Source organism: Gracilinanus agilis, chromosome 4, assembly GCF_016433145.1.
Source record: "Gracilinanus agilis isolate LMUSP501 chromosome 4, AgileGrace, whole genome shotgun sequence".
NCBI classification, from domain to species: domain Eukaryota; kingdom Metazoa; phylum Chordata; class Mammalia; order Didelphimorphia; family Didelphidae; genus Gracilinanus; species Gracilinanus agilis.
Window position 1 is genome coordinate 353,875,858 of NC_058133.1, and position 72,089 is coordinate 353,947,946.

At 35.5% G+C, this 72,089-nt stretch overlaps 1 pseudogene; it reads left to right on the forward strand.

The window, feature by feature from the left end:
* Positions 1 to 14,876: 14,876 nt before the first annotated feature.
* LOC123246549 lies at positions 14,877 to 39,208 on the forward strand (annotated as a pseudogene).
* Positions 39,209 to 72,089: the final 32,881 nt, after the last annotated feature.

A 72,089-nucleotide genomic window follows, 5' to 3' on the forward strand; every position in this document is an offset into this window, starting at 1 on the left:
CTTCTATTTGGTTTTGGGAACATTCCTCTTGGTCAAAGCCTCCTCAGGCACTTTTTTGATTGCAAAAACCTTCCTTTTGGTTGGAGCTTCTGTAGGAATTTTCCTCCTAGTTGGAGCTTCTGCAAGAACCTTCTTCTTGGTTGTGGGATCCTTCCTCTTGGTTGTAAGAGCTTTCTTCTTAGTCAAAACCTCCTTGGGTAACTTCTTGGTGGCAGGAACCTTCCTCTTGGTTGAAGCCTCCCCATAGGTTTGCTCTCTGGAATTAGCAGGGCCAAGAATTGGGGAAAGAAGGGAGGAGCCTGGACCTGGGGAGTGATGGTCATTAAAGCTGGGTTTGCAGGGGGGGAAGGTTCTCCTGGAAAATTTATAACTAGTTGATATTTAAATTTCCCTGTGGTAGAAAAGGGGCTTTGGCTAGCTACTAATAGTCTTACTCTGACTAGGTAGCTCAAATATTTTGAGCTTTACCTGGGCTTCCTCATTTAGTGGAATGGAAAGTCTGTAGGAATCTTTATTATTTACATAAATCCAGAATAGAATTTGGGATTGGACTTGTGATTTCATTTTAAAAATTCCCTGTACATATGCAGGTTGGCATCTTCTCTGCAACTTATAGTCTTAAAGGTTTACTCAGAGAACTGAGAAGTTAAGGAATTTCCTAAAGGTCCCACAGTCAAAATATGTCATACATAGAATTTGATCCCAGAATTCATCACTTCTCAGGAATCTCACTCTATTTTTGGACAACTCAAATCATTAGAAATATTTTCCTGACACCAACTTGTATGACTTCTCCTGTGCAATAATTTATGAGTAATTGGCAGCATCCTGTTCAAGTATACCATGAGTCTGTCACTCTTTGGGTGACAAGCAAATTTACTTCCTCCATGTTTTACAGACATACGATTCTTCAACAGAAGATTAGTGATGTTAAAAAAGATGGCTCTTTTAGGAAAAACTTGATACCTTATCTCCTCCTTTTCAAGGCTAGGACCAACTCATTGCACTGAGATTCTGCTCATCTTTCCAAGGTCTAGGCACTGATGGATGAGTTCAATGCACTGTTTATCCTATTACATATTGCACACTGCACAAGAAGTACTCTTCCACTTGTTTTTTCCTATGTGTGAATTGAATTCTTGAGTGACTTTAGATCTCACTTAAGAGGCTCTGGAATGTTTGGGGTCATGTTGAACTCATTAATAGGACTGCCACAAACAGGAGTATCTAAAAGGACCTTGCCAATCTAGAGGGAATGTCTCTTTCATATGGATTTTGAGGTGGACATTCTCCAAGAGAGTGAACAACATATTTGGTGAGTATGTCTACACAATATTTCTAATCAAAGGATCATTGAGGTTACCTCAATTGTCACATCTTTCAAGGAATATTAATTTGATCTTTAACATACACATTATAGAAAAGAAAGAAATTTTTTGCTCTGCCAGTTCTAGCATTTTTTATGATCAACAATAAGCACAGTATGAATTAGTATTAGTCAATTGTATGGCTATAAAGAAAGTCAACTATGGTTACTAGTATACCCTAGACTACCTTAGGTACATGTGACATTTATTTTCATAAGAATTTGTTTCAATTTAACTTAATAAGTATTTTTGCTACTAACCTATTATGTACCAGGAACTGTGTCCACTTCTGGCAAAACAAAGACAGAAGTAAAACAGCCTCTATCCTCAAGGACCTTACATTCTCCTGGGGGAGGAAACAACATGATCTTAAAAAATAATATACAAAATGTATTGAGCTAATTCCAGATGAGGAATAGGAAACATCAATAACTAAAAGGCTCAGGAAAAGCTCCTAAAAGGCTCCTAAATGAGATGTTACTTGAATTGTACTTTGAAGTCATTAGAAATATTCAGACAGGAATAGGGAAGGAGCATATTCCAGGCATATATGCACAAATGGGAAGCAGGATATTATATGAAGAAAATAGTAAATAGGCCAGTTTGGCTGAATTATAAAATAAAGGAGGAAGAGTAATATGTCACCAATCTGAAAAGATAGTTTGAAACTAGATTGTGACAGGCTTGAAATACCAGGAATTTAGAATTTGGAATTTATTCTGGAGAGAATAGGGAGCCACTGAAGCTTCTTGAGCTGTAGGGATAGTCAATATTATTCTCTAGAAAAATTAACTTGTCAGTTATATGAAGGGAAATTGGAAAGAGGAAACAATGAGATGCAAGGAGGAGAGATGCACTGAGACCAATTAGTAGGCTATTTCAGTGGTCAGCAGAAGAGGGGATTAGAACCTTAACTAGAGTGATTTGTAAGCCTCATTAGCCTTCCATCTGCTATACAAAGAAGCTGCGAAGGAGGTTCAAATTCCCTGAGCCATCCAGTCAAAGTGAGGTCTATAGTAATGGTATTGGAGAAAGCCCCTTTCCCCAAAAGTTTAGAGTTTAAATATCAACTAGCCACTAATTTCCTAGGGGTATCATCCTCCCACTAGCATGAATCCACAGTCCATGCTCCCTTCTCCCTTCTTCTAATACCTGGTCCTGCTTGACCTGGATAAGAACCCTATTAAAGACTCACCAGTCTTTTCTGTTTTGGGGTATCCAATTCTATCCCAGAGAGCCTAGTGGATTTAATTGTCCTCTCTGACCACCTTCTTCTTATGGTGAATATTTCTCCTCAATAAAACTAGTTTGATTTTCTTTCTCGTTACCTTGGAAACCCAAACCTCAATCAAACTGTAAAGAGCCTAATGTTCACATGAGTGGAGATAAGTGAATGGTAGGCAGGAAGGTATATAAGTTGAATCAAAAGGATTTGACAACTGATTGGATACAGGGGATGAAGAATCAAAGATGACCCCTAGGATTCAAACCTGGATGATAGTGTCCTTGACAAAAGTAGAGAAGTCTGGAGAAAAAGCACATTGTTTTGTTTTATCTTTTGGGGGGTAAGAAGGAGAATTCTGTTTTGGATGTAAGATCATAAGTTTTAAATAATTATGGGACATCTAGGACAAGATGTTCAGGAGGCATCTGATAATTTGCAAAGGTGCAGAAAGGGGCATAAGGATAAATAGTTTCTGATGTATGTTTTACCATCTTTTTTTAAAAAAGAAATAATATACATCTAATTTTTTCCAAGAATTTGTTATCCTTTTCTCTTTCAGATATTCTAAGAATTGATCCCTCAATGTTCCCAATATTATGTTGCCTGTAATTGGTTTAATTCAGCTACTCTATCCATTTTTATCTTCTTTAGCATCCTATTTCTTCATTTAATACATCACAAAATATGATATTAGAATTCAAATGGGTTGGATTTATTTTAAATGATTTCAAATGATGGGTTGGTTCATTAAAACAAAATTATTCTTAAATAATAAATGTGATATTATTTGAACTTTTAAAGCTTGAATTTCTACAGTTAACTACTGTCATAGAAAATACTTGAACATTTAAAAAACTTTCTTTTAACAGTTAAACAACTTTTTACATTCATAGAAGGAAGTATGTAGTATCAGCTTTCAGATAATTGTCAGAGACCTTAATTTTTGTCCCTTTTTATATTTCTTCTTTATTTTCCTTTCTTTCCATATGAATCATTTGTCCATTGGTCAGTTTCTTTTCCCCATTAGAATGTCTGACACTGTGCATAACAATTTTAAATGGGGACTTATTTGTGATATATTGAATACTTCAAACTAGAAAATGGAAAAAGCACTGAAATACAAGCCAAGAGATACGATTTCTAGTCCTGGCTATGCTACCAATTGGCTATGTCACTTAATGTCTTTTTGCCTAAGTTTCCTAATTATTTATGACCAGGAGCCTTAACTAGTGTTCCACTGCTGCTCAATATCCCTTAAATTTGTGAGATGGTAATTTCTTATCACCTTAATCATAGTTACTATTTCAAACCTTCACTTTTCTCCTCAAGCCTCCAATTACATTTCTACCCACCCCACATTCTCACGGCAAGTGACCTTAATTACTACTTTTTAAAGAAAATATATCCAGACTACGTTATCTTAACTCTTATCTTTTTCAAAATTATTTTTAATGTCTCCATACATTTTCTTCTCTTCCCACCAGTCTCAAAATCACTCTTTTCTGGAAAGCCAACATTAAACTGTCAAATTTTTCACTTGATCTCATTGCCTTCCATTTTCCACCAAAACTTTGTTGAGTCAATAACTAAAGACAAATATACAAAACCTGAAGTAATTCAACAAATTAATAATCCTCCTAAAAATACAAAAAAATGAAAATCTGAAGATTGAAGAAGAGAAACAAAATTGAAAATCTAAAACATATTCAAAATGATAGTGAAAAATAGACCTGGGCTTTTGGCATTTTTCCTTTGTCCTTTTCTACTTCTGATGCAGGGAGTAGAGTCTCCAGCTCAGGAACTCAAGCTACAGGAAATCAGAAAACCAAGAATATTGCAGTCAGCTCAGTAGGAAGCCATAGTGAACAAGGTTCAGGAAACTAGCCCAGCAGGGGTTTGAACTTGAATTTGATGGGGACTAATATTAGGAAGGAACTGAGCTAAGCTATGAGCCTAATGCTCCTTAGTTCTTCAGAAATTGAGGTAGTATAAGGGGTGGGAAGCAGAGAATTAAACTACTAAGATGTTAGGGGAAATATTTGTATGTTTGTTCTTCCTTTGTCTTTGAAATAAATATTCCTTTGAAAGAACTAATTTTATGCTAAGTAGTTAAATAGAACTGAGATGCTAATCACTCACCCCTAAAAATGAACTCAATCAGGAGAGGTTTAAGTTATTGGTAGAACAAAGAAAATACTCAGCCCTTTAAGAGCAGCAGAGAATCCTGGGGTGAGGGGTTAAGGTAGGGTAATGTAATAGGTCTGGCCCTTAAAAAAGGACCAGAATCCATGTTATACATCTTTAGATGAGGTTTAAAAGAGACCCTAAAACACCGCAGCAGATTATTTAGTCAGCTAGCACAATGAGATTTGCCAAACATTTTGTGGAAATAGTGTAACTTCTCTTTTTCCTCATGTTTCTATTTCCATCTCTGCCCCTCCATCTGTCCTCAAAGTGGTATCTGTATAGTTTCTTCTTTCAGATTATTATAAGCCAGTCTTACCTTTTCTTTGGGTGGGAATGATTTATGAAAAAAAGTAATATGACACGAAATTTTAATCCTACACTGAATTCTTGGTTCTACTTAAATAGGTAATTCTGGCACATAATTTCTTATTCCAGGTACTTTTCATTTGATCTTTGTTGCTACTTTTCTTAAGAGGTAAAATATAGCTTGAATAGCTTGTTTATAGATAGAACATCTTTAACCATTATTTAAGTTAGGTGTGAACTCAAAGTTGCTAAAAATTTGCAAAACACATTTAAAATTATTGCATAACTATATTTAGTTATAACTTCAATTTGAGCTATTATGCAAATTCAGCCAAGGAGTCACATGATATAATGAATAGAAAGCCAACCAAGAAGACCTGAGTTCAAGCGTCACACCTGATACACATTGTTTCTGTGACTCTGGACTATGGGAAGCCATTAAGAGAAATTAGAATCTCAAATAGATATTTTTATCTGGACCCCATCAAAAGATCAACACAGACCTACTTATGTATGTATATACAGATATAAAAATATGTTATACAAAAGGCAAAGTATGTAATAATTAGCAAACAAAAAATAAACTACACAATGCATAAAATATTTCTTTTAAATTATAGCTCTTCTTTAATAATAACAATAATCCATATACTTAAGAGTAGTCATTAAAATGACAGTGTAAACTAGGAGAAAAGTATTTTTGGATAGCCTTAAGGATCTGTTCTTGGTCCTATTCTATTTATCAAGTTATTTAACAAATTGGATAAATGCATGCTTGTCAGATTTACTGAATACATGAAGCTGGAAGGGACAACTCCCACTTTGAATGAAAAAATCAGGATTCAGAAACATCTCAATAGGCTAGTAATTATGGTTTGAATTTTAAAGATGAAGTTTAATGGGGACAGTTGTAAAATCCTACCCTTGAGTTAAATAAATGTCAGAATACAGGATAGAAGAATTATGGATAAAAAAGTACAGTGAAAAAATATCTGATGGTTTGAATATGGGCTTACTTTGAATCCACAGTGTGACATGATAGCCCATTAAGAGATTGACACTATTCCAGAAAAAGAGGCAGATAACCCCAGTATAGCCTGCTTTTGTCGGAACATAGCTAGAGTGCCACATTCATTTTCTGGATGCTATACTCTAGGAAAGTTACAGAGTAGAGTGCATTCAGAAGAAGGCAACCAGGTTGGTTAGCAGTCTAGAGATTATGACATAGAAGGAAAAAGTGTTGGAACTGGAATTGTTTAGCCTAGAGAAGAGAAAACCTAAGTGGTACAAGAGAGCAGTATTCAATTTCTGAAGAGTTATCATTTGGAAGAAGTAGTAGACATGTTATGATTGGCTCCAGTATTAACAAGCCTCCTAGACTGGGAGATAAATCCCAAATATCTATGAGCTATTAATTCTGCTGCATCTTCTGAAGTTGTCAGTATGCAAAGACTACTGTAATCTTCTGGTCTTGGTCACAAAATGACTACCAAATTTTATTCTAAGGAGAGAAGTATTTAATATAAATTTAATATAAATCATCAGAATATAGGCAATAGGTAGATGCTTAGTTCAATAATGGACCTGCCTATCTACTAAGTACAGGGATCATGGACAATCTAAGGGATCTTTAGCTCAACGATAAATAAACTTATCAAAATAATATCTTATATAATAAAATTGGAATGATAAAATCATAGAAATACAAGGCACTTTCAGAGAATGGCACTATATTTATAATTTACCTCTCCTAGCTTCAGTTGAGTATTTCTGGGGTAAATCTGTAATGACTTTCCTAAAGAAAGGGAGATGAGGGGAAAAGAGAGCATTGGAGAGAGAAAAAGAGAAATAGAGAGAAGGAAAGAGAAAAGGAAGGAGAGAAGGGAGAAGAATGAGGAGGGATTGAGAGAAGAGGGACAGGGACATGGGAGAAAGAAAAGGAGAAAAAATTGTACTGAAATTCTAGCCTTCTGTTCCTGAACTCTGTTCTAGGTCAGAACAGACCCTGGTCAGCAAGCAAAGCCAAGAGGAAGACGAAGAGTTCTCCTGGCTCATCATTTCCTCAGTGAGGAAAAAAAAGTAGGAGCAGAGCTATCAAGCTCATCCTCCATAAGTGTTCCATAGACCAAGGAGTAAAAGTAAAAAATAATTTTGCTAGCAGAATGTTCCCTTAAAAGTCCACAAGAAAGAGAGAGAGAGAAGTAAGGATCAAAGGTCAAAACTTGAGAAGTCTACTTCTGGTCAAATGAAAGACTAGGTTTCCTCTCTATATATATCAAAAACTTGGAGGTGTTGCCATGCTTTTTGATGCTGTCACACAGCTACATGGTTCAGTGCATAGGGTATGAAATTTCTATTCAGGAAAATCTGTGTTCTAATGTTGCCGAGTTGATTAGCTATTAGTTCTTGGGCAAGTCATTTAACTTTTCTTCAGTTTCAGTTTCCTTGTATGTAAAATGGTGACAGCAGCACCTACCTCATAGGGTTACTGTGAAGATCAAATGAGATAATATTTATAGAGTTTTTTGCAAAACTTAAAGTGTTGAAGAAATGCTAGCAATTATTATTGTTAACAATAAAAACTGTCAGCAGAAGTCAGTTTGGGAGTTTTCTGCTCCCTCTCCTATTCCATTAATTGAACAGAGATTTATCTCCCTCTTCCACATTCATAATATTGAATCATGAAGGTCTTGCTGTATGTATAGGAAGAAGATGCCCCCTCAATCCACGATTCTTTGGGGAAAATTTCTACAATGGCACAAGTTAGATGAGGGAAGAGTAGGCTACTCAACCCCAATAAAATAACCAAAAGGTATCAGTCTTTGACTGTGACATCATAAAAGATAATGAAGCTGAGAACATTTTATTGGTGGGTTAATGAAAAATATCACTAAACCTACCATATTATTTTTAAAAAGCAAGGAATTAAAAATACCCAATAACATCAGTATACAGATATAGGAAAAATATGTAGCAGTAGAAAAGATAATTTAGGCTTAATATAAGGAAAAACTACCTACTGAAGTTCAAAAGTGAAGCAATCTGATTTGGGGTGATGGATTCCCCATCTTCAAGTACAGATTGAATGACCAGTTGTCAGTGTTGTTAAATAGAGGACTCTTATCCAAGTATGGATTAGGCTAGATTATCCCTTCATACTCTGAGATTCTGTGAGATATAATACAGAATGTACATAAAGCCCTGATAAGAAAATCAGTGGTTTCTGTGGAAGAGAGAAAACTTATTAGCTCTATCAACTAATTAGGCCTATAACACATAGGCAGCCTATGTTGGCATCCTTGCAGTATCAGAAGTAATCAAGGGAAGAAGCAGGATGGGTTAGATTTTGCACACCTTAAAGTGGTATATAAATGCTCCCTTTTATCAATAAGCCACAGGGAAAACAAACATTTTTGACAATGAATAAAGTGATATATTTAGGCATGAAGTGATATAGCATTAGAATATCTCAGCAAGACACTCATACCCACAACAAACTATTTCACATAAATGTTTTATCTGAAAAATTTTGGGGTGTGGAAATCAGACCTGTGATTCATCGGCAGACAGAGCATCTGATGAGGAAACACTGTCTACCAATTACAACTTGCACCTACTTTTCAATTTACAGTCTTAGATAGTTGTCTTGAGCACTGAGGGTTAATTGGCTTGCCCAACTTTACAGTGTCAGGAGGCATCCAAAGTGGGTCTTGAATCCACAACTTTCTGACTCTGAAGGTGGAGACAAATATGCTATACTATATTACCCCTCTCTGAGAAGAAGAGAGTCTTTTAATATTGAGCATGGATTTCTACCCAGGCTTTTTAAAACTAATTACAATTTTATTTTCACCATTGAATAAGATTAAAATTTAAAATGCATGCTCATCGAATTTTCATATAGCATGCTGTTGGAACTACGAGTCTCATACCAACAAAACTCTTAGTTAAGGCTTGATTTGGCAGGAAATGTGACATTCAGGTCACTGACTGCTTAACAAAGGAGGCTTTCTTTCCCCAAATGCAGCAAGGAAATAGTGGTATTTATATTCTTTGGTAGGTGAAGCCTACCTTACATCCTCATGGAAACCTCTATGATCAACAGGTCTACAGAATATGGTGACTCTCATGATCTTAGGCATCCACCATGTCTGAGAGTTTGACTTTGTAAGGCTGAGATTTTTTTCTTTCTCTAGATAACCAGAAAACTTCATTAGGGAAGATGGGGCCAATCAGATCCCAAATAGCCTTATCCTGGGACTAACCCATGTTAGTTTTGGGTGAGATAGGTAAGAAAAAGAAATTGCTTCAGAGAAAATGGGGTCAAAGGAAGCTGCATCAAGAAAATAATACTGGTTCTATCACATATGTAGTTAAAACCACCAACTAACTAATAGAACCAGAAACTAAAACAATCTCAACAAGCTAGGATGGAAGGAAAACCATTTATTTTAAACATTGACTATGTACTAAGTACTGAGGTTACATAGAAAAGCAAGACAATACCTGCTCTCAGAAGCAGGAGAAACAACACAAATGGGAGATTTTTGGTTCAGGACAGGTGGTAATGCTTGGTGGAATTAAGGCAGATGGCACCCAGCCAATAACTACTGAGAAAGTAGTGTGTAGTAGGATAGAAGATAGAATGCAAAGATGTTCTGGGTTACCTTAAGGAGAGATATTGGGGTAAGAGTATCAGAATCGAGCTTGGTTGAGCATCCAGTGCTTTCTGGGAATTGAACAATGAAAATAGAGATGGAGAAAGAGAACTCCTTGAGTTCTGTTCCGTCTGGGTTCTAGGGCAACTGTTTGTATGTGGGAAGTAGGTGGGTTTGAGAAAAGCAGAGGAAAATCACAGCTTTCTCAAAAGGAATGTTACTATTGGTACATTAGAAGACTCCTTCCGTAACATTACCCATCTTTTGATAGGATGAATAGAAGATTTAATTGAATAGGATATAAATATAAAGTCCTGCATTCAATTGAAACAAATCAAAGGCACATGATGGAGAAACATTGCTAAGAAATAGTTTAAATGAAAAAATCTCATGATACTGATGGACTGCAAACTCAATATGCAACAATAAAGTAACATTACAATCTAAAACACTCGTGTGCTTTTGGACTGAATTGCACCACACAGTTTTCAGAAAGAAGCTTCTCTACAGTCTAATTGATCTCTGCTCTGATCAGATCACATCCAGAGTTTGAGCACATAAGAGATTTTTAGTATTGAATCGAGGGGTGAAATGATACTAAAAACATGTAACATGACAACTTATTTAAGAAAATGAGTATGTTTACCCTGGAGAATAAAAAAATGATTTATAAGGAACACAATAGTAGTTATAAAGTATTTGAAAGACTTTTATATAGAAGGATTAGACTTGTTTTTCTTGGATCCAGAGAGCAGAATTAAAATCAGATGACAATTTCAACAACAATAAAAATTTTTCTAACAATGAGAACCAGCAAGTGGAATGGATTGGCTAGGGAGGTAATGAGTTTCCTGTCACTTATAATATCTTTTAGCTGACAATGGACAGTCACCTGTCAGAGATGTGGTAGAGGGAATCACCCAATTTGGATAAATGGTCAACTCTGTAAGTTGAAAGTTCTTCAGTTGTGATTATACGATCTTCCTACTTTAGTTAGGTAGAGATTGCTTTATAGCCTGCAAGTTCTATATTGGAGAACACAGACACACATAATTTACTCTAAAACCACTAAAATTGTTTGATTACTCAAATGGATGTGGTTGTTCCCTCAAAAGATGTAGATGTCTACTCATCCATGCCTGCCAATTCTATGCAACCTTTATCTAAATGCTCTTTAAAAATTTCACACAGGGAATTCATACAATAAGCTTACTTTCCCTTGACATCACAAGGATACCAAATAGGACACATAGGTCATCCATCAGTTATCTCTTGTTCTCATTATGTAATAATCCCCTCTTTTCAAAAATGTTATATATGTGTATACATAGAGATAGATAGATAGAAAGATAGATAGATAGATAGATAGACAGACATATATATATATATATATATATATATATATATATCTTAAATAACATTGTTTATTTCTCAGGCATGACCTCTCATTTGTAATCTGTTGCAATATGGCCTTGCTGAAACATGAACCTCTCTATTGTCTTTTGGAGATGACTTTTAATTCCAGTTCTTCAGAGACCATAGTGTTCCATCACTTGCAGCCATATAAAAATATAAATAGCACATTAGTATTTAAAAGATGTTCCTTTGTTTCAGGTAGAAACTTAGGGTCATTAAAATAACTTGGCAGTTTTCTAAAAGCAATACAGCCTCCCTTCTTCCTCCTTTTCAATTATGGTTCCAGCTCATGGCCAAGATAAATTCTATAGATTGTCAATTCAATGGCAAATTGGAATTCATACAATAAGCATTCTTCATCCATTTTTTCTTGAGTGAAAAGATAAGCCAAACTCTTTAGAGCAATTATGAATTTCATTTAAGAGACTCTGCAGTTTGGGGGGACTTGATGTAACTATCATATTGTCATTTGCAAAAGGAATATCTGTAAAATCTTTAGGAAACTCCACCTCAACTTAGATTTTATGCTTGATCTCCTCGATAACAGTGGCAAATACCATTCATTGGCAAGAACACTCTTTTTATTTCATAAAATATTAATGATTAGATCATCAAAGTTATAAAGTCTGTTTTTTTCTTTCAAACAATTACATAATTTTGTTGTACATATGAGAAACACTTTTGGAAAAGACCCTTTACTAAATCAAATGTTTTCTTATTGTCAAACAATGAACACAATGGAATCTTGTATTCTCTCCATCTTTAAGGTAGTTAGTTATGTGAAAATAAAAATGTTGTCTTTTTTGGAATATTTTGTAAAAACCCTTCCAAATTCCATTCTAATACCCTTCAGTCAAGCATTCCCTTTATATGTATGCAAATTATTCTCATAAAAATATACAGATGGACAAGTAATTGATAAAAAATTTAATATATAGATGGGAATGTAGGCATGTAGGTTGGTAATTCTTTATATTCCCTTATATATCCCTTTTTTAATGATAGAGTGAATTTTTTCTACGCTTTTGGTATATTCATTTTCTCCACATACCATGAGAGAACTGAGAATCCTCAACACCATTAAAACTGTGTTACCTCCGGAAGAGATCTCCCCTTCATATAGTTGGTGTGACTATATTCCCACAGCTGATTTTTTCTCTTCTTTGGTTTATTTATTGCCATTCCCACTTCCTCGACAAGCACATCTGGGAAGATGTCATTTGAGTTCAAATGGGGTATTCCTACTATCCTTGATGATTAAGAGTTCATTATAAAGAATCTTCCCACATTTTTTCCATCTTTCATTCATTTGTTGACTTCCATTTTAATCCTCATACTCTCTTAAGTTAACTTTGCTTATTTTAATCTTTGACCAAACTTTCTTTAAACTGTTTTTCCCCTCCATTGTTTTGGATTACTCAGAAAAAAACTGAAAAACAACAAGAATTATGGTGAGGACAACTTTATTTTTCCTTGACAGTTCTGAGAGTCCTTTGAGTACTGAAAAGTCCCTTAGATACAATGGGCATTTTAACTACAGGGGCATTTTAACTAATAAAAATCTTCATGACAATATTGGATACTATACATTTCAAATTAAAATGGCCAAGCTAAATTTAAATAAAATCTAATTAAGAACTAATTATTTTCAATCTCATTCTGGAGTATTTCTTCACATTAATCTTTTTTGGTCTCATAAACTGTGTGGGGAAGGAATCGCAATAGAATACTGGGACCATATGGCCATATCTCAGTTTCTCCTTTGATTTTTTAAAAACTCTTACTTTCTGTCTTAGTTGCAACTCTAAGGCAGAAAGGCAAGGCCTAGGCAAGTGTGGTTAAGTGATTTGCTTAGGATCACACAGGACCTAAAGTCATATTTGAATCCAGGTCCTCCTGACTCCAGGCCTGGTTCTTTATCCCTTAAGCCACCTAGCTACCTCTTTCTCCTTTGACTTAAAGAAGAGTTCCCAGAATCATTACAAACATTTCTCTAGCAATTTCATGGAGGATCTTTTTTTAATTGATTAAAGCTTTCCTTGATAAATCACAGAAAAAGTCACTTTATCGATTGGCCCTAAATGATTACCACTTTGTTGCTCAAAATATATCATTGCAATTGTATTTTGTTGTCTTTATAAAACTGTGTAAGAAGTTCTTAGCAATAATTTTTTCCCATATATGAGAATAGAGTTGCTAATCTTATTCTTCTTTACCTTACTCTCATCCCACCCACAACTCCTTTTAGGAAGGCATCCTTAGATTTTTCAGGGACCTTAGGATCAGAGATTTAAAGCTGTCTATTCCAACCCGCTCATTATACAGAAAAAGAAACTGCAATCTGGACAGATCAAGTGATTTACCCAAGATAACACAGGGAATAAGGATTAGAGGCAGGATTAGAACCCAAGCCATCTTGACTCTCTAGCCAGTGCTATACTATGCCATATAATACAGTGATAGAGGAATTTTCATAGTGAAGATATTAACATCTAAAGTGTGCAGAAAACTTTTTTCAATAGGTTCATAAGTACACTTCAGTCAGTCAATAAGCATTTTTTTAAAAAAAAAATCCATACTTTCTGTCTTAGAAATGATACTAAGTATGAAGGGTAGGTGATTTGTCCAGGGTCACACCACTAGGAAGTGTGTGAGGTCAGATTTGAACCCAGGACCTCCTATCTCTAGACCTGGTCCTCAATCCACTGAGCCACCAGCTGCCCCTCTCAATGTCTATTTATTAAATATCTACTCTTGCCTAGCACTGTGCTACATACTGAGGATATGAAGAAAGGGAAAAGACAGACTCTGCTCTCAAAGACCTTAGAGTCTAATGACTAATTCTCTTTCCTTGCCTGTACTGCCTATACTCCCTTCCAGCTCTAGCTCTCAACATTTAATTAAAATTCTGCTTCTCCACGAACTGAAAATGATCTCTCTGACCACTAAATACTCCTAACATTTTGTTTATTCCTTTGAGGAACTTAACATATATTGTTTCGTACTGAAATTGTTTTGTTTTTGTTTTGTGTGGCTCATTTTCCCCTACTAGATTGCAAACTAAAGGAAGGTCTTTGTCTAAATGACCTCAAAGATTTCTCTAAATCCTGGAATCCTATAACTGTGTCTTATTCATACGTGTATCACACTCCATAGTACCCAGGGCAGGCTCATGCCAAACAATTGTAGAATGAACGAATCTTAAGTAAAACTTTCGTACATCGCATTTATTTAGTTGACACGATGCATATTATAGAAATGATTTACTCTCAAAGTCACCAATGCTACATGCTTTTTCAATATACGAGGTTTTTATTGATCTTAAAAATCTCATAAAAAGTGTTTATTTATGGTCTATTGTTTGTATTGCTCTGCCCTTTTGGAACTGATTTAAGCATGTGGCACCTTTTGAAGTTTCTCCCTAGATGCTGTGTGCTTGGATGAGCTCCAGGCAGAAGTGAAGCAAGATGAGAAACAGGCCTTTGGTTCCCAGGAATAATATTGACTCTAGTTCAATCATAAAAATATATAGATGCCCATTAGTTGAACTTGGGTGTTCTTTATTAGGGACAATTAGATACGTATTTAGTATAAAGCCTAATCCCACAATATATCATTCAGCATGAAAAGCCAGAGCTCAATAGCACACTGGCACAGCTAATGTGTTAACTACGTTCCTTGAATTCAAGTTACCTCCATACAGATCCCAAGGGGACTATGGCAAGAAACAGGATGGAATCGGGGTCAAAGGCATATTATTTTAATAATCCTCAAGGTGTCCTCTATACAGATATAAAAGCAAACCCCTCTGCACACCACATGTGTGTACCAGTATGTGTAGAGGTGTCATCTGTTAAGTTTCTATGTTATGTCTGGAATAAGACAGCCAACACATTTTCCTTTCTTTTTTTTTTTTTTTGGAACATTGGGTGTTTTTATCTTCCTCTTCTATAAAAAGAGGTTAAATTGGCTGATTACCATGGTCCCATTCAGCTCTAAATCTATGATCCTGTAGTATTTTAACTCTGAGATGAGCTACTAACTTGCCGGGGTTACTAACTTAACTCTGAGATGAACTACTGTATACAAAGTACTACACTAGATGCTAGGGATATTAAGGCATTCCCTTCTCTCAGAGAATTTGCCTGCTACTAGAAAAATGCAAATGTCCAGGTAAGTAAAGTTAAGGTAATTTGAGGAGGAAGAATGGGTTAGCAATTGAGGAGAATAGGGAAGGCTTTACAGCGGAGGGGAGGCATCTTAGCTGAACTTTAAATGAAGATAAATATTATAAAAGGTTGAAATTAAAAGAGTGCATTCCAGGCATGGAGGACAATCTCTCTGAAAGCATGGAAATAAAATGCTGAATTTGGAGGACACATAGGAAGTCAATTTCACCAAAATGTAGAGTGAATGAAAGAAAGCAATACGAAATTTTGGAATGGTAGGACAGATTCAGATTGTAGACAGGTTTAAATGCCAAAACAAATCTATATTTTATTCAAGAGGTGACACAGGAGTGAGGTGGTCAGAGAAATGTAGACATAATTTTGGGCGAAGGAGGAAACAAAGGTGAGAGAATGAAAGCTGAATGACCATTTAGGCATCTATTATAATAACATAGAAGAGAAGTAATGATGACCTACATTCATATAATGACTGTCGGAGCAGCAGAATGGTATGAATATGAGAAATGTGATAGCAGAATCAACAAGATTTGGCCACAGGGTATGTAGGGTGAGAAAAAGGTAAGGTTCAAAGATGACTCCAAGGTTGCAGATTGAGGAGAATGGCAATACCTTAAAAAATAGCAATGCTTAGAGGTAAAACAAATTTAGGAAGAAGATCATAAGTTCTGCTTGAACAGTATGAGTTTGAGTTGTTGATGGTCTGGGTAGGGATTGCAGAAGGTGTTTGATGATGCAGGGGAGAGAGATCAGTAGTTCTGGCTTTATAGATTATTGTAGTCATCTATGTAGACTTGATATCTGAACCCAATTAATTGATGAGACTAGTGGGGCAGGGAAAGAGAGAGAGAGAGACAGAGAGACAGAGGCAGAGAGAGAGAGAGAAAGAGAGAGAGAGAGGGAGAGACTCTAAAAAGATAAGAGAAAATGGCCCAGGACAAAGCTTTTGGGGACACTCATGTTTAAGGGGAAGTTGGAGGATGATAAATTCAGAAAAAAAGATTCAGTTGTGAGATTGAGAGCACACATCTAGTTCCAGAGTCTGTGCTCTTCTCATTGAACCATAGTGACTTTCCATGTTATTGTCTTATTTGCCTTTTGCCATAGTGGATGATGTTTCTCTCATCATCTACATTCTTTTTTTTCCCTTTTCGCACCTTTACCTTCTGTCTTAGTAATAACTCAGAGACAGAAGGGCAAGTGCTAGACAAATAGGGTTAAACAATTTGCCCAGGATCACACACCTAGGAAGTCTCTGAGGCTACATTTAAACCCAGGTCCTTCAAAATCCAGGCCTGGAGTTCTATCTACTATGCCACCTAGCAGTCCCCACCACCCACATTCTTATTTGAGAACTACACTAACAGAACTCAAGTATTGCCTTTTATCTCTAAAATAAGATAAAATAAAATAAAATATCTCTAAAATAAAATTCTTTTATAGCTACATATTCAATCAATTTGATAAGCTTTGTGTTTTAACACTAAGAATGGTTTTTCCCGTTTTAAAAAGGAACTAGTCTTAACCATGCCATATCTTCCTTGTATTGGATAAAGTATTTACAGAGAATTCCCTATATATTGAAACTCCAAGTTGTTTGGAAAAATCAGGAAGAGATTACTGCTGCCTTGTAATAAGCCAAATTTTCCTGAGTCCTACAACCCAAGTTGAGAGCTGGCAATGTCAAAGGAAGTAGGAAAGAAGACTAGGGAGCTATTAGAACCTGTACTTAAACCTGGCTAATGTTATGATAGTGTCAAAACATATGATGTTCCCAAAAGCATTCTACCCCTTAATGCTCATTTCTATCACATGAAAATCCATGATATCTCAACTGCAAGATCATGGAGGCAATTACTTCCATCTTTCCCCATCTAGTGAACATCCTGAGGCTTGCAGTCGTTTCTAACTTTCTGTCTCTCCCACACTCCATGCTTCACTTCATTTGACTAGGCAGTTGTCTATTTATGGAAAGCTATATAATAGTTACCATAAGTACTGAGAAGGAGAATGGAATGTCATAAAAGGGATGTGAGCTTACTGTGATAAATAACAGTTGACATTTACATAGCTCTTTAAGAATAAAAAGGCGATAGAAAAATATCTACCACTGATAATACTTTACATTTGTACAAGCCCTTTTATTTTACAAAGTACTTTCAAATGCTTCCCCCATAAAGGCGTTTATTACAATACATCAACAAGGAGATGCTCCTAGGTTGTCAAGGTCGATCCCAGCCCAATGAGTGTTCTGGTAGGTGCTACCAAGCTGCAAAGGGCTCACTGATAGTTAAAAGACCAGCCTAGCTACTTAGGACAGGCTCATCACCAAACTGATGACAGCAGGATGTCTATCCAGATTCACATTGTTGATTCTATGAAATCTCAGACATTCTATTAAATTGTAGAGAGATATGATCTGCATAAAGTACCCTCACCACAAACTAAGAATTCCTCCAAGTCCTAAGATAATTTTATATTGCCTCATCTGAGTGTCATAACCACCTTGGGAAATAAATAAGTCAGAGTGATCTTCCTCTTTAAGAAGAAGAATTGGTACCCAGGGAATAAGAAATGACTTGTCCAAGATCACACAGCTAGTTGATTGCAGAGCAAATGAAAGAACCAGTGGAAGTCAATGTATGTGACCAGTCTGCTAAGGTAGGGAGTGAAGTAAAATGCTGGCCAATAAGAAAATTTTAGGGGAAATGTTTAGACTACATAAAACCAGCAGAAGAAGGGGTAGGGAGTGAGTGAAATAGGCAGCTGTCTCTGCCATTTTTTCTTCTGGAACCAGTGCTCTCTCTCTGGCAAGCATTCTTGCTCATATCTATGTAAGCCATCTCTGGCAAGTGGTGGTTGGAGCTATCCTCAAAGCCAGGAAGATCTAAGTGCAAGTTCTGTCTCTGACATACGCTGGCTGTTGGATCCTGAGCACTTGACCTCTCAATGCCAGAAACTCACCAAGATTATAAATTGAAAAAAATGCTGGCCTGAACTGGCAGAGGAAATTTCTCCAGCTGGAAGTTAAATGCTCCAGAGGTGGCATGTGACCCAAAACATTACTAGTTGATGTTGGAATCAGACTAAAATGTAACAGGGAAATATTTAACACAACAAATAAACAAATAAACAAACAAACAAACAAACAAACGAATGAATGAATGAATGAATGAATAAATAAATAAATAAAAACAATAAAATTAAGATATTACATTTAAAAACTAAGTGAATATGTAGCTGGCAGGGATCATTATGTAAGATTTAGTGGCCCCCATTTTTGTTCAGTACCACTGTCCTACACCAATGAAGTCACAAGTCCCATCCCTATCCCTATGTAAGCCTTATACTCTTAAAATATCAGCAATACAACTTAAAGTACACTCTGAAGAACAGATAGCAAAAAGACAGAAATGCACTAGTTTATAGTAAGCTGACACTGATCATGAATAAGAAAAGACAAAGAAAAAATGTTTTAAGGTATTTTGAAACATTTATGCTGCTGGGTCCCAACAATGGGCATACCCAACTTTTGTATATCAATCAGAAAATGGGTTAGCTTAAAGGAAGTATCCAAAAGATTATATATGGTTATAAATAAAGGAGAATAATAAAATCAGACATGATTTTATTTCTGTGGTTCTAAAAGATTGACCTATGAAAGGAAAATATTATAGCCCAAAGGACAGAATAGAGGCTATAGAGATCAATGTGAGATATTTGTGACTACATCAAAAAGTCTTTGTTTAGAGGCATTACATTATTTTGTACCTTAACCCACTTTGCATCCTTAAGATTGCTTTTCTATCGGTTTACATTCCCAGGTGCTGAGTACTAGATTTCTCTATTATGATTAAATCAGGCCTTACTGTGTAAATATGGTGCAATTCATGAAACCTACTAGGCTGTCCTGTTGCTTACTGTATGGACTGACTGATAAATTTGTGCTAATTCAATTGGTATGTTGTATAAGAAGTTCACAGATACATTGCAAGGAGGCAGCCTCAGTTAGGACTCAATGGACTTAACCTGAGTATTAGGTTCCTGATCTATAAAATGAGGTGTTTGGACTAGATGAATCCTAAGAATTCTACCAACTCTAAAACCAGTTGGTGAAAACTGACAGTATTTGTGCTGTTATACATGCAACATATTTGGGAAGTCCTGACACTCAAAGTTGTGACTACATGGCATAATTATCATATATTATTTTTAAACCCTTTATTTTCTATCTTAGAATTAATGCGGTATATTTGTTCCAAGTCATAAGAGTGGTAAAGACTGGGCAATAGGAATTAAGTGACTTGCCCAGTGTCACACAGATAGATAGTAAGTGTCTGAGGTCACATTTGAACTCAGGATCTCCCATCTCTAGACCTGGCTTTCACTCCACTGAGCCACTTAGCTGCTCTTATTAGTTTATGTTCTTGCATGTATTTTCGATCCAAAACAAGTAGCATATTCCTTTATTAAACTCTGATCTCTAGGAATTTATTGCTCTAAATAATGCAGAAGGATGCATATTTTGTGATTTCTGTTGCTTGGAATTCTATGGTCTTAAATTAATGAATGATTTTTTAATTTTAAAACTCTTACCTTCCGTCTTGGAGTCAATACTGTGTATTGGCTCCAAGGCAGAAGAGTGGTAAGGGTAGGCAAGTGGTAAGGGGGGTCAAGTGACTTACCCAGGGTCACACAGCTGGGAAGTGTCTGAGGCCAGATTTGAACCTAGGACCTCCTGTCTCTAGGCTTGGCTCTCAATCCACTGAGCTACCCAGCTGCCCCCATAAATGATTTTTATATGTATTCAAAAGAAAATATATATTTCATTATGGTTTTCCCCATCTTGGATATAGATCTACTTTTTTGTTTACTGATAGTAATAAGGCAAAATTTGTTTACCGCACTCATTTAGTTTCTTCCTTCTTACATTTTAATTTTATATTTCAGGAAAAGGAAATAATGTAAACCTACAAATCCCAGGTCCCTGGCACCCTCCACATTCTTATTCACTGATGCTCTGCCATTTGCTAAAGTATATCTAAAGTGTGCTTAATCTTTAGTGGGAAATATTCTATATCTAAAACTTTATGGTGTATTTTCCTTTGTTCCAGTTATGATTATGAAAAGCCCTCCTTTAAAAAAACTCTGATCAAGGAATTGCAATTAAAACTCAGCAGGTAAAAGTTTCAATTTCTGTGTGCTAGCATGTTAATAAGACTTTTTTTTTTCAAAAAAGGAGAGAGAGGAAGAGAAGATTTGCCAAGAAACACAACAAAACAGTTCCGAAGGCAAGTAGCAGAGAGGTGCCATTAAATCAATTTTTAAAGACAAAATTATTGATGGGGGAGGAGAGACCTCAGACATTATAACACAAGGCTCCATGGAGGGATAGAAGTTAAATGCCCTCAAGGTGACAAGGTGACAGGGTCTGAGACATTGTGACCTGTTGCCTATGGGTGGGAACCACTACAGGGGATGTCAACAGGGAACTTAGCTTGAGACATCCCTTAAGGTTACACAGTGAGAGAAGAGGAAAAAGTCTTAATTTTTTCTTGTTAAATACTAGGTTTGATTTTTTTGTACCTGAAGAAAAAGAAGTTCTATCAGTGCCCTCTAAATTCTAGCGCCTTGAGGGGGGGAATTGTACTCAAATGTATTGTTTTATTTTAAGTTTTGGATTTAGTCTTGTTTAAGAAGTCCAGGAAACTATTTCAGACCTTGATTACGGTACCTGACTTAGAGTAGGAGATGTATTTGAACTTAAAACAAATATCCTTGTCCAACATTACTTATTATTAATACCAGGCCATGAGAAGCTGAAGGTCAAAGCAGGTTAGGAAAACTAAGATTAGGAGCTAAGCCAGAAAAATTATTTATGTAGAAAAGGGTTGGTAGTTAAATCCTAAGATAAAACAAAGACAATACTCTAGCACATCATCTTTTACATAAGGTAAAAGAAAAAAGGCTCAGAGTCTGAATAAGTATGCCAAAGTTGGTGTCCAGAGATGAAAACAGAGTAGCTATTACAGACATAAGTATAAGCATAGAAAGACTAGAAGTAAATATTCAGAGATCCAAGTAATGAAAGATAGGAAGGAAGGAGCAGAGTTAAACAATAGGGCCCTGAATAAGTGCTTTAGTCTCATGTCAAGAATCAGATCTTGATTATTTAATCAAGAAATAGTTTATCAATCAATTGATAAAATTTATTAACCATCTACTATTGCTAAGCAGTGAGGAATAAATAAAAGACCAAAATACAGTTTCTGCTGTCCAGGAGCTTATATATACATAAGGGAGGCAACATGTAAACAAATTTATACAAAGCAAGATAAATACATGATACATAGGAAAGAGATTGGAAACTACCTCTAAAGAAAAAAATAGGCAAGTAGCATACACACAAGCATACAAAAGGAAGATAGAACTGGATCTCACAATAAGAAAAACCTATCCTTTGTCCTGGTTTTCAGCAAATTTCTCCCTGTAAACCAGAGATAGGCACGATCCTTATTATAAAAAAACCTGAACCTCTCTAAGCTTTGGTACAGAGTGACGCTGTCCATGGTCCTGATAATGTTGAGCCTTAGAGGACTTGAATGATTCTAGTGTGTCTAAGGAAATGGCTATTACTGCCAGGAGTGATTTAGGTAGAGTGCTAGCACTGCTCATCTAGGACATGGAAAAGTACTTTGTTACACTATAGAATAATTTCTTCAATTTTTAACCCTCAGAGTTCTGAGAACTATAGCATTACTTGCCAACCTGAAAGCACTTCATTCCAGGAGTTACTTTCTTCTAAAAATCTTTTGTCAAAACAGTCTGGTAATGTGGCCCTTTCTTTCTATCATTATGAGTTTTATGTGTTCTGTTCTTGATTGGGAAGCTGTCACTAACTGGAGATAGATATATTGTGTCTTCTCTGTAGCCTGAAGGGCAAATTTTATTTATGAGGTTTCTTTTTCTTTTTTTTTTTTTAAATCCTTACCTTCCATCTTGGAATCAATACTGTGTATTGGTTTCGAGGCAGAAGAGGGGTAAGGGCTAGGCAATGAGAGTTAAGTGACTTGCCCATGGTCACATAGCTAGGTAGTGTCTAAGGCCAGATTTGAACCCAGCACTTCTCATCTCTAGGCCTGACCCTCAATCCACTCAACCCAGCTGCCCCCTTGATGAGGTTTCTTGATTTTCATATACCACAGAGATAGAGCAGAAACAGGAACCTGATTGATTCTTGGCTAGTAAAGTGACCTATCAGTAGGTCAGAGGACTGGAATGATAGTTGGTTCAGAGATAAGTCAGGTTGTTGACTTTTGTGTAACCTTCCATACCCTGAGTTCCTACTCTCATCTTCAGCAGAGAAAGTAGATTGGTGGAAGATACCAGTTTTGGTTGAAAGATTTCTGAACACAAAGTCAGGAAGTCTGACAACTTGTCATAATCACCAGATTCACTTAACTTCTCTAGTCCTCAGTTTCCCTATCTATAAAATAAGGAAGATTTGACCATATGATCACTAAAGTCTTTTTAGGCTTTAAAAATTCAATGATTCTAGGTGTGTACTATCCCTAAAGGTGAGAAAAAATTCTTCATGAAAGGACTAAGACTTTACCAACTTCATTGCTCATTCTCACTGGTAATACTCAGAGGGGGAATCTATGTTTACAGATAGGGAAATATAAGAAAAATACAAAGTAATTAGCGGGGTGCATACTGACAGCTAGTGAAATCAGGAAATGCCTCCTATAGGATGCAGCACTTGAGATGATTCTTGAAGGGAATTGAGAATTCCAATTTAGTTATGATATGATACTGGCACATAATAAAATGTTTATGTATTCTGTTTAATATTCGCTTATGGATTGTCTGCTTAAGTGGTCAGTGTCATTTTCACTTAAGCACTTATAACAGGTGAGATATTGAATTTTTTATTTTAAAACTCTTTTTCACTTACAGTTCCACAATCTCTCCCTCCCTCCACTCTGATTCTATCCATTGGGAAAGGGAAAAATATGATAGCCATATTTCTGTATTATCTATATCCCTCCTCCCCAAAAAGCAAGAAAATACATAAAGTGGAAAATATGTTTCAATCTGTACACTCAGTTCATCCATTTTCTATATGAAGGTGCATAGCATTTTATATTTTATATCATGAGACTCATGGAGTTGTGGTGGGTCATTATATTGATAAGGTACTAAGACCTTCCAAGTTGACTCCAGAAAAAGAACTGCTAGAGTATGAATGCAGCTGGAGACATAACTGCCTGTTCATATCCTTTGACCATTTGTCAGTTGGGGAATGGCTTATAGTCTTATGAATTTGACTTAGTTCTCTATCTTTTAGAAATGAGACCTTTAGAGAGACATTTTTCATAAATTTTTTGTTGTTTCCATCTTAATCTTGGTTACATTGGTTTTGTTTACAAGAAAAAACCCTTTAAATTTAATATAGTCAAATTATTCCTTTGACTTGTAATCTTCCCTATCTCTTTTTTGGTCATGAATTCTTCCTTTCTCCATATAGCTGACAAGTAAACTATTCCATATTCCCCTAATTTACTTATGGCATTACCCTTTATGTATAAATCATATGCCAGTTTTAACCTTATCTTGGTATAGGATGTGAGAAACTCAGCAGGTTTTATGTCAAATAATGAATTCTTATCCCCAAAATTGGGATCTTTGGGTTTCTCAGTCACTAGGTTCCTAAGGTCTTTTACCCCTAATCTATTCCATTGATCCACCATTCTATTTATTAACCAGTACCAGCCTGTTTTAATGATTACTGCTTTATAATAGTTTGAGATCTGGCACTACTATGCCACTATCCTCATTTTTTTCATTAATTCCCTTGATGTTCTTGATCTTTTATTCTTCCAGATGAATTTTGTTATTATTTCTAGTTCTATAAAATAATTTTTGGTAGTTTGATTGGTATGGCATTGATAATTAAATAATTTAGGTGGAACTGATATTTTTATTATATTAGCTCAAGCTGCCTATGAGCAATTAATTTTTTTAATTGTTTAGATCCAACTTTATTTGTGTGAAAAGTGTTTTATATTCTGTGTTCATATAATTCCTGGGTTTGTCTTGGCTGGTAGATTCCCGAGTATTTTCTATTGTCTATAATTGTTTTAAGTGGAATTTCTCTTGCAGCTGGACTTTTTTGGCAATATGCAGAAATGCTGATGACTTATGTGAGTTCATTTTGTATCCTGCAACTTTGCTAGTTCTTAACTATTTCAACTAGATTTTTGCTGATTCTCTAAATATATTGTCACATTATTTGCAAAGTGATAGTTTAATTTCCTCATTTCCTACTTCAATTCCTTGATATAGTTATTCTGCTTCAGCCCATCACCTTCAGTCTACATGTATCTCTCATTCGTAGTGTGCTTCTTTTAAATACTACATTGTCAGATGCTGTTTTTGATCCTTTATTCTAACCATTTTCTTCCCATGGGTGCAGTTAGTTCCTCAAATATAACAAATAATATTTTTTTAGAATGAGGAAAAATACAACACAAGTGATAAATGCATTGAAAAAGTCTAAAACTATGTGCAATGTGTAACATGTGGACCTCCCATTTCCATGAAGGTATATGTTGAGGATGTCTTCTTATATTTCTTCATTTTAGTCCTAGTTGATCTTTTAAATTTTGTTATATTTACATTTAAAGAACTGTTTGTTACATTAAAAAAACCCAGTTAACTCTCTCCCTCCCTCCCGTCCTCTCATTAGAGAAGGTATAATTTGACAAAAAGATTATGTATATAAAAATTATTATGCCTCACTTATTTCTATTTATTGGTTCTTTCTCTGGAGGTGGAATACACAAATCATTCTTTAAACTATTTCTGTTGCTGTATATACTTGTTGTGTATATTGTTTTCTTGGCTCTGCTTACCTTACTTTGCATCAGTTCATAAAGATTTTTCCATTTCCCCCTGTATTGATCACACACATTATTTCTTAGAGCACAATAACCTTCCATTACATACATAAACCACAATTTGTTTAGTCATATCTCAATGATGGGCATCTACTTTGTTTCTAATTCTTAGGTATCAAAATAAAGTGCTGCTATAAATATTTTATGTGTATAGGGACTTTCTGCTTATCAATGGCTTCCTTGAGATATAAACTACAAAAATCCAAATTGCTTTCTGAAAGCTTTATACCATATCACAGCTCTACCAATAATGCATTAGTGTGTCTATCATTCTACAACCCTCCCAACATTGACTATTCATAATTTTTTGGCCATTTTTTTAACCAGTCTACGGGTTATGAGGTGAAACCATGAGGCTGATTTGTATTTCTCTTATTATTAATGTATTTGGAGGATTCTTTCATATATTTGTGAATAATTTGCAATTCTTTTGAGAATTATTTGTTCATATCTTTTGACCACTTATCTATTTTGGAATGACTATTAATGTTTACATATCTTGATATCAAATCTTCATTGGAGATATTTGATATAAAGATTTTTCCCATATGCCCATTTAGCCTTTTATCCTAAATGCACTAATTTTATCTGTGCAGAAAATTTTTAGTTTCAAATGACCAAAGTTATGTCTTTTATCTTTTATAATAGTCTCTTTTTTGGTTAAGAACACACATATCTACATGTGTGAGAGGTATATGATCTGCTTCTCTTTTAATTCTTCTAATTTTTTTGTAGTATGATCTTAAATATTAAGGTTGCATATCCATTTAGAATGTATTGTGGAATATAGTTTAAGATATTGATCTAAACCTTATTTCTGCCAGATTCCTTTCCAGTTTTCCTTGCATTTTTTTACCAAATAAATTCCCTCTATATTTACCATTTTATCAAACACTGGGTTATTGAGTTCTATTGTACCTGATTATCTCTTGTTTATTCTATTCCATCAATCTATTTTTTTAACCAACACCAGATAATTTTGGTGACTATTGCTTTAATATATAGTTGAGGTCAAGAATTGCTATTCCACTTTCATCTCTACTTTCTTCATAATTTCCCTTGATATTCCATGTCTTTTGTTTTTCCAAATGAATTTGTTAATATTTTATCAAATTCTACTAATCTCCTTAGCAATTTGATTGGTATAGTATTAAAAGTATAAATTAATTTTGGTATTATCATCATTTTTATTATCTTGGCATGGCCTCCCTATAAGCACAGAATACTCCTTCAGTTATTCAAGTTGGTTTTTATTTTTTAAGAAGCACTTTGCAATTAATCCTATGAAATCTAATAGGTTGATACCAAAATATTATGCATTTTGTAGTTCTTATAATGGAATTTCAATTTCTATTATTGTTTCTTCTGTTTTGTTACTATTACATAGAAATGCTTTTGCTTTTTTTGGATTTATTTTGTATCCTGAAACTTTGCTGATGTTATCGTATCAATTAGTACCTTTGCTGATTTTCTAAGTAAACCACTTGGAAATTGCAAATAAGGATAATTTTTAACACATCTTTACAGTATATCTTCATGGCTTTAATTTTTTTCTACTGTTGTTGTTGCTAGCATTTTCAGAACAATATCAAGTAGTAATGGAGAGAAGAGGCATCTTAACTTGCCCATATATTTATAGAAAAAGTCCCAATATATAACCATTGTCTATGATAATTTGTTTTTGGATTTATATAGAGACATTTTATATTGAAAAGGTTCCTCTACATCTAAGCTTTGTTGGGTTTTTAGTATATTTGACAAATGTATTTTGCCAAAGGCTTTTCCTGCCTCCATTGATATCATCATGTGCTTTTGTGTGCTTTGATTTAATGTAATTAATTATATTGACTGTTTTTCAAATGTCAAACCATCCTTACATTCCTAAGATAAATCCCACTCAGATAAATTGTATTAGTCTTTTTGGCAGGATTTTATTCTAAAATTTTGAGCCAATGTCCATAAATTATATTGATCTATGGTTTTCTTTCTGTGTTTTATTCTTTTCTTTTTAGGTATTAGAACTGCTATTTGTTATATAAATGGATTCTAATAGAATGCCTTTTTTAAAGTATTTGAGAATGATTTGTGAAGTAAGGATATTGACTCCTTTAAAATTCCATAGAATTCTCCTGAACACATCAAGACCAGGAGTTCCCCACCTCCATCCCTTTCATAGTTCCTTTTCAGCTACATGTATTTCCTTTTCTGAAACTGGTTATTTAAGATTTAAGATTTTTAAGTAGTCTTCTAAGAGTCTAGATATTTTATAATTTTGAGGCTATTCCTCTATTCTTTTTGTGTTCTCAGTTTTGTTTGTAGATAACTGTCAAATATATTCTGATTCTTCTTTTCATTTCTTTTGGTTTTGCGATAAATTCATCTTCCTTATTTGCTAATTTATTAATTTGATTTTCTGCTTTCTTCTTTTCATCAGATCAAGGGTTTATCAATTTTATTAGTCTTTTTAAAGACTGAGTTTTTAATTTCATTGACATTCATATAATTTTTTTTCTAATTCATTTATTTGTCTTCTAGTTTTTAATAAATTCTCTTTGAGTGTGTGTCATTTAAAATTATTGTAAGCCCTGGGAGACTACAACTCCCAGGGCTCCCTGCTACAACTTCCCACAACACCTCCCACTTCCTTTGTGGGAGGTGTTGGAGAAAGTATAAAAGAGAAAGTTTGGTGCCTTTTAGTTTCTCTAGCCCGGAGGCTCTCAGATCCTGAGCTCTCTCTTAATGCCTTTTCCCCTTCTATCTACCTCCTAGTTTTCCCTAGACCTTCCCTTTTCCAATTTAAATAAAAGCTTAGCTATTCTAAACCCTAAATTGCTCTCTGATCTTTTATTTGAGCCCCTGAAGGGCTCTGGTCAATTTCCCCCTGCCCAGGCTGGGGACCTCTACCTTTCTCTCTCCTTTCTCACATACATCCTTTCTCCTACCTATCCTCCCTTCACCCCCTCACAAGTGCATTTTAAGTTTATTTGTTGCTTTCCTGTTTTTAATGAATATTCAGTTTAATAATTTTATTTTTTCAAATTTATTAATGTATGCTCAAGCATGTAATTTTTCCCCGAGAACTACTTTAGCTGCATCCTTGAAATTTTGGCATATTATTTCATCATTGTCATTTTCTTTAACATATTTATTATTTCTCTGATTTGTTCTTTAACCTATTCATAATTTGGGATTTCATTGTTAAGTTTCCACTTAGGTGTATATCTTTTGTTTGTAATCCTTGAATTGTTTACTATTTTTATTGAATTATAGTCTATAAAAGATGAATGAATTATTTCTTTTTATGTTTGTTTGCCTCAGTTTTTTGTAGATGTTCCATAGGGTGCTAAGAAATATGTATTTTTCTTTTACTTTCTCATTTAGGAGATATCTTGAATATTTTACCTTTTTGTTTCTCCAGCAATTTATTAAGTTATATATTTTCTCTTTTATTATTCTCTTCCATTAAACTTATTCAAAACTGAAAAAGGATACTGAAATCTCCCGTCTTCAGGTTAAGGTGTTTGGAGCTTATAAACTTATTACTAGTACAGGTTTATTGACTATGGCTTCTTTAATCATAATATAGTTTTTTTTACTTATCCCTTTTAGTTTTTAACTGTTTATTTTTGCTTTGAAAGATAGTAAGATTTCAACATTTCAATTCTTGCTTATTTGGATTCATTTGATGCATAGTAAAAAAAATTTTCCATCTCTTCAGTTTTGTTTTGATATGGTCTTGTTTTATAAATGTGTTTCATGTAAGCAACAAATTGTAGGGCTTTGTTTTCTTATCTAATCTGTCACATTTACATTTTATTAGATTGTTTAATTCATTCACATTTAAAGTTAGGAAACTTTGATTTATATTTTCCTTCATCTGTTTCCAATATAGTTCCAAATTATGTTTTTTCTCTCTTCTGCTATAAACCTAATACTATGTTCCTTCAGTTACTTTACCTTTGTATTTTTTAAGGTGGCCATTCTCCATTGATTTTCTTCCCCTCATCTTTCCCTTTCAGTTTTTGTTAGTTTTTTTTTCTCTCCTGCTATTCTCTGATTATATACAATCTTTCCCTTTCTTTTTTCTCTCAGTCAAGTAGATTCCCTTTGCTGTCCTCTTCAACTCACTAGTTCTTAAATTTCATTTTTGTGCCCCTTTCCAGAAAATATTTCTCTCACTTTATTATAAATTCTCTCTTCTGGGCTACTCTAGAAACTCATCCTCTGAATTACAATCCTTATAATTATCTATTCTCTTTCTTTTCTCTGTATTCCTCATTCAACCAACACTTCCAAAGTACAGAGATTCTTTCCTATAGATAGTTTCTGCCATTGTCTTGTAGAGCTTGCCTCCTGGATTTTCCTTTTCTGTTCTACCTCACTCTCAGAAGACTTTAAATTATTATGAGTATCAGATAGTTTCTCAGCCCATGGCAGGGGTCCCTCCTCCACTACATCCTCACTTATGTATATTACCACTGTTTAATATTCTTTCCTGGTTACATTTCCACTGCATTTGTCTCAAAATCTCCTTCCTAAATCAACTCTTTCCTACTACCCTAGATGCCAGTTGACTACAGGAGTTCCATCTCCCACCTACCAAAGTAAAATGAGTAAACTTTTTCAATCATCAAATCCACCCAGCCACAACCAGCACAAGTTCCACATCTCCCTTCACAGACTATCTCTCTTCATCAGCAGAATCACTTATCTTTGGAACTCCCTCTCACCATTAAAGCAAGGCATCCTTCCTTTCCTCCTCTTTTTGAACCTTTCATCCTCCTCACCCAGTATGCTATATGGTCTTTTCTTTCTGAGATGAAAGAGGTCAACTTCCTCTTACTGCTAGTCCTAGATTTGACTCCAACACATCATGTATTCCTCTCCATCTCTCTCTTGCTGTTATTGTCCTTGGCTGCTGCATTTATTCACTCCTACTGCCTTTCTATTTTGAGGAGTGTTTAAGAAGCAAATAGTCTCTCCATTTCTGGTTTTCTTTCTAAAAAGGAATCAAGTGAACATTTTATTTTATCCTGTATGGTTAAGCTCAGATTTGCAGGGTAGATTCTGAGATCTATTGCTCTTTATGTCATTCCCTCCTATGTTTTCAAGTGTGTGAGAAATAATCTTACATTATTTGAATTTCCTTTCCTTTGAATTTGAAAATCTCTTCTGTTTGCTTGCAGAACTTGTTTCTTAGCTGAATTGTTAAATTTAACCTTTATTTGTCCTGGAATTTTCAGCTTTGAGTTTTGTTTTGTTTTAGTTTTTTTTGTGCAGGTGATCTATAAATTCTTTGAACTGGTATATCATTTTCTAGGTGCAATAGTTCTAGGCAGTTCTCTTCTATTATTTCCTGCATTATTTTGTTAAGGTGTTTTTCTCTCTCTCTCTTGTGTTCTCTGTGACCCATAAACTTTAGATGTTTTTAAACCATTACCTTCAGCCTTAGAATCGATGTTAAGTACTGGTTCCTAAGTAAAAGAATAGTAAAGGATAGGCAATTGGGGTTGAGTGACTTACCCAGAGTCATACATCTAGGAAGTGTCTGAGATCAGATTTGAACTGAGGACCTCCTGACTCCAGCTTGGCTCTCTATCCACTGAGCCACTTAGCTGCCTCTTATGATTCTTAGATTGTTTCTATGCATCCTGAAGATAAATATGTTTGGATTCCATGGTGAGCATATTTTCTTTTAATGTTATTTTTTGCTTCTCCTCTTTAAAACCATTCTTCATTTCTGTATATTTGTATTCTCAAACTTTTGTTCTCCTTTGTTTCTTTGGTAAGATCTGACAGCCCAGATTCTAGTTTTTCTATTTGGCCCATTATTTTTTTCTTCTGTTCAAGTCATAAATTCTGCTCTCATAATTCTCATTTCTCTTTTGAATCAAGAACAGAATGTAAGGTTTCCATGCCCTCTTTATATTTCCACAATATCCTTTGTCTAATTAATTATTGGATAATTATTCTTTGTTTTGCAATATATATCCCCAAATGCCTAAACTTATTTACTAGAATGAAACCATATTTCCTTCTGTCATTAATGTTTTCCCTGTTGATTTATCTGTTTATGTTCAACATCTTTGAGTTTTCTGTTTCCTGAGATCTCTGGTAATTTCAGCTCTACCACTTTCTCCTTCCTGTTTTTTCCCTGTTCAGTTTCTGACTCTATCCTCTTTGGTCGTGGTTTTATTGGGGGCCATATCTCAAAGCATCTCAGCCTCCTCCCATGCTGGGCAATTGAGTTCACCAGCCTAGGTCTCTAAATGAACTTTGGGTGGTCAGAACTGACCCACGCGCTTTCCCTCAGGCTTAGTGGAGTTCTGCACAGCCTTCTTCACATATACATGTATTTTACTGATGTCCTCTCCAATTCCCTCTGTTCCTCAGTTCTCTGGCTAGCACCAACAATGAAGACCTTTGCAGCTGGTGCTACAGGGTTATCTTCCCTAGTGCTGACAGTTCAGAGCTTTACAGTACTGGCAGCCCCCTTTTGATCCTGAAGGACTATCACCTGCTATACTAATTATCTGTCACTATCAGAGAGCAAACTTCCACAGCCTGGATCTGGGGTCTCCACACACTGGAAAGAAGAAAGGAGAACTAAGGTATAGGGTTGAGTTTTGTTGCAATCCTTGACCCACATGTTAGGTCCTTGGGTTGCCTAGTGTAGTGATGCTATTGGTAGTATGGGAGGTAGGGGAGGAGTGGTGATGAAATCAGGGTCAGCAAGCGTCATTCAGAGGTTTTTGGATGGGATTGTGTTTTTCTGAATTCTCAGTACCCTAGACCATGGAGACAGCTGAAGTTGCTTTATCTTTGGTGCATCTGTTCTGTTTTGGAGAGGTTTCCCAGGTCATGGAAATCAAAGAAAATGTTAAATCTTCCATCTTGTGGCTGATGTGTCCCAGAAGTCCAGTGTGCTACATCTTATAATCAACAACTAAGCAGGCATTTATTAATCACCTTCTATGAGCCAGGCCCTATAAAACTGATGTACAAAGATAATAATATTACTATGATTATAATGCTCATATATAGGGATAACAATGGAGAAAATTGGTAGGTGTTCTCGGAGCACATACTTTTGAAACAAGTATCTTCAGTGAACAATAGTAAAGGCCGACAATAGGTACACACCACTAAATTTACCTAATGTAAATGAAAATTATTTTATTTCCTGTAGGTTCCTATGAAATGGCTAAGCTCTGAAAGCGAAATCAAAAGGTTGTTCCTAGGTGACATCCAAATGAACTCAGCTAACAAAGATGTTGAAAAAGAAGCAGTTTTTAAAATGCTTGCTGTCATGAAGATTTGTTTATGAACACAAGTGATCTTAGGATGACTCTCATTATCACCATAAATTACTGAAGAATTATTAAGAAGTTGATGTTTAGTGATCAATGAAGATTATACAAGGAAATGGTATCAATTATTCAAGATATCAGTATAGACTACAAATTTTTCATGCCAACTTAGCAAGACATGAGTTGTATAGGAGAATTATTTGTTAGAATCTTGTTGTCTTTCAAGGGCTGACTTGCCACAAAACCCTGACCTACAAATAGAAACCTCAAAATATCCTGGAGAACTCAACATCTTTGGTTATTAAATGACAGAGTTGGTTTAGGTGACTGCCAAGGTCTCTTTCACATTTAAATCATTGATGCAATTATCTTACAAAAAATTAGATATGAAAGAATACAGGAGAAGACTTGGTCTAGAACTATTTAATCTGAACTTTACTGAAAAGGTAAGAATTAAATAATAATAATGATGATAACCAAATTTTATATAACACTTTAAGGTTTATGAAACACTTGACATATCTCTGTTCCTCACCATGATATACCTGGTTATTATCAGTTTATAAAAATCCAATCACCCCCTTATAAAAGATTCTCTATAAATGTATTTAAGTTAATTAAAATCATTCTCAAGATGATGCTATTGCCTGCTAAAAATGGATCCCATATGTTCAGTTATCTTACAGCACACAGAAACTATATAGAGATTAGGGTAATGACTTGGATGAATGAACAAATAGGTCACCTAGAGATGAGCAAACTGATTTGTCTAATATTAGAACTGAGCCAGACAAAATCTTTCCCTGAATTAAACCATTCAGCTCATGCTAGCTCATAAGAATTCCAAGTAACTTTCTATATATCTTAGTCTTTCATTTTAATCTACTGAAGAGTTTTCTAGCATGAGAACTATAAAGATGTGTTGTCTCAAAAGGCTTTCACTCTCAGAAATTTATATAAAGTTTGTAAAAGAAAGGGCTCTGTAGCAACCTACATAGCTTTCCAGATTTCTCCAACATTGAGGATAGAGAGAGACTGTGAACTTTAGCAATTGGTTCACAAAGAACACTGAATATGGAGTCAGAGAATCTTATTTCAAAAACTAGCCAGCTTTGCCCCCTGTGTGATTTAGAAAAATTCTGTCTCATTTTCCTCATCTGAAAAATGAGAGGGTTAAACTAGATGACCTCTAAGGTCTCTTCCAGTTATAAATCTATGATCCTATGGATAAATGCCAAAATGCTATTTAATAAGTTTTTCTTTTATAACAAATTTATATGAGGATTGCACTTTCAGGGTTTGAGCAGATAAATGTCTAAGGTCATGGATTAAGCAGCTACAACAGAAAGTGAAGTGATTTGAATAGTTTTATTGCTCTTCCCCCCTTTTGGCTTTATTTCACTATGTGTACTGAGCACTGTATTTAACTCCTTCAAGTTTGAGGGTTTTTTCCTGCAAATTGGATTGAATAGACTAAATTTAAAGTTTTGATATTTCATTTGGAGAAGGAAGAGATTGAAGCTTTTTTGCTTTCCTTTCCCCTCACTAACTGAAGATATACTTTTCAGTTCCATCAGTCCTTGGGGCTTGAAATCTCCCAGATCAGACGGCACAGGTAAACTTGAGGAGGATTATAGAGGAAAATGCTTTGGGGATCTGACAGGCCCACTTGTTTGCATACTCAAAGTATCCATGTAAATAATTTCCAATCCTATTGCTAACCAAATCTAGAAACAAAAAGGCTATCTGACCAGAACTGACATACTACATTTCTCACACATCTCGTTGTCTTAAGCTCCAGTGTCAATAAAGACCAAGCATTTTACCTAAGGGAGAAACATGCTATAAGCTGTAGAAACAGAATTGATCTTACATATGGGCAGGATAGAGTAACATCCAAATTGTGCAGTGCAAATAGAACCATAACAAAGAGTCCTTTGAACTGGGATTTTAAAAAAATCAAGGATGAGGATGGGGCAGAAAGCTGTCTGATCTATAAGCCTCTCCCCCAGAGAGTCTAGACCTCACCATGATGAGAGGGACAGTGGTGGGTGAAAAGGTGGACCCCTGGACATAGTGGACCCCAGAGGTGGTCATACCACATAGAGTAAAGGTCTGTGGAAGATTGCAAGGTGAGGCCTAGAGCTACCAAAGGGAAGACACACATTCCTCTCAGAGAGAAATCAGCTCCATTTGGTTGTCAGTAACTTAAGAGTAAAATCCTATTCATCTTGTGCTAGTTAAAAGCCTCAGAACAGAAAAAAGATTGTCCCAAAATATTTCTTCCCATACTAGCTAAATATCTACCTAAGAAGCTTATTCCTTTAGACTAGATACTCTCTTTCTGGTCATCTTTTAAAATTCATTATTTCCTGAGATAGGTTCCCCACATTCTAGTATAATTCAGTTTTTTATGTGTATGTATTGTCACGTTATGAACTTTAAGATCTGGGAAGCCCTGAACTGTTAGATAAAAACACTTTTACACCTTCCCCTCAGGAGGGAGTGGCAGACTTTGTAACTAGCTTGCCCTCAGAGCTTATAATTATCATTTCTAATATCTAAAATAACTAAATGGTAAGAAATACTATTGCAGGAAAGGTCTAGTTCAGCTAAACAGGCAAAGTACAGAGAAGAACCAAAATGGCTAATGCCACAGACCACCAAAGCTATCCAGAACTGGGCTCAGCAAAGAGTGACCTGCTCGCTTCTACCTCCAGGAATCAACTCCCCTAACTGCTTTAAACTGTCCCCTCACCCAGAGTTCTCCAGGGGGGGTCCCCTGGTATTCTGGGTGAGGTTTGACCCTGTATCTTGCAGGAATTCCACCCTGCCATCTTCCATGTTGCACTGTCTCTGTCTCTCTTTGACTGTCTCTCTGTCTCTGTCTTTCTCTCTCATCTATCCCTATATGGGTAATCTTCTCTGCCTTTTCCAACTCCTTCTTATATATAGTTTTCACCAGGGGTGTATTACAGCCAGCTTCTACTGGTTTGAGAGTCTATTGAAATTTTCTGTGTGTTCACTTTCTCCTCAGAAACTGACAAATGTTACAAATGCAGGGACTGCTTTATTGTTTTCTCAGTTGTCTAGACTTAAGGAAATGGAGAAAATGTTAAAAATGCAGGTTAAACTTTAAAATATCATACATTTTTTCAGAGAACTAGATGTTAGCATTTACCGGTATCCCTGGTCTTGCTCCATTAGAATGTCAACTGGAGAGCAGAGACAATCTTTCTTTTTCCTTGTGTAACTTGCAACTGAAAGGTCATCTGTGTAAGATACTCCTTATTGGTGGAGACTGATTACTCAATAATCTGTACCCATGTGGGGAAGGAGTTGATGAGACCCTGGGAGGAGAGAGTTAAGAACCACATTTTTTTCCCTCTCAAAGTTGGAAGCTAAAAGACCAGGACCTTTCTTCACCCAGGTACATTTATATTTGTGTCCTTAGTCCTTTACACAGTACCTGAACATAGTAAATACTTAAGAAAAGCTTGTTGTTGGAGACAGCTGATTGGCTCAGTGGATTCAGAGCTAGACCTAGAGATGGAAGGTCCTAGGTTCAAATCTGGCCTCAGACACTTCCTGGCTGTGTGACCCTGAGCAAGTCACTTAACCCCCATTGCCTATCCCTTACCACTCTTCTGCCTTGGAACCAATACCCAGTATTGATTCTACGATGGAAGATAAGGGCTAAAAAATACTTGTTTTTGGAAAAATATTCTAAAAATAAATGAATGAAAAAAGAAATATTTGGTGCTGTCTACCTGTTAGGATATTCTCCTTCTTAATAGACTTGATAGAAGAGCCCAAGTGGTCTCCTTGCTATTTATCACACATGCTTTTTTATCTTCCATCTCCATGTCGTTTCACAAACTGGGCCCATGCCTTTCTCATCTCTGCTTCTTAGACTTTCAAGTTCCTTTTGAAGTCTAATTCAAGTACCATCTTCTGTTTAGGTTTCTCCTATTCCCCTCACCTACTGCTCCTTCCTTCCCCTCACCCTACCCAGAATTCATTTTATTTAATTTATACATGTTCATATTGCCTCTCCTTCTTCCCCTGCTCCTACCCCAATAAAAATAATCTTAGAGCAGGGCCTCTTTCATTTTGGTCTTTGAATTTCCTAGTGCTTAATACAACTCCTGGCACATTCTAGGCACACAATAAGTGTTGTTGATTGACTAGTCTCTGGAAATACACCAAATTTGAGTTACTGTGAAGTTCTGCTAAATTTAAACTTTGAAAACTTTCTAAGAATGCTATTGACATACAAAATAAGTATGCTCCAAAGCACCTATAGTTTCATTTGATAGGGAACTCCTCTATGAGGAAATTCCCTCCACTTAAGAAGGATTACACCCTCTCTGTAAAGTACAACCTTTATTTGCCTAGATCACCGAGAATTGACCAAGGCCACATGGCAAGTCTATATCAGATATTCTAGGTAACGAATATGCATAGTTAAATCAAATCAGTTCCCTCAATGATTGTGTGTGTGTGTGTGTGTGTGTGTGTGTGTGTGCGTGTGTGCCTCATTCTGTATCCCAAGTCCATTGCTTCTCTGTCATGGACAGTGTGCTTCACCATCACACCTCTAGAATCATGAATGATCATTGTATGAATGGTCATTCCTATAGCTTTCAGAGTTGTTTGTTATGACATTGTTGATGTTATATGGTTTCAAATAAGTTAACAGATAGTTTCAAAATGTTATAATTCAACTCATACATAGTTCAACTGAAAAAAAAAGTACTTAGAACAGCCCTTTCTGGGATAGCAAAAATGAATGAAAAACTGAGGAGAGACTCATCAACTAGTCAATGGTAGAATAATTGTCATAGATGAAGAAAGGAGAAAGGAAAGGAATAAGTATTTAAGGTCCTACAACCTGCCAAGCACCGTGCTAAATGCTTGACAAAAATTATTTCATTTAGTCTTTATAACGACCCTAAGAGGAAAATACTATTATTTTCCCCATTTCAGAGTATAAAAAACTGGGACAGATAAAGGTTGAGTGACTTGCCTAGCATCACACAGCTAGTAAGAGTTAGAAGCTAGTAAGAGTTAGTTCTTCCTTACTCCAGGTCCAATGATCTATTATTCACTGTGCCACCTCTACTAGGATTGTGATGGAATACAATTCTGAGGAAATTTGGTTTCAGATGAGGAAATAGGTGGTTTCCAAAAGACATGGTAAGTACTTTTAAATATTTTAATAATCACTTTGTTCTGATATTGTTGTGATTTTCCCTTGTATCTTTCTCCTGACCCCTCCTAGAGAGCCATTCTTATGACAAAGGATTTTTTTCTTAAACCTTCAGTCTTAGAATCAATGCAGTATATTGGTTTTAAGGCAGATGAATGGTAAGGGCTAGGTAATTAGGGTTAAGTGACCTGCCCAGAGTCACACAGCACAAAGGATTTTTTAAAATAAAAGAAAGAAAAAAAGAAGAGAAAAAAATCAATGCTTTAAAAAAATTGTCATTATAGGCAGTCTTCCACGTTCTTGGATCAAGTATCTTTTCATATTTTTTTTCAGGCCAAACTTTTCTTTCTAATTTTGCAACATTAGTTTTCATTTGTTTATTTTGGCCATCATTGCCAGGAAAAACTCCTACATCCAAGATTGGGAACCACCTCTAGAGCCAGTAGAATGTCAATGGCTAATACCGTAGGTTAACACCCATGAGTACATGACTCATGATGCCCAAATAGACTATTATGGCACTAGTTGACCACCTGTATATTAGATAAATTTGTCAAAATCTTTAAAGTATGGAATGGAGATCAGATTCTCATTGCTGACCTGAGAATTCATGAAGTCCCTTTGTGCCAAGTGGCCTGGATTTGTCCTATGTATAGAAAAATCCCCTCCTCCTTCTCCTAGGACTGGAAGGTAGGAAATGGAAGTTGGGAAAATACATATGAGTCCCCAGGACATGACTCTCCAGTGAACTCAGAAGGCTGGACTCCATGGGACTATGGCAACTTGCCTGTGGCAGCACAAATAGGCCAATCTCACTGCTGAGTTTTGGCTGAAGGAAGTGAAAAAGATAAAAAATGCTCATTTTAGTGGCTTCAGTGCTGTCAACTGAGCCCCTACTGTCATATCTAGAAGTCTAGAATATTAGTCATCTAGACAAAAACCAAACTAAATCAAGAAATTTGTATTGGGTGGCTGTGAAAACCTATTCAAGCTATGAAAGGAGGAGGTGAATGGCCAATAGAAGGAGGATCAGGAAGGTGGAATCTAACAGCAATTGGGTTCAAGATGTTGCCTGGACTCCTTCTATGAGCCTGACAACAAGCACCAATGCCAGATGCTTTCAGGATGGACGAGAGAGAGAGAGAGACAGACAGACAGACAGACAGAGAGACAGAGACAGACAGACAGACAGACAGACAGAGAAAGGAGAGAGACAGAGAAAGAGGAAGATGGAGAGAATGTGATGATGCTTCTCCAAACATTTGGTCTCTCAGTACTGAACAAGTTTGCTGTTAGGTGGCATGTGAGCTGGTCTATCACAGCCAACATTCTGGCTGTTCCCACAGGAGCCAAAAAAGTGGAAGGAATCAGTGGATGAATGGTAGATACGCATCAATGATGTCAACAAAGACCAAGGTACAGTGTCTGTAATGAACAGAATGAACAGTGACATTGGAGATGCTAGATAGCTGGGAAGTCAGACGGCTATCCACAGCTATGAACTCTGGAACTGATATATTATGGGCCAGTGGATGAACAGTTTTTTTTCCAAACTGGGAAAGGAACTAAGATGATTCTGAATTCAATAAGATTATATGTTCCTATGAATACATACCAAGCACAGCATTGATCATCTGCTTTTGATTTGATATGGTCTCTAATTTAACTTGACTGATTCAGAGCAAATGGTCTTCAGAGTTGTCCATTTTAAAATATTTTTATTGGCAACTTTTGTATGCCCCTCGAATTTGGGGTTTGTGTGGCTAGGTGGGAATAATTCCCAAAATAATTTAATAAAGGCAACAATAATTCTAATTGTTTCCATTGTTTTGTGGTTGTTGCTTATTCCACTTACACATTGTGGTTATTGTATGTATTGTTTTCCTGTTCCTATTTACTTCACTTTGTATTAGTTCATTTAAGTCTTTCCATGTTTTCTTATACACATTGTACCCATCATTTCTTTTTTTCCCTCTATATTTATTTTTTAATTATTTTTCCATGGTTACATGATTCATGTTCTCTCCCTCCCCTCTTATGCCCCTCACTCCGAGAGCAGACAACCAATTCCACTGGGTTATACAAGTATTATCATTCAAAACTTATTTCCATATTAATTTTTGTAACAGAGCAATCTTTTAAAACCAAACCCCACTCTAGTCCAACTATCAGTAATATGGAATTAGGTCTTAATCAATGATACATGTAAAACCCAGTGGAATTGTGTGTTGGCTAAGTGGGGTTAGGGGAGTTCGGGGGAGAGGGAAAGAACATGAAATATGTAACTAGGAGAAAATATTCAAAATAAAAAAAATAAAATAAAATTTATAGATAGCTGAGCAGCATCTACCTCTAAGGGTTAATGTGAAGATAAAATTATAATATTTGAAAGTACTTTGCAAAACTTAAAGAGGTATATAAATGCGAGCTATGATTACCATAATTAATATAAAAAATAAAAATAAAACCAAAACCCCAAATCACATACCCTTATGAACAAGTTATAAATCATGTTTTTCTTCTGCATTTCTACTCCCACAGTTCTTTCTCTTGATGTGGATAAAAAAGCACTGATTTCTAATGGTCACAAGCAGAATGGACATTCTCACATTGTCACACCCTTCTTCCCTACCTCTTTCATAAATGGTGCTAATCTGAAGGACTCAAAACTCCCTAAGACTATAAAGTGAACTTTAAACAATTGTTTCTATACTGTCTCACTTTACATTACCTTTTCTCCTTAACTGGCATTGCATGAGGAGTGGAGTGTAACCAAATTCTGCTACCGATTGGAATTATGAGAGCTCCTATGGCGTACCTTCCAACCACCAGAAATGAAGCCTGAAGATCCAAGGTCAAAGGTACCCATCATTTCTCGCAACACATCCCATTACCTTCTTGTGACACAGTTTATTAAGCAATTTCCCAATTGATGGGCACCTTCTTTCTTTCCAAATCTTTGCTACCCCAGAAAGTAATACTATAAATATTTTAGTGTATATGGCACCTTTTTTTTTTTTTTTGGTCTGTAGGCTTTTTGGAATATATGACTAGCAGTAGAATCTTTAATTCAATATGGGTATTTTGGTTACTTTATTTGCATAATTCTAAATTCCCTTCTAGAATAGTTGGACCAATTAATTCACAGCTCCACCAGCAATGTATTCATGTAACTATAACTCTATATCTATCCTCTTCAACATTTATTATTTCTGTAATAAATTATCTTCATTAATTTGCTTCATATGAGATGGAACTTCATGTTTGTTTTGATTTGCATTTCTCTTATTTGTAATAATATGGAAAGTTAGTTTATATGATTGTAAATGGTTTACCATTCTTGTTTTAAGGACTGTATATTTACACCCTTTGACCACTTCTCTATTAGCCAATGGTCTAGGGATCTCTTGGTATTTATTTAGACTGACCCCCAGTTGTTACCAGGACCATCTCTAGAGCTTTATCTTCTGACTACAACTTTCCAAATTTTGTGTTAACATAGATTGTAAAAACCCAGGGTCAACTCCCAAACACTTTGAGGTTTGGAAGTAAGATTTTTGTAGAGAATTATGTGAATAACAGAGAAAATTAATTGATAATACAGTATGTTAACTTATGAATGTAACCACTAGATGTCAGTATTTATGAGCTATAAAACTGGTTATAGTGTTCCAACTTTTAAAATCTGTAAGTTTATGATGATTGTGATAAAAATTCCATTGGAGATCAAAAAAAGGCATTACTATTTATTTAAAACATATAGAACAATATCTTCACTGCCAACTGATGAAATTAAATAATCAGTCTTAAAAGGTAGGTCAATAAAGGAGAAATTTGGTAGAGTGGAAAGAGCACTACTAGAACTGACTGCCATTTCTTCATTAGGTTAACTTCCCCCAATCCCTCTATGTAAAATGAGAAGGTTGGAAAAACTGACCTGCAAAGTTTCTTCCAATTCTAAAATTATATGATTCTATGACTTTGTTTCCTTGTTATTCCTAGTTCCTCTATTAGAGGTCAGGAAAGTAAAACTTGATGAGCAAAGAGTAGTAAGAAATTTCACAAAATTCTCTTTCCTGGAGAAAAAAAATTCTCTAGTCTAAAAGTCACATAGTAGGATCTTCCTGACAAAATTGTTGAATGATTGTGAAATATCTTTGTTTGCAAATAAACTATATAATAATTGTCCAACATAGCTATTAATGAATATATAATTCTGAGGAAGCAAGTGGCTGCATAGATATCTCCATGAATAACCTCAAATAAGTAGAATTACAGGCATATTCAAATTCTAGGGCTTTGAAGAAGACACTTAAACATTGACTAGATACAGTAAGTGATTTCTTCAAAAGCAATGAGAGAGAGAGAGAGAGAGAGAGAGAGAGAGAGAGAGAGAGGAACCAGACTAATCAATTCAACTGTTTTAATGAGTCAGTGGGGAAAACCATTGAATATATTTGGTTCAATTGAATGGCACTACTTTCATCAGTCTGAACTAAAAGAAAATAATTGATTTAATTATCAAAATATCCTCATGACAAGTCAATTAAATGCTCTGCAGCTTTTTCCACCAATTGACCTCATATTGTGGTTTTTAAGATTGTGATTATGCTAAAATAATCCATGTTCTATTTAGTGCTAAGACAAGGAACTACTAAGGACTTTATTGACTTTGTCACCTAAAATAAATGAAATAAGAGAAAGTTGTTAGGGATTTTATTATTATTGGCAAATCTTTATCCCTCCTAGGTGTAGAGCTTGAAAAAGAATGAATCCTTTAAATTTTTTTATTTTATTTTTTCCCCAATTACATGTAAAAAAGTGTTTCCAACATTTTTCAAAGAATATTAAGTTTCAAATTCTTTCCTTCCCTCCCTCCCCTATAATCCAGAACTCCCATGAGATGGTAAGCAATCTTATACAGATTTTACATGTGCAATCATATAAAACATTTTCCCTTATTAATCCTTTTGTGGAAGGAAACTCAAATAGAAAAAAAAATAGGAAAGTGAAAAAAGTTTGCTTTTGTTTGGATTAAAAATCAGTTCTTTTTCTCTGAAAGTAGATGGCACTTTTTATCATGTGCCCTTTCAAATAGTTTTGGATCATTGTATTGCTGAGAATAACTGTTATTCACAGTTGTTAATTGTAAAGTATTCCTGTAACTATACAATGTTCTCCTAATTCTACTTATTTTTATTTTGCTTCAGTTCATGTAAGTCTTTCCAGGTTTTTCAGAGCTACTCCTGCCTGTCATTTCTTATAGCACAATAGAATTCAATTTCAATCATATACTATCATTCAGCCATTCCCCAATTGATGGGTATCCCCTCACTTTCCAAATCTTTGCCCCCACTAAAAAAGAGCTGCTTCAAATATTTTTGTGCATATAAGTCCTTCCCCTTTATTTTAAAAAATATCCATGGGATACAAACCTAGTAATGATATTGCTGGGTCAAAGGGGATGTACAGCTTTATAGCCATTTGGGCATAGGTTCAAATTGCTCTCCTGATCATCAGTTCCCCCAACAACACATTTGTGTCCCAATTTTCCCAGATTCCCTCCAAGTTTTGTCACTTTTCTTTTCTGTCATAATAGTCAAGCTGATAAGTATAAGGTAGTACCTCAAAGTTGTTCTCTATTAATGATTTAGATGATTTTTTGCATGACTATAGAGACCTTTAATTACTTATGTGAGAACTGCCTATTCATATTTTTAACCATTTATCATTTGGGGAATGACTTGTATTCTTATATGTTTAACTCATTTCTCTCTGTATTTGAGAAATGGGGCCTTTATTAGAAAGATGTGTAAAAAAATTTGGTACTGTTAATGACTACTGTGTATTACTTTCCATCCTATTTGCCCTGTTTAGTTTCTGACCCCCATCTCTCCCAATTTGTCCTTTTTCCTATTAGTCCCACCCCCTTCTCTTCATATTTTCATGTAGGGTAAGATAGTTTTCTATGTCCAACTGATAGTGTATGTTCTTCCCTCTTTGAGCCAGTTCTGATGAAAGTAAGTTCACATGCTCTCTTCTCCAACTACCCTATCTTCCTCTCCACTGAGAATGCTCTTTCATACTTCTTTTATATGCAATAATTTATTTCATTCTATTTTTCCCTTCCCCCTCCTCACAATACATTCCTCTTTCTCATGCCTTAATTTTATTTTTATATCATCCCGTCATTTTCAACTCCCACTCTCACCTTCTGCCTATGTATATTCCTCCTAACTGACCTAATAATGATAAAATTATTTGGTGTTATAGAAATCATTTCCCCATGTAAATATGTGCAAAGTTTAATTTTATTGAATGTCTTTTGATTTCTCTTTCCTGTTAACCTTTTTATGATTGTCTTGAATCTTATAGTTGAGTCAAATTTTTCATTCAGCTCTGGTATTTTAATCAGGAATGTTTGAAAGTACTCTATTTCACTGAATATTCATTTCCCCCCTGAAAGATTATGTTCAATTTTGCTGGGTAAGTCATTCTTTTTGAAGTCCTAGCTCCTTTGCCCTCTGGAATACCATATTCCAGGTCTTCCTATTTTATGTAGAAGCTGCTAAGTCTTGTGTTATCCTGACTAGTGGCTCCTTGATACTTAAAATGTTTCCTTCTGACTGATTGCAATATTCTCTCTTTGGCCTAGGAGTTTTGGAATTTGGTTGTAATATTCCTGGGAGTTATCCTTTTGGGAACTCTTTTAGGAGATGATAAGTGGATTCCTTCAATTTCAATTTTGTTCACTGGTTCTAGAATATCAAGGCAGTTTTCCTTGATAATGTCTTGAAAGATGATGTCTAAGTTCTTTTTTGATGGCTTTCAGGTAGTCCAAATAATTCTTAAATTATCCCTCCTGGATTTATTTTCCATTTGTTTTTCCCATAAGCTATTTCACATTGTCTTCTGCTTTTCCATTCTTTTGACTTTGATTGTTTCTTGTTGTCTCGTGGAGTCAGCTTCCATTTGTCCAATTCTAATTTTTAAGGCATGCTTTTCTTGAATGAGCTTTTGTAACCCCTTTTCCATTTGGCCAGTTCTACTTTGTATAGAGTTGTTTTCCTCAGTGCATTTTTGTATATCTTTTTTCCATTTGTCCTATTCTGCTTTTTAAAAAGGTTTCTCTTTTTTGAGTTTTTGTGTCTTTTTTACCAAGTGGTTTATTCTGTTTTTTAGGATGTTAATTTCATTAGGTTGGGCTTTTTGTTTTTTCAGGTTTTTTGGTGCCTCTTTTACCAAGCTGTTGACTTTTTTCATGTTTTTCCTGTATCACTTTCATTTCTTTCCCCAATTATTCTTCTACTTCCCTTATTTGATTTTTTAAAGTCCTTTTTTTTGAGCTCTTTCATTAATTTGGGGGTTGGGGCTTGAGAGTAATTCGTATTTTTCTTGGAGACTTTAGATGCAGCAGTATCAACTTTGTTGTCTTCTGAGCATTAGTCTATTCTGTTGCCAAAATAACTTTTTATATTGAGTTTTATTGTTGTCGTTTGCTCATTTTTCTGCCTTTTTCTTTTCTTTTAGTTTAAAAACTGTTAAAGTTGTGTTCTGTGACTGTAGTGAAGAGAGCATTGTTCCAAGCTTCAGGTTCTTTGTGTAGCTGTCTTCAGAGCTGGCACTAAAACAGCTTTTAGTTCTTCCTAGGTGGTATGATGTAAGAAGAGGCGTGTTTAATACTCTCCAGGCCTCTGCTTTAGTCTGTGAGTAACCTCAAGCACTCTTTTACCCCTTGGAACTGTGACCAAGGCTCCCTGCTCCCCTGTAGCTGTGAGTGCTTATATATACTGGTGCTCCTCTTTACCCTGCAATTGTGCCTCTGACCTGGTTCTGTGAATGGACAATGCAACAAGAGTCTTGTACCCAGAGCCAGCAAAGGGACCCTATAATCTCCTCCTGAGCAATTGTTCATCTGCCCAACTCTTTACCAGATGGAACTAAGAACTCTGGAAGCTTCAGCTGCTGCTTCAGTTGCACCCAAGGCCTATTGCCTAGGTTGGGGCCTGCCCTGGTGCCCTAAATTCTACCTCCACCGTGGTACATTAAATCCCTCCTGTTGTCCTTCTAAGTTGTTTTGGGCTGAACAATTACTCCATCTCATCTCTTTGTGGATTATGCTGCTCTATAATTCATTTTGAGGCACTATATCATGCTTTTTGAAGGCTAATTTGGTAGAAATTATATGCATCCCTGTATCTTTTCCACCATCCCCAATCCTTTAAAATAGATTTGGCTACACAGATTTGACCAGACATTGAGGGTCTTGATTGCTGATCTAGTGAAAGTTCCTAGAGTTATGCCCCATTCCTTCTATAAACAAAGCACTAAAGAGAGAATGATCTCCCAGGTTCCAATTTGTAAATGTTTCTAACCCAGCTCAAATTAATTATATGAAAGGAAAGCATGGGTTTTGTTTGCTTGCATTTATAATTAAACTATTATCTAAGTATTGCTATGATTGCAAGAATTTGGCAGAAATCATCATCTTATCTATTTTCCCTCTAAGGTAGCTTTTTGAAACTTATTGATGCTTCAAGTGAATTTTCATGGCTGGATGCTACTGTGCTTTCTGTCTCTGTACCTTTGCTTGTAATGTCGTTTATGCCTGGAACACTCTTGGAATTATAGGATTGACACTTAAAAGCTGCAAAGAACACAGAGGCCAATTACTCCATTTTCCCCTTTTCTCCTTTCTCTTCACCTATTGAATTCTACAAAGATATTAGCTTCTCCCTATATTCTTCCCTGATTTATTTCCCAGCTTTGTGATAATGTTCCCTTCAGAACTTGTGAGGAACCTTAAAAAAGAAACTAATATCATTATCATATACAACTTTCTATTGTAGTTACATGTTTTTGTTATTGTAGTTGAACAAAGGTGGAAAGGGTGACAGAAATTAAAGGGGTACATAGAAAGGAATACATATTTTCATTTCCTGCCTCAGGAAGACTTAGTAGAAGGCATTTAGGGCAAAGTTGGGGGTGAGGGACCTTACTTGTACCTTTAGGCAGGAAAAGTCTGAATGGAATTCAAGCACCCTAACTTTTTAGAAATCTAGAAATAAAGGGGGAAGCGTAGAAGGAATTATTGGGAAAGACCTTTTGCAGAAGGAAGGATTTGAATTGGGTCTTGAAGGAAGTCACTAAGTGGGGATGACAGGACAAGCCAATTCAGGCATGAAGGATAACCAGTGAAAAGACACAGAGCCAGGAGATGGATTAGAAAAGCAAAAAGCTCAGTATTGCTGGATAACAGTCAGCGAATGAGAGTAAAGTGTAAGAAGACTAGATAAGTAGGAAGGATTCAGGTTATGAATGGCTTTAAATATCAAAAGGGACATTTTATATTATACAAGCATAGAAGATGAGGATGCCCATAAGGGTAACAACTATGTCTGGCAGCTAGGTGACACAATGGCTAGAATGTTGGGCTTGGAGTCTGGAAGACCTGAGTTCAAATCTAGCCTCAGACACTTACTAGATATTTGATCCTGATCAAGTTTCCCTCAGGTTTTTCATCTGTAAAACAAGCTCAAGAGAGAAATGGCAAACTACTTTTGTATCTTTGCAAAAAAAAATGGGATCATGAAGAATTGAACACAACACAACAACAACAACAAATGAGTGAATGGATAAAAGAGGACATGTTTTAAAGAGATGATGTAAATGTATATGCAATGAATGAAGGGGAGGAGCCATGTATCATAAGATTGCCCATCTGGGTGACTGGGAGGAAATTGGTGCCCTAAATAGTAATTATGGAAGTTTTTAAGGGGGAAGGACAGACTTGGAGAGAAAAAGAATGAGTTTTATTTTGGATAAAATATCCAAAAGCCTATGTGAGACCGAGTTCAAGAAAAAAGTTTGGGCTAGATATATACATTTAAAAGTCATCTTCAAGAGATGGTAATTTAACTCCTGGGAGCAGATGAGATCACCAAGTGATAGCAGGAGAAAAGAAAGGAATATAGGACAGAATCTTGGTGGGGGAGAACTCCACAGTTAGTGGGTATGATCTGAATGAAGATCTAACAAAGAAGACTCAAAAAGAGTGTACAAACATGAGAACCCAGAAAAAACAATATCACAAAACCCTGACAGGGGGTTCAACAGTGTCAAAGGCTACAAAGAGGTCAAGAAGGATGAGGAATGAAAGAAGGCCATTAGATATGGGAATTAAAATCGCTGATTTGGGAATTAAGAGATCACTGGTAACTTAAGAGAAAGAGCAGTGTCAGCTCAATTATGAGGTCAGAAGTTAGATTTCAGTGGGTTTAGAATATAATAAGAGGAAAGAAATTAGAGGTGCCAAGTATTGATGGCTTTCTCAAGGAATTTAGCTGAGAAGAAGCTATATATAGGATCATAGCTAGCAGAGATGGTAGGCTTAAGTGAGAATTTCTTTTTAAAGATGGGTAGACATGACATGTTCATTGGCAGTAAGTAGATATTGAAACACTGAAGAGAAGAGAGAGATGACAGTGAAGGTACTCTGGTTAAGAAGGTAAGATAGGATGAGATCAAGGATGAATGCTGAGGAGTTTGCCTTAAGGAAAAGGATCACTTCTTGTGAGATAAGAGTTAAGAAGATAATAGTAAAAATATCTGGAATTCTTTTTCGATGTCTTTTTTTTCAGTGACTTAAGGAGGTGAAGTCCTCAGGTAGACAGATGGGTAACAGGGTGCCATTGGAGACTTGAGAGTGAGGGATGATAAGGTATTTGGTAAGTAGGATCAAATTAATTAGAAAGGCTTAAAAATTTCCTTACTACTGTGAGAACCCAGTTGGGATTAATATAAACTTGTAGTGGGTCCAGTCAATATGGTTTTGTGATAATCTTAGGTCCATTCAGCAGTACCTGAATGAATGAAGGTGGAGAATGGTGTGAGTAATCTATAGCTGGGATTTATTGAAGTATATCACTTCATAGGATAAAAAGGCAAGTATTTCAAGGGAAGAAGACACTGTAGTAAAGAACTGATTCACCAAAGAGTTAAGATAGGTAGGGAGGAGAATATAATCAGTGCAGGAATAAGGGCTTGAGAAAGAACTGAGGAGTTAGGAATTTGTTAGGTGGAGTGATTTATGGTGTGATAAGATTCTGTAGGTTATGGCAAGATCGAGGATATAATCATATTTTTGTGTAGCTAAAATGGAGTAGAGCTGTAGGTCACTGGACCTGAGTAGATTGAAGGATTAGTAAATTAGAGAATTTGAGATAGTATCAATATAAATGTTAAAGTGTTAGTTTAAGGGCAGGATTTTCGGTGGAGAAAAAGACTGTGAACCAGGCACTGTTATTACTGAGGAAAGCAGAATGTCCTAGGGGTGATTCATGATAGCCACAAGAATCTAGATTGGATAAATGTGAATAGTGTGAATCTCAAATGATGGTATAGAGGGAGAATCAAAAAGCAGCAAGGGGAAATAAGATTATTCTGATTTTCCCACCATTACCAGCAAGCTGAGTGAAAATTCCACTAGTACTAGAAAGAGTGACAAATGATGCAGTCCTATAAAGAGAGATCCAGATCTCAGTGAGTTATGGAAGACAGAAGGAGTGAGAATGGAAAAAGGATTCACATGAAAGTAAATTCATTAATTATGGAGTAGGCATTACAGAAAGTATAATAAAAGGAACGGGTGAAACATTGGAGTGAAACACGGGAGATGATAATTAAGGAATATGAGAATAAGAGGAGGGGCAAATAGGGATGGGGAATGGGATTTGCATGTTGGCAGACTATGGTTCAGAATCATTAGGATGGGAAGGGCATGAAGGGATGGGCATAGACTACTAACCACTAAAAATGTGTTGTAGCATAATGAAACTTTAGTGGGTTTAGCTGAGAAGAAGGCAGATTACAGCTGTAATGAAGCAGAGTTTTAGAAAACATTAGCTTTGCTTGGAAGCAGTTGTATCAGAGGGTAGAGCTTCAGCCAAGGAGATATAATGGCATAGCAGCAGCTAGAGAGTTCCTAGATCACACCAAGGAGATGTGAGAGGTAAAACTGAGAATAAGTTAGGCACAGCTCAATGTTCATAATCAGAGTGCTGAAAACTTGTGCTGGAGAAGTTTTCAAGATAACACAAGGATGCCTACTATCGCCTCTATTATTTAACATTGTACTAGAAACACTAGCAGTAGCAATTAGAGAAGAAAAAGACATTGAAAGTATCAAAATAGGCAATGAGGAGTCTAAGCTATCACTCTTTGCAGATGATATGATGGTCTACTTAAAAAATCCTAGAGAATCAACTAAAAAGCTAATAGAAATAATCAACAACTTTAGCAAAGTTGCAGGATGCAAAATAAATGCATATAAATCATCAGCATTTCTATATAATTCCAACACATCACAGCAGCAAGAGGTAGAAAGAGAAACACCATTTAAAATCACCCTAGACAATATAAAATAGTTAGGAATCTGTCTACCAAAACAAACACAGGAATTATACGAAAACAACTACAAAACACTTTCCAAACAATTAATACTAGATCTAGACAATTGGAAAAACATTGATTGCTCATGGGTAGGACAAGCTAACATAATAAAAATGACCATTCTACCCAAATTAATTTACCTATTTAGTGCCATACCTATCAAACTACCAAAAAACTTTTTTACTGAATTAGGAAAAACTATAACAAAGTTCATTTGGAAGAACAAAAGATCAAGAATATCAAGGGAAATAATGAAAAAACCATGAAGGAAGGGGGCTTAGCAGTACCAGATATTAAACTATACTATAAAGCAGCAGTCATCAAAACAATATGGTACTGGCTAAGAGACAGAAGGGAGGATCAGTGGAATAGACATGGGGTAAGTGACGTCAGCAAGACAGTGTATGATACAGCCAGCCCAAATTTTGGGACAAAAATCCACTATTTGACCAAAACTGTTTGGAAAATTGGAAAACAATATGGGAGAGATTAGGTTTAGATCAACATCTCACACCCTACACCAAGATCAATTCAGAATGGATGAATGACTTGAATATAAAGAAGGAAACTATAAGAAAATTAGGTGAACATAAAATAGTATACCTGTCAGATCTATGGGAAAGGGAAGATTTTAAAACCAAGCAAGAGATAGAAAAAAATACAAAATATAAAATAAATAATTTTGATTATATTAAATTAAAAAGGTTTTGTACAATGTACAAAACAATGCAACCAAAATCAGAAGGGAAATAACAAACTGGGAAAAATCTTTATAACAAAAAACTCTGACAGGGGTCTAATTACTCAAATATACAAGGAGTTAAATCAACTGTATAAAAAAATCAAGCCATTCCCAATTGATAAATGGCCAAAGGACATGAATAGACAATTTTCAGATAAAGAAATCAAAACTATCAATAAGCACATGAGAAAGTGTTCTAAATCTCTAATAATTAGAGAAATGCAAATTAAAACAACTCTGAGGTACCACCTCACACCTAGCAGATTGGCTAAAATGATAACGGGGGAGAGTAATGAATGTTGGAGGGGATGTGGCAAAATTGGGACATTTATGCATTGCTGGTGGAGTTGTGAACTGATCCAACCATTCTGGATGGCAATTTGGAACTATGCTCAAAGAGCTCTAAAAGACTGCCTGCCCTTTGATCCAGCCATAGCATTGCTGCGTTTATACCCCAAAGAGATCATAGATAAACAGACTTGTACAAAGATATTTATAGCCGTGCTTTTTGTGGTGGCAAAAAACTCGAAAACGAGGGATGCCCTTCAATTGGGGAATGGCTGAACAAATTGTGGTATATGTTGGTGATGGAATACTATTGTGCTCGAAGGAATAATAAACTGGAGGAATTCCAGGTGAACTGGAAAGACCTCCAGGAACTGATGCAGAGTGAAAGGAGCAGAGCCAGAAGAACATTGTACACAGAGACTGATATACTGTGGTAAAATTGAATGTAATGGACTTCTGTACCAGCAGCAATACAATGACCCAGGACAATTCTGAGGGATTTATGGTAAAGAACGCTACCCACATTCAGAGGAAGAACTGCAGGAGTGGAAACACAGAAGTAGAACAACCACTTGAACACATGGGTTGATGTGGTCATGGTTGGGGATGTGACATTAAACGACCACACCAATGCAACTAGCAATAATATGTAAATAAGTCTTGCCTGATCACACATGTTAAAAGCAGTGGAAATGTGTGTTGGATATGGGGGGGTATGTGGGGGTTGAAGGGAAAGTAAAAACATGAAACGTAAAAAAATAAAAAATAAAAGTCTAAAAAAATAAGATAACATCGTAGATAAGAAGTGCTGGACTTGGAACCAGAAAGACCTGAATTCAAATCTTACCTCAGATGATGGCCAGCTGTGTGATGCTGGGCAAGTCATTTAGCCTCTGTAGGCCTCAGTTTCTTTACTTGTAAAATGGGGATAATAGCACTTACTTTGCAGGTTTATAAAGTTCCAATGAGATTATGTGTAAAGGGCTTTGTAAACTTTAAGGTGCTATGTAAATGATAACTATCTTATTATTAGCCATGGAGAAAGGTAAATGGCACTGAAATAGAAAACATTCTTTATCTTAGGAGTTGAGATTTCCATGTTTTATTCTCCACCCCACCAGTGCATAAGTTTAATAGGAAATTCCCCAACATTTATCTATGAGAGTTTGAATGATCCTGCTTTATATTTTTCTTACTATTTATTTTGCTCTTATGTTCCAGTATATAGTATTTTTTATGGTTCCTGTCTGATCTTTCAAGGGAATAGGAAGTCAGTAGAGGCTCAAGCTACAGATTTCTCCCCCACATTGAACCCAATTAGTGTATGATTTTAGAGTTGAGTGGGAGATCTGTTATACTAGAAAAGCTGTTCTTTTTTGGTTATAAGATAGGTTCTTATTCCCTTCAATAATTACACATTTTCTGATATCCCACATAAACAAAATTAACTTTCCTATACTTTGCACCATCACAAATAATTGAAACAGCATATTACTTGCTAATGTGCTTTCCCCATTTGGGAAAAAGTCACTGCTTCCAGGGGAAATGATCATATGACACTGCTAAATTTCACTTACAAAGCAATGAAAATTTAAAACATGTTATACAGTTAAGCATTTGAAGTAAAGTACTTTGTAATACAGATTTACACATATAGTTTCTTTTCCATATTGCTTTATAATTGAGGTCTAAAGTTTGCAGCACTCTTTTTCAGACAGATATTTCTGTCATAATCATTCCTAGTACTTAATCAGCTCTTCAAAAGGTAATTCATAATATGCTAATGTACATGTAATACCAAAAATAAATTCAATGTTTACTAGTTATGGAGCAAACTGATAAAAGACAGTCCAGAAAATTGAAAAAAATGTTGATAATAGAATAGTATCTAAAGAAAAGGCATTCTATTACACTGTTTAATAATTCACATGTTCAATAATATATCAGTGCCATTTGTATATAGAACTTTTCAAAAGGTTCATATATATTATATCTCTTTATTCCTCCAAAATCTCCATGGAGATAGCAATATAGGCAACAGAATTCTTATTTTACAGATGAGGGGGAAAATGCAGAGATTATCAGCAAAGCAAATATTCAAGCCCAATTCCCATGACACCAAATCTAGTATTCTTTCAGAGAATCTTAGCACCATACATCTGCTCTAACCTACCTTTTACCAAAAATAGGTTTTCATTATTCCATTTATAGCAGTCCGAGTAGTTCTTTAGCATCTGATTCAAGAATCATCTTGTTTATAAAGGGAGCATGAAGAAAGTTTGCTAAATGTTTTGCTGAGATAGGTATATGTATATATGTAAATGTGTTCATGTGTGTGTATGTTATTTATGCATACATGCTGCTGATCTATGAGACTAATTGATGTCTAAATGTATGAGTTTATTAAGCAAGGTATTTAGGTTAGTCTGGGATGTCCCTGTCTTGATGAAGTCATTTAGACTTTTAGTAATGACAGCTTCTCTTTCTGGTTGCTTATAGATCACGATTTAAAATATGTTTACAATTTTTCCAAGACTCAATCAAAAATACTGATTTATACAATGTAGATTCTATTCTTTTCCCTTTTTTGAAAATCAGAATATTTGCATTTCTCTGATCAAGCTCAACTATTCTAATCATAATAGTAAACCAAAGATCATTCACAACTTCTTTCAAATCACATCTTTGAGTTCTTTTAAAACTATTCAGTATAATTACTCAAGGAATTGGAAGCAGACTACCCAGCTCTCATATACTTACTTCAACAATACCCTAATTTTCATGCCAGACCAAACAATGATCAAGAAATCCAATTAGAAACTATAGTAAGTAGTTTCTTCTATCCAAGAACTGCATAAGAAATCTGACAGAACCCATGGACAATAGGAGAGAAAATCACAAGCAAAGCCAACATCAGCATAGGATAGCCTCCCAGCATGACCAGAGATGAATCACAAATACTTGTGGTCCATAAGACACTGTGTCTAGTGGAAACAACAATGGAGAACTCTCCCAGGAAAGTCTCAGGATGTACAGAAAACCCCAGGGTAAGAACTTTGGAAATTCTGAGGATTGGTAGTGAGCAGAAAGTACAACAGCTCTCCTTTCTTCTAATCTTGGTAACAATTTTTTATTTGTAACAAATACTCTTCAATTTAATGCATTCAAAATTATCCATTTTACATCTCACAATGCACTCCAACTCTTGGTGACTCATAAATTCCTCTCCTATCCATAAATCTGATAGGTAATATATATGTTCCTTATAAATTTAATTTGCTTATATCTTTTTTTTATGTCTAGATCTTGTACCCATTTTGATCTTATCTTAGGAAATGGTGTAATTGTGTTAATAAAATAGAGAAATGATGAATGAATTGGGAGTGTACTTTTTAAAACTAGATAAAGAAAAATTAAAAATCCTCAACTAAACACCAAATTAGAATTAAAGGTGAGATCAATAAAATTGAATGTAAGAATTTATAATTTTTATTGAAAAATGGTCTGAAAAGGATGTGTTTAATATTTCTCCTTTTCTACATTTAATATAATTTTTGTGCCCTAATATATGGTCAATTTTTATAGGGGTGTAGAGATTAAAATTAATATGCAAAAGCTAAGTGTTACATTTTATAAAGTTTTATTAGTAATAAACTAACATAAAAAATGGAGTGAAAAGATGCTATACTAACCCAGCCTACTTGAAAGAGCAAAAAAGAAAGAGGGAGGTGGAGCTTCAGAATTTATACAAACATGACCACACAAATGATAAAGGGGGAAAGCATTCTAGGTAATACAGAGAGGAAGTTTGGGTAATGCAGTTTTTAGGGGTGTGAGATTTTCCAACTATACAGGTGCCATCTACCTCTGAGAAGAGGATATACTCCTTTCTATTCTTGTTAATTCTCTGTAAATATCATATTTAATTTATCTAAGATTCCATTCATCTCTTTGACTTTTTTCTAATTTATTTTTTGGTTAGGTTTATCTAGTTCAGAGTGAGGAATGTTGAAGTCACCCATTATTATTATTTTCTTATTTATTTACATCTGTAACTCATTTAGCTTTTCTTTTAAGAATTTGGATGCTAAGGGAGAGTTGAGTGGCTCAGTGGATTGGGAACAGAGCCCAGAGACAGGAGGACCTATGTTCAAATCTAACTTCAGACACTTCCTAGCTATGTGACCCTGGACAAGTCACTTAACCCCCATTGCCTAGCTCTTACTGCTCTTCCACCTTGGAACCAATACACAGTATTGATACTAACATGAAAGGTAAACTTTAAAAAAGTTTTGGTTGCTATAACATTTAGTGCATATAGGTTTAATATTGATAATGCTCCATTATCTATGGTACCTTTTAACATTATATAATTTCCCTGTTTATCTCTTTAGAGTATATCTATTTTAGATTTAACTTTGTCAGAAATCAAGATTGCTACTCCTACTTTTTTTATATTGGCTGAGGCATAGTATATTCTGCTCCAGTCCTTTATTTTCACTGTATGTGTGTCTCTCATTTTTAAGTCTGTTTCTTGAAAACAGCATATTGTTGGGTTTTAGTTTTTGACCCATTCTGTTATCTGTTTCTGTTTTATGGATGAATTCATCCCATTCATGTTCAAAGTTATAATTTCTAGTTGTATATTTACCTCCATTCTATTTTTCCTCACTCTTTGTCCTCCTCTTCCTCTCCTTTTGCAGGATCCCTCCTCAGATCTTCAGTTTCTTCTGTCCTCTACCTCTCCAATTGACTCCCCTTCTTAAAACCCCCTCTCTTATCCTCTCCATTTCCCCTCCTAGTTGTAAATCAACCCAGCCTTCTAAAAATCTCTCTGTTGTTCCTTATTTCTTAGTTCTTTTTCTATATCCCCTTCCAAAATTCCTTCCCTTAGTCCCTCACCCTACCCTTTTATTTCTTGATATGTATTCCCTTCTAAAAATCTTTCCCTTAACTTATCCAGAAATACCCTCTCATCTCCTCACCTTGCCTTCCTATTTCTTGATATGTTCTCCCTACTAGTAATCCCTCCCTTTTCTTTCTTTTAGTCCCTAAAGGGACCCCTAGTACCTCCTTTATCATATCCCTCTCCCTCCTATTTTTCTGTAAATTAAGAAGACTTCTACCTTTCTAATTGTATATGTTATTCCATCTTTAACTCAGCTATGAGAATAGAATTTGAGTACTATCAGCCCTCCTCTCCTCTCTCTGTGACAAGTCTTCCATTCACACCTCTTTTATATGATATAATTATTCAAATTTACCTCTTTCTACTCTATGTTATTGTCATTTTTAACTCATTCCATTAATATTCAACTTTACTTCTTACATCTATACAAGCTCTTTCAAACTACCCAAGTAACAATGTCATTCTTAAAAGTTAGAGATAACATTGTTCCATGTAAGAAATAAACTATTTGACCTTGTTTGATCCATTATAATTGGTCTTTCATGTTTACCTTCTTATGATACTTATAGATCAAATTGTCTACTGAATTCTAGTTTTTTCTCCCAAGAATAGTTCGGGAAATTTAGTTCTTTAAATATTCATTTTTTTCCTTGTGTAATTATGCTCAGCTTTGCTGGGTATTTTATTCTTGGTTGTAAACACAGTTCCTTATGTTCTTCAAAATATTGTGTTCTGGGCCCTTTGTTCTTTTGGTATTGAAGCTGCCAAGTTTTGCGTTATTCTGATTGTAGCTCCACATTATTTAAGTGTTTTTTCCCTCTTATTACTTGCCTTTTTAATCTGGCAGTTATGGAACGTAGTAACGGTGTGCTTGTGCATTTTCTTCTTGGGGTCTCATTAGGGTGGTCATTTGTGATTTCTTTAGATCTCTATTTTACTTTCTAGATTTAGAACTTCTAGGCAATTTTCCTCAATGATTTCTTGGAATATGGTATTTAAACTCTTTTTTAAAAAAATCATAACTTTCTATTAGTCCAACAATTCTTATATTGCCTCTCCTCAATCTATTTTCCAGCTCAGTTGTTTTTGTAATAAGATGTTTATTTTCTCTTTTATTATTTCATTCTTTTGATTTTGCTTTATTATTTCTTGTTGCCTTAGAAAATCATTATCCTCCCCTTGACCAATTCTAATTTTTTTAATAAATTGTTTCCTGCTATGAATTTTTGGATTTCTTTTTCCAGTTGAGTGATATTTCTTTCATAATTTTCTTGATTTTCTTACATTGATCTTTTTTCCCTAGTTTTTTCCTCAACCTTTGTCATGTGGTTTTTGAAATCTTTTTAAAGTTCTTCTAATTCAGTCTTATGACCATTTGGTGTTTTTCTTTGTTATTTTAGAAGTGTTTCAGTTTTGCTGTCCTGAGAATTTGAACCCAAGTCTTCATTGTTTCCACAACATTTATCTATAGTTGGGTTCTTTCTCTTTGCCTTACTTTTTTTCCTTTCAAATTTTAGAATCTAAACAATAGACTTAATTGTTAGTTTTATGTTTGAGTTGGGCTCCGTTCCCAGGGTGGATATGTGGGGGTGATACCTCAGATTTCAGGATTTTTTGTGCTTGTTATTTCCTTAGCTCTACTTAGTTCTAATTTTTATAATCTAGGACCAGATGCAGTTCCTGCTCCTTCTCTTCCTCCCCTCCACCCCCAACTTGGCTCAAACCCAGTCTGTGATTGACCTCAGGTCCTCCAACTAGAGCTCCTCCACCCTGGTAGTTTTACTACAGTAAGCAACAACTCACCTACCTCCTAGGATGCAGCCAGGGATTCTACTCCCCTGTGAATGACCACAGCCATCAGGGTCCTAAGCCTCTCAGACACCATACTCACCAATGTATATTCCCTCTTTGCTCCTCCTCTCCCAAAGCCACAGCCTGGGCCAGTCGGCCTGGGCCCCTTGTAGTCTTCCCTGTTCAGTAGTTGAGTGGGGACCTCTGGAATCACAGCTGTAGCCCACACAGCCATTTCCAGGGCTGGTTGGATAGTGACACCATTAATATCTACCACTGGGATATAAACTCTCATGCCAATCAGACGTGGTGAGACTGCCCACCCTGCCCAAGATTTTGTAGCTTGTTGATTTCTCAATGTTTGCTTGGAGATGCTTGCACCATCTGGCAATGCCAAGGCCAGAAATGCCAGAGAGCCTTCTTCCAAGTTGGCCTTAGTTTTTCTGCTTCATCCCTTATTCTTTTCCATTTTTGCCACTTTTAGCATTGATTCTATGAATTTATTTCTGATTGTTTGTGGAGGAGTTTGGAGACTGAGGCAGTCTCATACACTACTTTGCCATCTTCCAGATAATAAATATCTTAAAGAACAAAATGACAAACCATACCTAAGTTACAGAACCCCAGAGTCCAGAACAGACCAAACAGAAATCAGTGACTCTATATTACAGTAAAAATGTTAGAACAAAATAAGATAGACAAATTAAAGAAAATATAACATATTTGATATTATGGAAAAATATTATTTATCATCAATATTGTTTGAACCTAGCTTTATGTAAGGTAGAAATGATCTAATACAAAACTTTATTGTCAAGATCTGGATGACCTCAAAAATGTTCCAGGGAGCCAGAAGACTATAAAGAATGCACACAGCGGCCTCAGCCACTTCCCAGCTGTGTGACCCTGGGCAAGTCACTTGACCCCCATTGCCCACCCTTACCAATCTTCCACCTATGAGACAATACACCGAAGTACAAGGGTTTAAAAAAAAAAAAAGAATGCACACAGGTCTTGGGTGCACCCAATGTTTGTGTTTGGAGTTTTGAAAAACTGAATATTTATGCTTAAATCTCAATCAACTTTAATTTGAATGTATTTAGAAATATACATCACAACAGACCTTGTCTAAAAACTATACCCTCTGTAATCTTGCTTAATTATTTATATGTGCAGTTCATTCTGGTCCTCTTGCCTGAACCCTATATAGTATAAATCTCAGAGACTACACAAGAATCATCCTTCTTCTGTCTCTTTCCTTTACCAAAAAACCCAATATATTTCTTTCTAAAACTATTCATATTTTTTGGGTTTGTTCTTTTGAATAATAAAAACAAAAACAATTGACCTGGAAACATGTCAAGGAGAGATCATTTAAGAATCAGTAGACTTTGGGGGAAGCTAGGTGGCTTAGTGGATTGGAATCCAGGGCTAGGGATAGGAGGTCCTGGGTTCAAATCTGACCTCAGACACTTCTTAGCTGCGTGACCTTGGGCAAGTCCCCCATTAGGCAACCCCCATTGCCTAGCCCTTACCTTAATTCTGTCTTGGAACCTATATACAGTATTGGTTCTAAGACAGAAGGTAAGGTTTAAGAAAAAGAATCAATAGACTTCCTAAAAGCCAGGATATAAAAAAATCATGAACACTAAATTTCAAGGAATCATAAATGAAAATTGCCCAGATCTTTTAGCAACAGAGAACAAATCAAAGATAGAAATAATTCACCATTCACTTCCTGAAATGAACTTCAAAAGCAAAAATCTCATAAATATCATAGCCAAAATCTAGGGATCCCATATCAAAGAAAAATACACTTTAAGCATACAGAAAGGAGTTCAAATAACAAGTGACCACAGTAAAGATAACAAAAGACTTCATAGCTTTTACTTTAAATAAAAGAAGATCTTAGAATACAGTATTCCAAAAGGAAAAGTATTAGGCTCACAAGCAAGATTTGCTTACCTTGAAAAGCTGAGACCATTCCTGGATGGGGTTAGAGAGGATGTTCAAAATTTACCTTTAATAGAATAGATTCCTTTCAAGCAATTATGATGAAAAGACCAGAGCTGGATAAAGGATAAATAGATACCAACACAAAAGTGGAGTGAAACCTAGAAAAGTGATTGTATTTATTTTATTAGGAAGGATCTATACAATGACATATTGCTATCTTTCTAACAGAAGGAGAAGAAATGTGTCCCTTCAGAAATTGAGTGTCTGCAAGAGGAGTTGAGAGTAGTGAGAAAGTTCAATAAGAAAAATAAAGATCCTTGGAGTAGATGGGTTCTGTTCTAAAGGTATGGAAAGAGTAAATGAAAGGGAGGGTTAAAGGAATACATTAGTATAAAAGGTGTAAGAAGGTGGTAGAATGTGCCATTTCTCATAATTAGGGTTTTTAATAAGAAGAATATGCAGATATAGAAGGAAATGGGGGAAGCAAATATCAGATGGACCTCACTCATATAAAATGAACCAAAGAAGACTGAATATACATATAATTTGGTGTAGAAATACATCAATTCAAAAGGGAAACAATCAGGATGTGGAATTAGAGGAAAGATAATACTGAGGAGATTATAACTGAAAGCAAAACAAACTCCCTGATCCCTAAAGATGAAGTTTAATCGAGGAGAGAGAGCAAAGAAATATAATCTAAAGGAATGCTTTAAATGGCCTCTTAGGCAGTGGAGAAATAACCAAACAAATTGTGATAAATGGATGTAATGGAACATTATTGTCATGTAAGAAGTGAAGAAAGAGGCCATTTCAGAAAATCCTGGGTAGGATGAATTGAAACAGAGTAAAATAGGAAGAAGCAGAAGAACAATTTAAACATCAACAACAATGTAAGGAAAAACAATATTGAAAGACTTAAGAACTCTAATGAATGCAATGTCTTATCATATTTTCACAAGACCTGTGATAAAATATTCTATCCACCCCAAGATACAGAGATGATTTCAGAGAATCTTGGATGGTATGAACTGACAGAGAGTGAAATGAGTAAGTAGAACTTTTTTCTATGAAGACAGTAATATTTTAAAGAAAAATAACTCTGAAGGACTTAAGAACTAATCAATGGAAGGGCCAGCCATGAAGACCAATGATGAAGCATATTGCTCACGTCATAACAGAAAGATGACGTACACAAAGTGCAGAAAAATATTTTTGGACTAGTCACTGTATACTAATTTTGCTTGAACATGCTTATTAACATAATTGGGTTTTTTCTTCCTTTCTCTGTTTTAAATTTGGGGGTAGGTTGGGGACAGCAATAGTGATATCCCAATATAGGACCATTAAGACATTTAAAAAAGAATAGAAGGAAACTCAAAAGGAAGAACAGATGAGTAGAAAATTTTAAAGTAACATGTTGAATTTATTATATACTTTTTAAAAATTACTATTAGATGGAGATTTATGATTTCTATCCTTCGCTGTATGGAAGTGCTCTTTTTTGGTGTTTAAGTTCAAAATAAAAAAAATTTAGTGTAATTTGTCAGAGCCGATAACTTGAACTTAATAAAAAGTAGTATTCTGTTTTCTACTGCTTGTTAACTAATATTGTTCTATTCTCATAATCTTTGGAAAATAAGCAGGAACCAAACAATAACTGGTAGTTCAATGTTCTCGCTGTCATCCATTATCATTATGCCATTCCTTTCAAGGAATGATCCTATTTCTTAAATTACCTTCTTGCCCTCCACATAATAGATGAAAAATAAAAGCAACAATCTGGCAAAACCTCCTTTTTTTTGTCCTTAGAATTCATTGCCACCTTTAGCTCTTTCTGAGCTTTAAAATTCCTAACAATTTAGAATTTTTCTACACTATTATGGCTATCCTCTGTTACCTGCTCTTGCTTCCATCTTCTTGAAAGGTATTTGAAAAATCTGAGTTGTCAGTAAACAAATTGTTCACACACTGGTTTCTGAGGAGAGCTTTTCTTTCTCAGTGGAATTGTTCTAAGTTTGAATAATCAGAATCTCATTTCTTTAGGACATCTCATGTGTATCTGACTTCCTCCAGTGGCATTTTAAGCTATGTTAAGCTACCTCTGAATTCTTTGAAATCTTGTTCTGCCCTAACTAAATGTATACTTCACATCTGATTAGGCATAGTTTTTCCCTCCTTATCCATCAGAAACTCTGTGATGTTATGGCCTCTTCTCCAAATTTCTGTCTTTTTTATTTTGGAATGTTATTCATGAGATTTGGGCCCAGAACACTAGTTCTACTTGTTGCATACTCTCTTTTGTAGGATGAAATTATCATTAAAGCAAGGTATGAATTTTTCACCTTCTTTACTTTTAGGCAGAATGTACTTTTCTGTAAAATGTATGGACTAGACTTGGATGATCTCTAAACTCACTTTAACCTCTTATGAACTTATGCTCAAATAGGGGAATAAATTTCTCCATCACTACAATATTATATCCCTGTACCACTTCCATGCCTCAGGCACTCACTAACTGTGGGACCTTTGGCAAATCTCACCAGGTCTCAGTAGACAAAACAGCTTAACTCCCAACTCTAAACCTGGGTTTTGAAAAAGACTTAATAATCTCTAATCATAAACTACAGATTCCTACCTAAACTCATACCCACATGACACACCAGAAGTGGATGGTAGTCATTAATACAATGGAAACATCTTGAAATTTTTCTTTTTGTCTTTGTATCTCAGGGCTTAAAATGGTGTATGTGTCTTTCAGCTAAACATTGTGACTAACTGCTTTAGCAAACTTTTTGTCTGCCAGGTCCTTTCACTGGACTGGGGCTCCAATTGCTGGGATCTTCTGACTGAGGCTTAACTATTTAGGGCTTTTTCAAAAGGATAGGATGAGGCAGTTATCTGCTCTGCTGCTTTTAATGGACAGTTAGCACATTCCTGATGGGTCTAATGCAAGGAGAAGCAGACAGAACTTGATGCACAAACAAAACCACAAGGCCTACATCCCATCCACCTCTTAATACAGAGTATATAGCTTAATACAAAATAGATAAGAACTCAATAGTGCTTTTATGTACATTAGCTTCTTTGACCCTAAAAATAACTCCAAAGGCAGGAACAGTATTTGTTAGTATCTTGATTTTAGAAATGTGATAACTACTATAGAGAAAATCTAAATTATTCAAACTAGATGAAAAAAGAATTCTTGTGGAATGATATCAGTAGAGTATCTGCTTAAATTAATATATACTTTAAGATTGCAACAAGTTATGATATCATCAGGAGGTAACTGCCAATACAAATCACAATTCTATGATTTACACAAAATTTCAAGAATTGCTATTGCTTAAAAAAAAATATATATATATAATTTATATGTACATACACCTATAAACATGCAATATATATTCACATGCATATATACTGTCAGCCTGGAAAAACACAGAGCCACTAAAGTAGTCAGCAAAACCAAGTCTTTAATTAGAAAAGAGACAAGTCCTTAATAATTGGCTTTCACACGGAGTCAAATGCTAAATATCACATAGAGTCTGAACCCTGGGAGCTCTGGGGACAGTGTCTCTGAGAGAATGACTTGGCTAGATGATTCTCCAAAAAATGATAGAACTTGAAGACTTATATATGTTTTGGGGAACTAAGGACAGGGAAGTATGATTGATTGGCTTTACAATGGATACTAAAGAAAGACAAGAACTGGGCTACCTGGAAGAGGACTTAGATACAGTGGGAGAAACTTCTAAAACAAAAGGGTACTTAACATTTGATTATATCTACTAGTCCCACCCAAACTGGGATCCTAAGTACTTTAAGGTCTATTGTTCAGTCTGAAACAAGGTCAGTTTGGGACTCCCAAGAATTAATAAGTCCAATTTGTAATTGGCACATTAATCATACCTCCAACATGCTTGAAACCTCTGTTCTAGAAAACCAGATATGCATTTCAAGATCAAAGATGGAAATAAAGGTGCCACATAAATTAAAAGATGCAATAGCAGCACCTTTGTGGTAGAAAAAAATGGAAACGAGATGTCCATCAATTGGGGAATGGCTAAATAAATTGTTACATATAAACATAAAAGAATACTATGTCAAGGGGGCAGCTGGGTAGCTCAGTGGATTGAGAGCCAGGCCTAGAGACAGGAGGTCCTAGGTTCAGATTCGGCCTCAGACACTTCCCAGCTGTGTGACCCTGGGCAAGTCACTTGACCCCCATTGCCTACCCTTGCCAATCTTCCACCTATAAAGTCAATACACAGAAGTTAAGGGTTTAAAATAAAATTAAAAAAAAAATACTATGTCATAAGAAAGGAGAAATGAGAGAAAGTCAGAGAAACATGAAAAACCTTGTATGAACTGATTCAGAACAAAGTGCAAAAATAGGAGAACAATTACAAAATGACTTAAAATGACATAAATGAAAACAATGCTAAAAAGCAGCATGACTCAGATGTCTTGCCATGGCTAATCTCGGTCCTAGACACCAGATAATGAAAGACATTTCTCATTAATGCAATCAGAGATTACAAGGGGAGGATGTTTCAGCCGCTTTGCCAACTGCTTGTGTGGAACTCTTTTTTCTTTATTACAAAACCCAGTTCAGTCATGTGCAGGTAGGTGGCATGGTGGATAAAGTGCCAGGCCTGGAATCAGGAAGACATATAAAGTTCAAATTTGATCTCAGATACTTTCTGCTTGTGTGATCCTGAGCAAGTCACTTAATCCTGTTTGTCTCAGTTTCTTCATCTTTAAAATGTGCTGGAAAAGGAAATGGCAAATCAGTCTCTTTGCCAAAACAAACAAACAAACAAACAAAAAACCAAATTAGGTTAAAAAGAGTCAGGTACAATCCAAATGACTGAACTACAGCAACAAAGAGATGCTAGGACCAAAAAGTCTTAAAAATCCCTGGCCTAGACTATTGCAATATTCTTTCTATCAGTCTCCCTCCCAACCTAAAGAGGTATTTTATATTTGTATAGGCATAGATGAGAATTTGCACCAGGGTAACAAATGTGTTAGGCAACTAATGGCACAGTGAATAGAGTTGGCCTAGTCTCAGGAACACCCGAGTTCAAATCCAGCCTCAGACATTTACTGGCTGGGTGACCCTGGGCAAGTCACTTAACCCTATTTGTCTACATTACTCATCTATAAAATGAGCTGGAGAAGGGAAATGGCAAAGTATTCCAGTTTCTTTGCCAAGAAAACCCCAAATGAAGTCATGATGAGTGGGGCACAACTGAACAACAACAGTTCAGTCATGAGGTATGTATTAGGAAATTCTTGCATTATAAAATGTATTGAAAATTTTTAAAGTGCTCAGTCACATTGTTCCTTAAATAGGGTAACCATTCCCTTTGCCATCCTAATTATTCTACTGATATTTTCATAAAGAATGCAAACCAATTTCATCCCATTCCCAGCCCATATGAGAGATGACTATAAAATAAACTGATTCCACTAGCCACACACAAAAATCAGCTTCCATACTTCCTATTAAAGAGCATACAAATTTATCTCTTAAAGTTAAAAATCATCTTCCCCAAAACCAAAGACAACATATGCAGCAGATACATTGGCAACTGTGCTCTTTTCTAGCCTGACTCCTTTGAGCTTCTGCTGCTGAAGAGGCTGCTAATGATCAGAGCTTTTGTGAGCTCTGCCTAATGGGCAGCTGTTTAAGCTGCAGAAGCAGACATTAGAAGACACTGCCTTGCAGAGAAGGTTTATTTTTACTGCAAGTATAAGTAAAAATCTAAATTTTCATATGGAAAATTCATATTGCCCAGCTAATACTCAAAAAATATGGCACAATGTACTCAGAAGTAAAAGAAAGCAATAAAATGTAAAAGTTCTTTGAGGAAAAGATCTCTTTTTTCTTTATCTTTGTATCCTCCACACTTAGAACACTGCTTTGCCTATAGTAGATTCTTAATTGATATATGTTGAATTGAATTCTATTCAAATATATTTTATTTTATTTATCCCAGTTTAGTATGACTGAGAAGAATAAATTGTGAACTGGGCTCTCACCTGATGTATTATTCTATTGTCAGACCTTTCCAGAGATACATAAATACAATAGCAAAAAAACATTAAATAAAAGCATGAAATAACATATATAATAAGAAAGGAAATCTATACCCATGTACAGAGATGAAATCTATTTACTCCATGGTAATATAATAAAATTCTCTCTCAATGCTTCTTATTCTCCTTAATAGCAAGAATTCAATCACTTCAAAACTTCATAGTCCCAATCCACAGAGGAAGAGACTACTATCCATATAGCAAAAGGAATAGAAATCAGACCTGAGATTTCATTGTTAGTAGGTTATTTTGAGTGAGGAAATTCCCTCTATAAATACTGGTCAGTAATTTCTCTGTAACTTATGGTTTAAGAGAGTTGCCTAAAGCAGAGATGCCAAATACTCAATGGCTTGCTTTATTGCAACCTGGGAAAGCAACCCAAACCAACTTAAAATATAATTGGGATATATTTAACAAAATTAGTAAAAATATGATAGGACACAGTTTGTGTTATTATTTGGCTTTCTAGATCAATACAAGGCTGCAGAGAGACTAATGTACAGTTTAATGGTCACTTTTCTCTTTGAGTTTGACCTTACCAGCCTAGAGCCCTGAAAAGCTAAACCCAGAGTCAGAGGCATAACGTGAACCCCCATCTTCTTGCCTCTTGGGTCAGTTCTCTATACAGTGCATCATGCTGCCTCTCTAGGAATATGGGCAAATAGCCCTGTGATCCACATCACACACCCATGGATGGGACTTGGTGGATAAACTCCAAGAAAGGTCAGATATAAGACAGAAACTGACAATAATCTCTTCCTTTCTAAAAGTCACTAGTGGGTCTAAGAAATTCCTTGGTATTACCCATAGGTCCAAGACATAAGTAGAGAATAAAGAAAAAGAAAAGGAAAGGAAGAAGGAAAAGAAACTTTAAAGTTTGTAAAGCACTTTCTTCAACTTCAAGGATGAGGTAGTAAAGTATTATCTACTTTCTGTAGATGAAGAAATTGAGGTACAGTGGGAGAAATGCCAAAAGTAATAAATATCAGGACTAGGAATTAAATCCAGTTTGAATCCATCCCTTACTCCATTAAATCATATAGCATAAGAATTACTTTAGGTACTACTCAATGTTTATAACACTACATTTGGGTAAAAATTGGGAAGAGGCAAAGGTTTTATTCTTATGGCAATTGCACTTTAATGATAGGTATTTTAAGGGTACATAACTATTGATGCAACCAGAGAATTGCATAAAAATTTTTTTCTTTTCTATTTCTGAGATACTAAATATTGAGTGTCCCCTTGCATGTGAAGTTTCAAGCCAGATGACATATATAGAAATGCTGAAGTGGTAGCTCATGACAGATTCTACACATACAACTATGAACCTACATGCACACATGTATAATAATAGGTTCTATTTTTAATCATACTTTCAAATAATAACAACTGATATTTATAGAGAGCTTTTATATTTACAAAGTACTACAGGGATACAACCCATTAGCTCTGGGATTACATGGATCAGGTTCAAAATTGAAGGCAGACTCTCAAGTCATTCTCTTTGGTTCATTAGGCTCCTCATCTAGTTTCTTCTGTAAATCTCAAAATAAAACTTACATCTAGGTCTCCACAAATGTATTTCAAAGGTTCTTCACTTCCCAGAGAAATCCTAAAGGGCAGAGGACAGTACTATTGGGTAGAGGACAGCCTTTATCTCAACCAATAGAAAGAATTCATTTTTAAAAAATTTAATTTAATTTAAAAAATTTTAAATATTTTTCCATGGTTACATGATTCATATTGTCTCCCATCCCTCTTCCCTCCTCCATCCCAGAGCTCACAAGCAAGTGCACTGGATTATATATGTGCTATCACTTTTTTTGCTTGTTGTTTATCCTTCTTTTTAAAAAAACATTAATTAATTAATTAAGGATATTTTTCCAAGGTTATATGATTCCTGTTCTTTCACTCCCCTTTTCTCTCCTCCTCCCAGAGCTCACAAGCAAGTGCACTGGGTTATACATGTGTTATCACTTGATACCTATTTTCATATTATACATTTTTATAATAGAGTAATCTTTTAAAACCAAAACTCCAAATCATACACCCCTATAAACAAGTGATAAATAATACGCTTTGCTTCTGCATTTCTACTCTCACAGTTCTTTCCCTCGATGTGGATAGCATTCTTTCTCATGAGTCCCTCAGGATTGTCCTGGATTATTGCCTTGCTATTAGTAGCAAAGTCGATTACATTTGATCCCAACAGAAAGAATTCAGCAAAACCAAAGGACTCATAGTAGCACAAAATTGATTTTTTTTCCTTCTCCATTTTCCTTCTCAAAATAAGTACCACCTTCTCCCTAAGTAGCTATACAGTCTTCAAAACCAATAGTGACATTCTAGTTTAGATCCCTCCTAAAAGGGGCACTAATTTGATGATATTAGAAAGACAGCTTTCTTTTTCATCCAAATAACGCAAGCTGGTGGTTGTTGTTCATCCTTCAATTCACTGCAAAGAGGACCAATGATGGCACAGGGTGATGTCTTGATTTGTGAGTGAACTGGATTGAAGTGAGTGAGAGCTGTAGGGTCATCAGCCTCAGTCTCTCTTCCAGAGTCACAGCAAGACAAAAATCAGGACAACAGGCAACGACCCAGGTGCAGTAGATGACCGTGATATCTTTGAGGTCTGTCTAAGCTCAAACATGCCACAGCACCTACTTCAGCCATTCTCACAGTTATTGAAACGAATTGTTCTCCTCTGCCCATTCTGCAGCCAAGTCTTCACATACTTGGGGTAGATGTCCTCCTAAATCATTGATGGATCCTCAGGAAGCTGGTGAAAAGAATGGGTCCTTGGACTTTTTTAATTTGAACACAGGGTTCTCTCCTCCTGAGGCCATAGGTTTGAGAACATGCACAACTGGAATGTGTCTTTTTCACTCTCTTTTGGGATAGTTCCAAGAAAATCAAGGCTGTTTGAGGCGTGTCTACTACAAAGACTTTCTAAAGGTTTGTACTAGAGAAAATGAGGCTCTTATAAATAATTCAACAGTTAATAAAAAGAGGTTTACTTTATCCTAACACAAGAAGGATGTGTGACAAGGACATAGCAGCAATTAACTTCTTTAAATTCAGCCCTACTCATGTTCATATGGAAACCCATCAAGCCTGCAGGTCAAGGTACGAAGACTCTTGGCCTTCAGACATCCACCAAGTCTGAGGGACATAGAATACACATAAATGGGACTTTTTATGCCTTTTGGTAACCAGGAAGCTGTTTTAAGAAAAGAAAGGCTAACTGGTTCTCAGGGTGGCTTTGCTGAATTTTTTAGGGAAAATGAATCCCTGTTGCAGGGAAGTGGGTTACTCTGGTCCTATCACAGGGATCAGCAATTCTTGCTACTGCAACATTTCTCACTGAAATTCCTATTTCTTAGGTTCAGATGCTCTGCTAATCATTTCTCTGTGGTTGGTACTTCTAGGACTTGGGACAGGGTTGGTGGTCCAACAGGAGAGCACTTAACTCAATATGCAGGAATCATCTTTTCCTATCCAGCAACAAGCGTCTACTTTCAAAACTCTGGTTGCTGATCTATACTCAATGCTCTTTTGGTACCTCTGGAAAAGTCAGGCAACTAATAAGCATTTATTATGGACAGATGCAAGACAGGTCTTTCGGCTTCCTTTCATAGGTCTAGCACAAAGTGTTGGCTCTGATTCACAATTGCCCAATCCAACCAAATCATCCTCAATCAGTAATGAATAGGTGGACAAATGTCCAAGTTCACACTTTTCATAAAGAAATTCAAACCAAGTAACCTCAAAAATAGACCAACAAACTTTTCTGACGATGAGTTTATAGATTTAGAGTTGAAAGTTACTTAGATGACATCTACTCTAAGCTCATTTTCAGATGATTAAATAGAGACCCATTTTGATTGGGTAACTTATCCAAAGGCACAGAATCAATCACCAGATATTTCTAGGTATCTGCTACTTATCAAAGACTATTCTAGGTACTAGTAGTAAGTGGCAGAGTTTAAATTTGAACTTAAGTCTTTTGACTCAAAAATCTGATGGTTTTATTTTTACGTTAATCCTATGAGGCAGGTATTATTATTACTGTTGTCTCCATTTTGCAGAGTAGGAAACTGAAAATGAGAGGTTAGGTGACTTTCCCAGTGTTGTATAGCCCATACAACTTTAAGTCTCCAGATCTTTCTGACTCAAGATTCACCCTTTTCCCACTAAGTCATTGAAGTATTAGATGTGGTAACTGAGACCCAGAGATTAAGTGGTTTATAATAAGCCTTAGGGCTTGGGTTTGTCATTTAGACATACTTGCTATGAAAAGGAAAAAATGTTTTGAAGTGGATGAGAAATTGTTGTTTTGTTCCATTGCAGATTCATTATGTATTTGGTTGTTAAATACTTTAATTAAAAAAAATACAACTAGGAAGATATTGTCCTAGTTTTTTAGTGTAGTCTCTTTCCACTTCACCATGTTGTCTTTGTTAACAGAAGATTAGCAATTAGAACTCAACTATACCAAGAATATGGATTTTTCTCTTTAAAAAGAAATTACATATATCATATGTATCCTCATACAGAAAAAGGATTAACTAGGGGTTTTCTCTTCCATCCCTCTCTATATACATACTCCTCCTCCTCCTACCACCCCAACAAAAAAAGCCAAAGCAACTTGTCAGACTACATATGCTATTTATGGTTCTCTTTTACTATGTTAAGATTAGTTTTCCACTGGAAAAGAAAGAGGTACTGTGTTAGGATAAAGTTTCTGCACACAAAGCCATTCACCAGCAAAATATAATTCTGGAATCGAGCCAGGTTTTACTACTGAATAGCTTTACTGATGGCATAAGCCTAATCTGCAACCTGCCACAGTTTAACATCTATTGTGCTGTTGCTTCAGGGATATGTTCTCTAATGATTGAGACATCAGTTAATGGGATTTCTCCATTAGTGCAAATAAAGATGCTGGATGACAATATTTTCATTACACTATGCAGACTGGCTGAAACTAAAAGAAATTAACCTAGGCCTAAAATAAATCAGGCTGTGGTCAAGTAAAATGTTTCATAACATTTTAATAAATTTTAAAACAAGAAATGTAATCAGGGCATAATAAAGATCTTGCCCTTTATGAGAGGGAGCTTAATTAAAGAGGTACCCAGCTGGCTTCATTAAATGTGGGCCTAATAGCCAGTATTTAATCTTAATCTCTTCATGCTCCCTTGCAAATCCAATTCCATTCAAATTTTGTCTATCTAAGACGATAGGTTAGCCTATTCTTAAAAGTGAACATTTCAATATTATGACATTCCAGGTTATTTCAGGAAGAGAAGATTTTTATCATCCATCTTGACTCCAAATGGTAGCCATATGGACTGCAATCATTTCAAAACAAAGATATTTCTAGTAGATATACAAAGCAAACATGTAGAGATTGCCTTCACCATATTGATCATATAACATCTTCCATAATGATTTCCTCTTTTTAATTGGGTCATTTTAAAGGCAATCTGCACATTTTTTCTTAGCTAAAAACACTCTGATAGGCAAGATGACAGTTCGTCTCATAACTTCTATGCCCAAAATAGTATTTTTTCATGAACATTGAGATGGTTCTAGAATAACCATAACTGGCTCCAGGATGTTACTTCCCTGAGGCATTTGGTCCAATTGAGTTGGAAGCAGTAAGGAGAAAAGAGAAAATGAAAGGATTCAGACATAAATGGAGCAAAAGAAGGAAAGGAGGGTAAGAAACTAACCAAAAAAAAGATAATGAGGCAAGAAATAATATCCAGTGACCCTAATGAAACACATTTTGCAAAGTTCAGGAGAGGGCTGGTAAACAGACTTTGAAAGTAATTCTGAAAGAGGAATTACATAAACTTTTAAAAATTAGGACAATATTATTGGAATTAGTATTTGGTCTCTGGCAAACCACTCTATAATTGATATTATTGGAGGCATAGTGGCATAGCAAAAATAGCATTGGCAAGAAACAAACAAAAGTTCAATAATAGTTTTGGAATCAGA